Source organism: Aethina tumida, chromosome 1 (assembly GCF_024364675.1).
Source record: "Aethina tumida isolate Nest 87 chromosome 1, icAetTumi1.1, whole genome shotgun sequence".
NCBI classification, from domain to species: Eukaryota; Metazoa; Arthropoda; class Insecta; order Coleoptera; family Nitidulidae; genus Aethina; species Aethina tumida.
In genome coordinates, this window is record NC_065435.1 from 32440892 (window position 1) to 32512980 (window position 72089).

Below are 72089 nucleotides of genomic sequence, written 5' to 3' on the forward strand. Positions count from 1 at the left end.
GGTTTGATTGTCAGAAAGACACAGCTAATTATTGTAAAGCCCCAGTTTTGATCGGCTGCATTAGACTACATTAGACTACCAATTAATTCTCAGTATCGTGTGGGGACTTTAAACATTTTTAAATCTCTGTTAACTTTTGAGTGGCAGTCATAGGGTGTTTTAACTGGATTGTAATCTATCATTCTGAATTTCTCTAAAATATATTTTTTTTGTTTTAGTGTTACTCCTTTCTTGCTTTGGTTAATTTCTATTCCAAAAAACACTTAGCATTCTTTGATCTTGATTTCTCAGCTAATTTTCTCTTAATTTCATTACCAGTTTGTTTTTCGACAGTTCTTTAGTACTCCTTAAATTTTTCAAGAAATTCTCCTTTTGACATGAGAAAATACACCTAAATGTTAGAAGATATCTTGATCCACCACTGGTTCTGACTCGCATTGGTCCGCAGATGTCTGAATGAACAATATTCAGTAACTGCTTACTTCTTACTTCTCTGTCAGTAAAGGGTATCCTTGCTTGTTTACCTCGTTGACATATGTCACACCACGTGGGTAATTTATCGTTATCCAATTTTATTTATACTTAAAAAAATATTATATATAAAATATATAAAATAATTGTTCCAATAGTGCCGGTCCATTTGAAGCATGGATTGACTCCAATTTCAATCTTTGGGAATCTCGCATCCTTTGATACTCTTGAGGTCCGATGGGCTTATGCATAGGATTATGTCCGCATTTACCTTTTTATCTTGTTTACATCCACGTTTTAAGCGCTGATTCATTTTTTGTGTCACCCTGACATATAACTGGCACCATTAACGAAATCCCAGGTATCGATTTTGGTAAGTAACGCCTCTACCTGAATCCGCCTCGTGTCGAAATTTTCTTTGGATAGAAGTTCAACTCTTGTCCCACACATCGCCATCTCGAGTTCCATGTTTCGATAGTACGGACCTACGTTATAACTCATAGTACATATGAGAATTAAGCTTGTTTATTCTAATTATAAGTTTAGAATAGTGACGAAGTTATTCTTCCTTAAAATTTAATCTGTACTGTAATCAGTAAATGTGTTTCCTAAAATTATGTCGCATATATCATTTAAGTACTTCTTTCCACTAACTAATTGGAGGTTAAAATTAATTAAATTAACCTCAAAACTTAAACAAAGTAGTTTTATTTGGAAAGTTATATTATATTTAAATATTTGGGAACCACATTTATAGTCATTTAGTGTTAGTTGAAAAATAAGGATGAAATTGATTCGGAACAGTTCTACCATTAAAGTTATTATAACTCATCTCGACATTTCTTTGCTCTGTCAATTTGTTGACACTGTGGATTCAAACAAATAGAATTATAACAAAAAATATAACTGAACCACAATTTGATGTAATATTAATACAATATAAGATCAAATCATATTTATTTGAAAGAGGACAACGTGTTTCCAAACCACATATTTCGAATTAGGTTTAATTGAATTAACCATAACTCTTGCCTATAATTGGACAGGCTGACATACATCATAAGGTGACGTAATCTTCCTTCGTTGCTACTGAAATATGAAAGATTGCAAAAGGTCACTCAATACAACACTCACTCCAAAATGTTCGTTAATTTTGTAATAACTAATTAATTAAAATCTTATTTATGTGTATATACATCAGGCAAGTTACTTGTTTTCAATTTCATCCCCCACCTCTCTTAGCAGCAAAATATATTTCTGCATTTAAGTATAAAGTTAATGAAAACAATTTCTATTCACATGTTAATGATCTGACAGATTCACAGACAGTATTCCTTTGATGGAAAATAAATGTCGTCGAGACATCTACAACTGATTTGATTTCAGTGACTCGTAATCGGAACCTTCGGACAGTAGGTTGTTATTATTGTAACTGTTTAAATATGTCACCTTTTTAAATCAAAAAATAATTCACGTAGTTGATTCTTTAAGCAAGAATTAGTGAGCGGCAAATTTCAACTAGGTACTGAATTTCTCTCTTTCACGTTTGGTTGGATTATCACCCTCAAACAACACTAAGATACCAATCTTTCTAATTTTGCTAATTTTATGTCAAAATTTATTTAGATTCCTCATGTCTAGATGACAAGTTCAAATAATGACAACACAATTTATAAACAAAATCAAATCACAATTTTCTGTGTAAAAATTTGCAATCTTTGTTGAAATGAAATTTATAATTAATAACTCTATCATTTGTAATTTTGATGAAATTTTCATCTACTTTAGTGCATATATATTTTAAGTGTCTCCACGTTTTCTTGAGAGCTCGTAACCACTACACACGTTTTGACAATTTGCTGACAAATTAGACAACTTGGGTATGTTGGGGTATTTTCATTCTGCTTAGTTGCTAATCTTATAATCGCGATTATGGGAACCTGGGATCATATTAAGTAGTATTTTTCTAAAAAATCTACTTTACCGTGCAATAAGGTAAAACATAACTGAAAAGAAAGATAAACATTCAAGAGGTGACACACAATTTACTTGGTTTACCTATATGCTATATGCAGAATCTTAACATCTACTACATGTCTGATCGGTATTCTAAATAAATGAATTTCTAAGTAAATTGCGTCTCAATTCTTGACTCTGTTATAGCGTAAGCTTTATTTTCAAGAATAAGATATTTTTTCGCATTGTAAATTAAATTATATCAGCAGAATGCCACACAGTTAACTGTGACAGGAAAATAGCTCCTCGATTATTATTATAGGATCCTGTGTTCAGAATATCTCGACAATTTAGAATAACAATTTTGTATACTTGGTAAGGCAATTATAAAATCGGCCAACAAGCAAAATGAAATAACTCCAACATCAGTTGACAGTTAGTTGTCAAAACACACGTACAGAACCAGAGTTCTCAAAAACTTATTCTCTCGTTTTAAGAAATTGTTAATAAATAATTTCATTATTTATTCCATATAGTATTATTCAAGTCTTAACCGTTAATTTAAACCACACACATTTTCCATTTAAATTTGATTCACTGATGTTAATCATCAAATTTGACTTTCATTAGAAATTATGTGTTATTCCTCATGAATTATATCTGAAATAAATTAATGGCGTGTATGTAGTTGTTGATTTTTTGAATGGTGAGACACCTACTGTTCTAAAGTTTCGCAGCATCTCTTGAATGTTGAAATTGTTAATATTTTAAATTAAGTTTTGGGAACAGTTGTAAATAACAGATGCTAGGTTACAACAAGTGTTCTATTGTTTTTTAAATTTGGATTCCCTTAGATACATAATTTATTGCAGTTAATCAAGGCGGAATATTGTAACAATTACATTAATAACGAAATATATCTATTTCAGAGCTCTGATTTCAAATAGTGTTAATTAATTATGAAATTCTCGGAAATCAAGCCACATGAAAATTTCCCGTGGGCTTTAATTTTGCTGGATCAAAATATTACCATATCATATCATATTTAAAGTTCACTCAAATAAAGTTAGGACATATGATATATTAACAAAACACTAAAATGTCTTTGAAACTGTAAAAAAGAATCCCGATTTGTATATATATCAAAAGTTAACCAAAGTTGTACAATATTACAGAGTACAGAGAGTTTTTAGTGTAAAATATCGTGTTATATATACCGCCCCTTTGGTTGACTGAATCAACGCACTACAACGCCGTATAATCATATTGAGACATCCCTAATTAAAAATCGCTCCGTTATTTTCCTTCTTACAAAAAAATCTTTGGTCACTGTGTTTTTCATTCTCTTCTACAATATGACTTATTCAATCAATTTTTGAAGATCATTTTTGCAAGACCTTCAAAAATTATTACTTTTTACAGATTGCAAATTTAAATAAAGTATCTTAAGAACTCCATTTACATCCCAACGCATATGGAGAGTTACTACCACGATTTTAACATATTTTTGATGCTAGTATGGAGCAGACAGGTAAAGCAAGTAAATTGTGTCTCACTTCTTGAATGTCTATAAGAGCATAAACTTTCATTTCAATTATGATATACCTTATTACAGATATTTTAGAAGAATACTGCTTAATAGGATACAAGGCTCCGCGATGTTTGATTGTATATAATTACTTCTTTCCATGATCGGTATCGCGATTATATGATAACCGAATAAGCAGAACGAAAATACTACAACTTTAGTTCTCGATGATGTTGTCAAAACATGCCTACTCCCAAGAAAATATGGAAACACTAAAAATATATATGCACTAAAGTAGATGAAAGTTTTAACAAAACTGCAACAGATAAATCTATTAATTATAAAATTCAACCCAACAAAGATTTCAAATCTTTATTTCCCCAGAAAATTGTGAAATAGTGTGAATCACTATTTCATGATTTGGTTTATAAATTGTGTTAACATTATTTGAACTTGTCATCCAGACATGAAGAATCTAAATAATTTGCGACATAAAATTATCAAATATGGAAAGATTCGTATATTAGTGTTGTTTGAGGGTGATAACTAAAGGTGAAGGAGAAAAATTCTTAAATTTTTAAAAAGGTGAAATATTTAAACAGTTACAAAAATAGCAACTTACCGTCTGAAGGTTTAGATTACTAGCCCTGAAAGTCACTGAAATCAAATTAGTTGCAGATCCCTCTTTGACATTTATTTTCTACAAGTAATTAATATGTGAAAAGAAATTGGTTTTGTTAACTTTGTTAACTTTATATTTACATTAGAATAGATTGCTGCTAAGAGAAGTTTCAACTATTATAAGGTGAGGAATAGAATTGAAAACAAGATAACTAGCCTGATGTATATACACATAAATAAAATTTTAATTAATTTGTAATTACAAAATAATACGAGTGGGTGTGTGACTGAGTGACATTTTGCAAACTTTCAAGTATCAATAGCAACGAATTGTTTGTCAAAAAATAAAATAACATGTCAAATTACGTTTCTTTATGGCATATGTCAAAAGTATGTAATTTAGAAAAAAGTTGTCTTCTCTCAAGCAAATTTGATTTGATTCTTACATTGTATTGATATAACACCAAATTGTGATTCAGTTATATCGTTTCTTATAATTCGTTTTAATCCACGGTCCCAGCAAATTGACAGAGCAAAGGAATATCGTGATGATTTTTCAATTTGTTATAATATTTTTGATGGTAGAACTGTTTCGAATCAATCTCATCCTTGTATTTCAACCTACAGTGGATGACCATAAATGAGATTCCCAAATATTTAAATATAACATAACTTTACAAATAAAACCACTTTGTTTAACTTATGTCGATATTTTAATATTAGTTTGGTGTTATAAAATGGTTTCGACACATTGCCGATTTTTTCAACATCCAATTATTCAGTGGAAAAATATACAGATATACACAATATAATTATTTATGAATCACATTTTCCGTCATAAATTACAGATTAAAATATAAGTAAAAACTACTACGGCACAATTCTAATATTTTAATTACTATAAACATGCTTAATTCTCAGATGTTATTTGAGTTGAAACGTATGCCCATACTATGGAAAACTTTCCATAAATTGAAAGTACCTTCTTTATACACAGACAGATATGTGGAACTCCAATGGGAACATTCCTGTCCTCAGCCTTTTTGATAGAACTTTTGAAGACGGTTTCTTGGTAATGCTGTTTTCTATGTTATTGTTATTTTTTCTTGTACTTTTTTCGGATTTCTTGCATATTTTTTCATATTTCATAGCCTCAGAGAAAATAGCATGCCCTCAATCTCCGGAGATCTATCTTTCAACACTCTAATCCGGAGATGCTTGCATGATATCCAACCCTGTGAATCCGACAGATACAAGAGACCTTGTCTCTTGGCTGTCTAGACTTCTGCGTCTCTTTGGGACATCTTTTCTTTACTATGTAGCGATTGTTACGTACCTCTTTAATTTTCCCTTCTATTTTCCTAAACCTTTATGGTTAACTACTCTTAGGTCATGATCTTCGGATCGGTACCCGGAGAGGGGTTTTAGTCGGTAAAGTCCGGCACTACGTCTTGTAGATTTCCCCTTCTTTGCTCCAATAAAAAAAATCATAATTTATTCTAAAAACAAATTAATGTGTTATTTTATGGAGCGTTATTCTGTGTTTAGTTGGGAATTCCTGTAAATATAAATAATGAATTTAGCCAAAACTATTCCCTAAAAATAACAGTTGGGTACGATCGGTTTCATTTCTAGCACTACTGTACATAAGTATTTCTTCAAATTACCATTTTCAATGAGAAAGAACCTCATTAATAAAGAGAGAATATTTAACTATTAATTTTGAATTGCAGCGTAGGAGCAACTTCAGAGAGATGTGTTTCTTATGAAATAAAAGTTTGAATTGATTAGAGTTTTGTGGTAAACAAATAAAGAAAACTTTTTGGTCTACTTGATTTTATGAAAAATATTGAAATATGTTTATATACAACGAAATTCAAATGTCTACAAATGAATAACGAATTAATAAATAAAACATTGAAATTTGTTTATGGCAACGGAATTCAAATATCTGCAAATGAATAATGCATAGAAATTCAAACAAAATGGTCCTGTGGCATAGACAACTGGAGTACCTACATTGCAAAGGCGTACAGGATTTGTACAGAAAGCGACTGGTACACGGTAATAAATTGGATAATGATAAATTACCCATGTGGTGTGACAATGTCAACGAGGTGAGCAAGCAAGGAAACCCTTTACTGACAGAGAAGGAAGAAGTAAGCAGTTACTGAATGTTGTTCATTCAGAAATCTGCGGACCAATGCGAGTCAGACTCAGCGGTGGATCAAGATATCTTCTTACATTAATAGACGAATATAATAGGTGGTGCCAGGTTTTCTTCCATAAGTCAAAGAGAGAAGCTTTTGAAAAATTTAAGGAGTACAAAAGAACTGTCGAAAAACAAACTGGTAATGAAATTAAGAGAGAATTAGCTGAGAAATTGAAGATCAAAGATTGCTAGGTTTTTCTTTAGAATAGAAATTAACCAAAGTAAGAAAGGAGTAAGACTTAAACAAGAAAAATATATTTTAGAGAAATTCAGAATGGTAGATTGCAATCCAATTCAAACACCGTATGACTGCCACTCAAAATTTAACAGAGATTTAAAACCATTCAAAGATCCCACACGATACAGAGAATTAATTGGTACTCTAATGTACTCTAATGTAACCGATCAAAACTGGGGCTTTACAATAATTAGCTGTGTCGTTGGATGTGGTACCGCCTTCCTTTCTGCGAATAGAACCTGGATTTGAGCCTCCTTTTCCTTTTCTTATTTCACGGTTCTTGTCTTTTAATAGGAACTTCAATAGGGTCACTAAATAAAAACGAAAATATCACTACCTACACTCTGCCATTGATAACCACAGAAAAGTCTCTTATTGTTAGCGACTTATGTCAATTGTTCAAAGTGTGGGTAGCAACCAGGGAATATTGTTGAAAATTACAATTTTTTTTTTTGAGTTGTTCGTCCTTCATTTGTCTGAATTTAGTTATAATAGTTACCATAATCGAAAGAGAAGAGTTGTTAATTTGTTAAACTATGTGTAGGGTCCGGAAAAAAGAAAAGCTAAGTGAAAAACTCAATAAAACCCAAACGTCTGCTGACGTTTCCAGAGGTACCCGATTTCCTTAGGAATAAAATTTTGGAACTAGTAGGTGAGAATACAGAGAGTGAAAGAGTGCTTACACAGCTTTGTCGTCTAAACTAGGGATACCATCGGTAAACTCTGATAGTACCCCTACTCCTAACGCTAATCCCAAATTTTTATCCCAACTAGCCACCCCTACTCCTGCAAAGTCTCCCAGCTCCAAAACTCAGAAGACATCTTGGAACTCGGTCACTCCCAAGGAGGTGATGTCGAAATTGTGAACCATTTATGGTTCAGTGTTGAAATTTTTGTATATTGAATTGTATTAAACTATTTTAGACCAAGTATACTAAGAATTAGAAGAGCCTTCTCATAATTTTGTTTTGTTTGGTGTCCGATCAGTCTGCCAAAATGTGCGGAAAATGGGATCATATAAATATTACTCAAGGAGCTGACCCAGCTTACAAAATCCGATAATATGCATTCCTCAGTTAATTTAATGCTGTCTTGTTAACCCGAAATAGTTTACCTGAAGCATTCTTCTCAAAAAAATCTAATTTACAACGCAATGAAGTTTACGCTATTATTAAGAATTAAAAATTATAACACAACTTAAAACAAATAATGTTTCATCTCCTCTTGGGAATCCAATTGTAACTGATGCGATGACCTGTAGGAGTGTACTGAAACTACACATAAACTAATAAAATTGTAATATGTATTGTGCGCCTGTAGACAGTTAAGTTGTAAGTTTAACACTAAATTCTTAAATATAAGTTTAAAATTGAATACTTACTTACTGAGAAAAGTAATGAAGTTAACCTAAAACGTCAATACGGCAATTGAAAAGTGTTTTCTCGTAACATCTGGAATAAGGGTTCTTAAATTGTCAGCAAACAATCAATTGGCATTAACTGAAAAGTTAACCGGCCGAGATAATTACATAACATGGCGATTTGCTCTAAAAACATACCTACAGCAAGAGGAGTTGTGGAACTGCATAGACCCCACCACATGTGTCATTGTGGACACAAAACGAGACGCAAAGGCAAAAACTAAGATAAATTTACTAGTTGACTAAATAAATTACGTGCACATGCAAGAGAGTAGTACTGCAAAAGAAGTATGGGATACGTTTTCATAAGTATTTGATGACTCTTTGTTGACACGCTGTGATGGGCTGCTGCGTGAACTCTATAATACTTCACTTACTGTATGTCAAAACGTAGAGAAATATGTGAGCAAAATTATGTGTACTGCTCACAAGCTCAGAAACATCGGTTTCGCAGTTGACGATGAATGGCTAGTTACATTGCTACTCTCCGGTCTACCAGAGTCCTCCTATCAACCTATGATTATTGCTATTGAAAGCTCCGGCATGAAGATAACTTCAATTTCTGTGAAATCAAAACTATCACAAGATGTTAAACAATCTGAAAGTGACTCAACAGTATTCTCAGTCAACAAGAACAACCACAAGAAACAAAGTAAGTAAGGGAGCTACACTTGTAATAAGTAAGGTCATAAAAGTCCTCAAATGCAAATCCAGGACCAAGAACATCCAGCCAAAATGACCCATAGCAAGTGGCTTCCGGTGCATCGTCACACATGACAAGACGTAAGAACATGCTTGAAAATATGACGGCTCCTGTCATACATAAAATCAGAGTCGCAGACAACAAAGTATAATCTGTGCAATGTTCAGTACAAGTGAGGTTGGACCATTATGACGATGAAGGTCAAAACAAAAAGGTGCTTTTTACAAAAGTATTATGTGTTCCTAAACTGGCAACAAATCTATTGTCTCTAAGTCAGATTATTTGCGATGGTAGCCAAATAAAATTTGACGGAACAAGCTGTGTTATTATGAACAGCAGAAGTGAGGTAGTATCTTCCCACTGTGGCTTTATGTGAGGGTCGACTGGAACAGTATTAGGATTAGCATTAGTCATTTCAAATCTGTTTAAAATTTGTTCCGTATAAATACTAAAACTACTACTAAAACTCTTTTCGGTGTAGAGTCGAATTTTGCATTCCAGCAGCAAGGGAATTGTTTTAACCCATATAGTGACTTGTTCAATTTACATACCATGTTTTCGTCATGATCCAACCCTTCTTGTTAAGTCATAAATAGGTGTGTTCAAGTTCTCCATATAAAAATGCTGTCTTTACGTCTAGTTACTTGATTTTGTGATTATATTGTACAGCCACAGATAGTAACAATCGTATTGAATCACACCTGACTGTTTGTGCAAAAGTTTCCTGGTAATCAACACGTGACATTTGACCATATCATTTCACACACAGATGTGATTTGTAACGTGGTCATTAAATAAATGAATCAGAGTCATTAAAGTTATTATAACAAATCGAAAAATCATCTCGATATTTCTTTTCTCTGTCAATTTGTTGACACTTTCGATTAAAACAAATAGAAATATATTAAAAAAATAAATGAACCACAATTTGATGTAATATTAATACTATGAAAGAAACAAATCAAATTTACTTGAAAGAAGACAACTTTTTTCTAAATTACATATTTCGAATAAGGTTTAATTGGACATGTTTTGTTTATATTGTAACGTCTGGCACATGTCACAAGGAAACGTAATCTTAGCAACATAAATGTTATTTTCTTTTATTTGATAAACAAACTTCCTTCGTTGCTATTGAAACTTGAAAGTTAGCAAAATGTCACTCAATCCCACACCCACTCCAAAATGTTCGTTTAGTTTTGTAATTACTAATTAATTAAAATTTTATTTATGTGTATATACATCTAGTTATCCTGTTTTCAATTTCATCCCTCACGTCAATTTCATCCCTCGTATCACATATTCAAATTAAATTATAACAGTTGGAACTTCTCTTAGCAGCAATCTATTCTAATGGAAATATAAAGTTAACAAAGTTAACAAAAACAATTTCTTTTCACACGTTAAATATCTGTCAGAATCACAGACAGTTTTTGTATGTCGACGATAGATCTGCAACTAATTTGATTTCCGTGACTTTCAGGACTAGTAATCGACATCTCCACAATAATGACATCAAGTTGCCATTATTGTAATTGTTTAAATATTCCTAACGAGTTCCTAAGGAGTCAGCACGTTTTGACAACTCTGGCAATTTTGACAGCTAATGTGAGAGTATTTCGTTCTGCTTAATTGCTGTACATATAATCCGCGATACCGATTATGGAAAGAGGTTATTTTATACGACAAAACATCGCAGAACCTGGGATCCTACAGCAGTATTTGTGTAAAAAGCTACTTTAATGTGTGGGCAAAAGCACCAAGATATGATCCTGCTTTTCTTTTACATTTACCCAAATTCATTTTAGCTTGAGCCGAACCAACTTTTCTAGAAAAACTACCGCCCAATCTATTACTCATTTTTAAATTTCAAACACATTACATTAAAATCTTTTATCTAAAGTATAACTTGCGAATATGGTGTTGATTAATTTTTTATAAAAACTAATCACTTTACATTGCAATCGTTATGATTATTTACAGTGGAAATATTACTTGACAAATCCAGCCCATTTAGTGTAGCAAACAATAAATCATGGCAGATTCTATCAAATGCCTTTTAAATGTCTGTATAAACAACATCAACCTGTAAATGATTTTCAAGAGCACCAACTGTCGAGAGGTTATAAATAAGAAGGTTGGTCGCAGAAGGTTTACATTTGCAAAATTCATGTTGACTCTCATTTATAATATTTTGGAACTATGGCATAATTATTTTGGAAATGATTTTTTTGGACAATCTTGGTAAACAACAAGTAAACTATCTCCATCCTTTAAGGTAGGTATAACAAATGATTTTTTACGTACGTTAGGAAATAAAGTAGATTTTAAAATCATATTAAATTTCATTGTTAGAGGCTTTGTTAATGAGAATCCACAATTCGTTCAATACTGTAGAAGGAATATCATAAGGACCTCTATTACTAGATAAATCAAGACTTCTGAGTTCATTGAAAACATCAATCTGGACAAAATTATAATTACGTTCTGAATATAAACAAAAATATTAGATTTGTGTCTGCATTGAAGGCTAAAAAGTGAAACAAACAGCTAACGAAGTGTAAATACTTATTTCTTTTGTTGTTTTTATCTTTTCAATGACGAAATTGTAAGAAGTTACCAAATAATTGTTCAAGATCAGTTTTGAAATCAAATGATATTTTGTACATATTCAGGTTTCAACAGCAATGAAGGCGATATGTTTATTAATCAAAAATAAAACATACTTTTGTTGTCTGAAGAATATGCATCGACAAAAGTGTGTGAATTGTTAATTAGACATTGCTATTCCTAACAAATATCAAAATTTTATATATTTTCTTTGATAAGATAATAATAACACTTAAACATCTTTTTTAGCTGCTTTTTTTCAATTCTGTTAAACTTATAAATTCACATCACATAATTAGGACCTTCCCACTTTCCGCATATTTTGGCAAATTGAAATAACATCTCTCAGTAATTCGCCAAAGAGCATTATAGGATTGGACACCAAACAAAACGAAATTACACAAAGATCAGTTGCCAAGATTGTCAATGAGCTGTCAAAAAATATTAACCGAAACTGAGATCTGAGACGGCTAATCATGAGCGCCGTTTTTTCTCAAACCAATTTAAAATTTACTTCTCTATGAGAAGTCTCTTCTAATTCTTAGTCTACTTGGATTAAAATACTTTAATGCAATTCGATATACATAAATTTGAACACTGAATCATAACTGGTGGGGTGCATCGTAGTTAGACAATTTCGACATCACCTCCTTGGGGGTGTCCGAGTTCCTGAGTTTTGGAGCTGGAAGACTTTGCAGGAGTGGGGGTGGCTGGTTGGGATAAAGATTTGGGATTAGCGTTATCAACTCTTCTCTTTCGATTATGGTAACTATTATAACTAAATTCAGACAGAAGAAGGACGAACAATTGATACTATTAACAATATTCCCTGGTCGCACTTTGAACAATTGACAAAAGTCGCTAACAATAAGAGACCTTTCTGTCGTTACCAATGGCAGCGGTAACAATCGTCATTTATCCAAATTTGGGTAGCGACTACGGAAAAGTGTTTGTTAAGGAATGAAGTTGCACATTGATACTTGGAACACTCTGTATAGATGCCCTAAGGCAAGCGTCATGCTACGCAGGGTTTTTATTTCTTAGTTTTTAGTCTTTGACGTTTCTAGCACAGTCTGTAATAATATAATAAACGATCAGTGTTCTTGTAACATCGACTATTATTCTCATCACACTCACACCTCAGTTTTCAAAAGTGTTTGTAGTGATATTTTTGTGTTTATTTAGTGTCCATCCTTTGTCTGAATTTAGTTAGTTACCAAATTCAGACAAATGAAAAAATTTGTTTACTTGTCTGGTAACCTTGGTTACCAATCCAAGAAACAACTGAATTAAATTTTTGTTTTCGTACTATAAACAGTTTAACAACCGAATTAGCGATAATGAAATGGGAAAACAGCAAGTGTGCCTGCAAAAGGTCGAGTGGTTCCGAATTATATTGGAACCGGACGGCACATCGCCAGCAAAAACCGTGAAAGAAGAAAAGAAAAAGGCGGTTCAAATCCAGGTTCTATTGGCAGAAAGAAAGGTCAACCGCCCGGTAAACCCTGAGCACGACTCCGTTCCAAGTTCCGAAAGAGTTAACTATCTAAAGTAAGTAACAACAGCAAAATTCGGCAAAGCGCCTCACCGACATCAGACCCCCAAATGGAGTTAGACATAACGTTAATATAAACAATAAAATGGAATAAAGTATGTTAAAAAACAATAACAATTGACAAATGAAGGCGACCGAGGTAACCTCGGTGATCAAGAAACAGTGAGAGTCAGTTTGAGAGAAACAGCTCAAGAGCTCAGTAGTAGCCGTCTTTTTTGTTGATTCATCCTTTGTATATCAATTATTTGATTGAATAAATTACTGCAATTTCTTGCATATTCTCTGAGGTTATGGGCCCAGTGCGTGCAGGATAAAGTTATACAATTGAGGTTGAAAGTCAATTGTGGTGAAGGCAACAGACAAAGATGGCGAACGTTACTGTTAATAACATTCTAAAAATTCAACAATTCGATGGCACGAATTTTAGCAATTGGAAATATCGTGTGGGAATTTTGCTTGATGAAATGGAGTTGAGAAGATTCATCGAGGAATCGTTGGAGGTCATTCTTACAGCGGAAAAAGATATGACAAAACATCCTACGATTAAGTTGAATGAAAGGAAATGTGTTTCGATATTAGTACAGTCAGTTCGTGATAGCCAACTATGTTCGCGAAAAAGCTCGGGCAAAGGACATGTTCGACACATTATGCACGATTTTCGAAAGGAAAAGTGTGGCGTCGCAAGTTTTATTACGAAAACAATTGCTGACAATGAAATACAATGAGTCGGATGATATGATAAGTTACCTTTTGCAATTTGATAAGAGAATTCGAGAGTTAAAGTCAACGGGAGCTAAAATGGAAGAACTTGATGTGGTTGTACATTTGTTGATTACTATGCCAAGAGGTTATGATAACCTAGTGACACCATGGGAAACGATGGATCAATCAAAGTTAACTGTAGAATTTGTTAAAACTCGGTTAATGGATGAGTACAATAAGCGGACTGGTGGAAATGGTTCAAGTAAATCAATTGAGCCTGGAGCAATGTTTGCTGGGAATAAGACAATTATATGTCATTTGTGTAAAAAACCTGGACACAAATAGGCTCAATGTTTTCGCAATAAAAACAAAAAAGAGAGGTCAAATAGAGAAAGCGCAAACAGAGCAAGCGGTTCATCGATGTATGCAATTGCTGAAGATGGTACCAAAGAGAATTTGGCAGAATCGAAGGCATTTAACGCTCAAATGCAGCAGAATAGCGGTAATTACGCGAAATAAAATTTGTTTTAGATTCTGGAGCGACTCAGCATATGGTGAATCAGAAGATGTTCTTCGATAAATTTGGAACCAATTGACGAAATAAGCATTTCGGTTGCCAAGAAAAATCAAAGCATTGTTGCAAAGCAACAATGTCACCATTCTCGTTAAAACATTTCACCATGGTGACACATCGGTAAAAACAATGGAGGACGTTCTATTCGTGAATGATTTGAAATGCAACTTGATGTCAATTCGAAGACTAACACAAAAGGGATATCGAATTGTGTTTGAGGGTGATTATGCCTATGTATCGCTGAATGGTATCGAAAAGTTTGTCGGACGCGTAAATGGAAGAATGTATGAAGTGACTTTGTACAACAATGTGTTTGTAGTTGTCTTTTTTGTTGATTCATCCTTTGTATTTCAATTAATTGATTGAATAAATTACTGCAATTTCTTGCATATTCTCTGAAAAGTAAGTAACAACAGCAAAATTCGGCAAAGAGCTACACCGATATCAGACCCCCAAATGGAGTTAGACATAACGTTCGTCCTTCTGTTTGAATTTAGTTATAAGAGTTGCCATATTCAGACAAACGAGAAGAGTTGTTAATTTGGCTGGCAACCTCGGTTACTAAACCAATAAACCATGTGTAGTGTCCGCGAAAAAGATAAGCCAAGAGGTACCCGAAAACTAGACGTTTAGATTAAAATCTCGAAACTAGAGGGTGAATTAAAACGAATGAAAGTAAGTAATGCAGTAAGCTGTCTGCTAAACTACAGATACCATCGGTAAATCCTAGAAGTACTCCTACTTCTAACCCTAACACCAATCTGTCCTCCCGACCAGCCACCCCACACCTCCAAAACGCAGAAGTCTTCCACAAAGTGGGATACTCCTATGGAGGTGGTCTCGAAATCCTGACAACGCACCCCTGTGCTCTTCTGTTGTTTTTATTCTCCGTTGTCATCACAACCGTTATACACGATGTCTAGATATTCTAACATAACCTGCCTCGAGTGAATTGGACCAATGATGAGTAAGTATAGTGTTTGCATGAGTAACTGAGGTTTACACTTTAAACTATCAATTATCATTGGTTGATTGTGTCTTCTGAAATTTTATACATTATGTTCCTACTTTATCTACATGTAAAAAAATTAAAAACTAAGTTTCCTAAGTTGTTCTCTAAAGAGCTTATAACATTAACTATTCGTTATTCATTTGTAGACATTTGAATTCCGTTCCCATAAACAAATTTCAATTTTGTTCATAAAATCAGGTAGACTAAAAAGTTTTCTTTACTTGTTTACCACCAAACTTTAATCAGTTCAAACTTTTATTTCATACGAACCACATCTCTCTGAAGTTGCTTCTACGCTTCAATTCAAAATTATTAGTTAAATATTCTCGCTTTTATTAATGAGTCCCTGCCTCATTGGAAATGATAATCGGAAGAAATACTTGTGTATAGTAATACTAGAAATGAAACAGATCGTATCAAACTGTTATTTTTAGGGAATATTTTTGTCTAAATTCATTAATTTACTTACAGGAATTCCCAACTAAACAAAGAATAAGTACCTTCATGTATATGACGCTCCTTAAAACAACACATTAATACCTAATTAATTTGTTTTCAGAATAAATTAAGATTGAAATCTTAAAGTACGATGCAAAAGGCAAATGATGTAAAGATTCTAGTGGCCCAAGAATTGGATTTAAATGACATATTTTATGTTAAAACACACACAATTAATTTGTTTAATTTAAATGAAAAACAAATAAAATTGGTATATATAATATGATAAATCTTTAATAATTTTATATATCTTTTTTAAGGTATTTTGACGATTCGTTGGGCACGAGGAGTTACTGTCACATGGAAAGGCTGATTACCATCATATAAATGAAGATGAAATGAGCCATGACAAAACCTGACGACATCGGGAAATATTTTCTCTGAGGCTATGAAATATGAAAAAAAATCCAAAAAATCCGAAAGAAGTACAAGAAAAAATCACAATAAAGAAGAAAACAGCATTACCAAGAAACCGTCTTCAAAAATTCTACCAAAAAGGTTGAGGTCTAGAATGTTCCCGTTGGAGTTCCACATATCTATCTCTGTATATAGCAGGTACTTTCATTTTATGGAAATGTTTCCATAGTGTGGATCTAGGTTTCAACTCATCTATCATCTGAGAATGAAGCTTGTTTATAGCAATTATAATTTTAGATTAGTGCCGAAGTAATTCTTCCTTAAATTTTAATCTGTACTGTAATCACTAAATGTGTTTCCTAAAAAAATATGTTGCATATAACTTTTAAGTACCTCCACTGAATAGTTGAAGGTTAAAAAAATCGACAATGGGTCGAATCCATTTATTAACAACCAAACTTATATTAAATTAACCACATAACTTAAAGGTAAACAAAGTAGTTTTATTTGAAAAGTTATATTATATATGAATATTTGGGAATCACATTTATAGTCATTTAGTGTAGGTTGAAATATAAGGAAGAATTTCATTCGAAACAGTTCTACCATTTAGTATAACTCATCTCATCTCGATATTTCTTTGCTCTGTCAATTTGTTGACACTGTGGATTCAAACGAATAGAATTATACCAAAAAATATAACTGAACCACAACTTGATGTAATATTAATACAATGCAAGATCAATTCAAATTGACAATTAACCATAACTCTTGCCTATAATTGGACAGGGTGACATGCTATAAGGTGACGTAATCTTAGCAACATAATTGTTATTTTCTTTTATTTGACAAACAAGCTTCCTTCGTTTCTATTGAAACATGAAAGTCTGCAAAACGTTACTCAATCCAATACTCACTCCCAAATGTCCGTTTATTTTTGTAATTACTAATTAATTAAAATTTTATTTATGTATACATCAGGCTAGTTATCTTCCTTTCAATTTCATCCCTCACCTCTCTTAGCAACAAAATATATATCGGCATTTAAGTATAAAGTTAACAATGTTAACAAAAAAAAATTCTATTCACATGTTAATTATATGCAGAATCACAGACAGTATTTCTTTGATTCAAAATAAATATCAACGAGAGATCTGCAACTGATTTGATTTCAGTGACTCCTAATCGAAACCTTCAGACAGTAGGTTGCTATTATTGTAAATGTTTAAATATTTCACTTATTTAAATCAAAAGATAATTCACGGAGTTGATTCTTTAAGCAAGAATTAGTGAGCGGCAAATTTCAACTAGGTACTGAATTTTTTCTATCACGTTTGGTTGGATTATTACCCTCAAACAACACTAAGATATCAATCTTTCCAAATTTGCTAATTTTATGTCAAAATTTAATTAGATTCCTCATCTCTAGATGACAACTTCAAATAATGTCAACACATTTTACTAACAAAATCATGAAAAAGTGATTTCTACTTTACAATTTTCTGATTTGCAATCTTTGTTCAGATGAAATTTATAATTAATAGCTCTATCATATGTAATTTTGCTGAAATTTTCATCTACGTTTGTGCATATATATTTTAAGTGTCTCCACGTTTTTTTGAGAGCTGACAAATTGGACAACTTGGCCTTAGTTGCTGATTTATAATCGCGATTATAGGAACCTGGGATCCTATTAAGTAGTACTTTTCTAAAAAATCTTTATAAACTTTCAAGAGGTGAAACACAATTTACTTTATCTTGAATGTCTATAGGAGCATAAACTTTTTTTTTATTTATGATATTATTATCATTATTACAGATATTTTAGAAGAATACTGCTTAATAGGATACAAGGCTCCGCGATGTGTGGCAGTATAAAATGATCTTCTATGATCAGTATCGCGATTAAATGATCAGCGAATAAGCAGAACAAAAATATTCCATCTTTAGTTCTCGATGTTGTCAGTGTGTTGTCAAATCACGCATACTCTCAAGAAAATATGGAGACACCAAAAATATATATGCACCAAAGTAGATGAAAATTTTAGCAGAACTGAAAGCCATTAATTATAAGTTTCAACCGAACTAAGATTGCAAATCAATATTTACGCAGAAAATTGTAAAATAGAAATTACTATTTTATGATTTGGTTTATAAGTTGTGTTGATATTATTTGAATTTGTCATCCAGACATGAGGAATCTAAATAATTTGCGAAATAAAATTATCAAATGTGGAAAGATTAGTATATCATTTGAGGGTGATAACCAATGTTGAAAAAGAAAATTTCAGTGTTGAAATCTGTCGCTCAGTTATTCAAGCTGAGAGAATCACCTACGTGAATTTACTGTTGATTTACAAAGGTGAAATATTTAAACAGTTACAAAAATAGCAACTTACTGTCTGAAGGTTTAGATTACGTGCCCTGAAGGTCACTGAAATCAAATCAGTTGCAGATCTCTCGTCGACATTTATTTCAAGTTTCAATAGCAACCAATTGTTTGTAAAAAAATAAAATAACATTTATGTTGCTAAGATTACGTTTCCTTATGACATATGTCAGAAGTATGTAATTTAGCAAAAAAGTTGTCTTCTCCCAAGCAAAACTTGATTTGATTCTTATATTGTATTAATATTTCACCAAATTGTGGTTCAGTTATATCTTTTCTTATAATTCTATTCGTTTTAATCCACAGTGTCAGCAAACTGACAGAGCAAAGGAATATCGTGATGATTTTTCGATTTGATATAATATTGTTGATGGTAGAAATGTTTCGAATCAATCTCATCCTTATATTTCAACCTACACTGGAAGACTATAAATGAGATTCACAAATAATTAAATATAACTTAACTTTACAAATAAAATTGCTTAGTTTAACTTAACAGCGGCGTATACTAGACAAGGAATCGCATTTTCGGTCAGAAAAGGACGCAAAACAAAACATAGCCCGTAATGTGGTGCCGCCACGAAATCAAACAAACATTCGGTTTTAAAACGTTCGTGTGCACAATTTTTTGCATGGGACAGGACCGCACTCGAGATCTCATATTTATAACGAATTTATTGGTTGTAAATAGATTATGAAATTTATAATAGTAATGAATTCTTAATATATTTTTATTAATTAAAATTATATAAAATTAATATATGATACAATAATATATATGAAAAATATAATAATGTATACAGTTACTAATGGGGTTTGTGTCGTATAGTTAGTTCTAAACCAATCACATTTTATCATATAAACAAATATAATAAATACGATATACAAATACGGATGTCGATTTACAATCTATTATTAATTTAAAAAAATGATCTCAAAGTTAATCTTTAATCGATTCTTATTGTTTCGATTTTGATTGTGTAGGATAGTGACCTTATCTCTAAATTTGCATTTAGTACATACTCTTGGCGCCACGAAAATTACTTTCGCACCCTTAGAGTGAGGAGTGATACAAACCAGTGCATGTGACCTGCGTGTATTTTTGTGTCGAAATTTAAGTGAAATGTGATAACATCAACAAAACGGATGGAATTTTTCTGTTCGGGTAGTACTTGAGATAAGTGGTCAATGAGAGGGGTGCGATTCAGTATACATTTAAAACGAGCCAGAAATTTTAGTTCAGTTTTGGTGGTTGAAGAAACAGTCACAGTTTCAAACAAAGAAACAAATTAGTCTTATTTTAGTCGTGAGCCAAAGTGTAATTTATTGTAAACTCTTAAAGGTAAGTTTTTTATTCAATTTTTGATTTATATTGCTGTATTATTGTTTAGTATATATATATATATATATATATATTTGTTAATTCATGTCATCAATTAATTGATTTTTACTTGTATATGTCACAATTTTGATATTATTTCATATTTTTGTGTCCTTGGTTTTCCATTGGTTGCATCAATATTCCATGTTCATTGTTTGTTGTTGGTTTTTCTCCCAGTGAAATTATGAATAAAGAATGATTTATTTGAAGAATGTATTATGTTTATTTCAAATCGAATTTAGTGAATTTAATATAAATATCATAGTTTTAAATTTTTATTACATATATAGTGTATAGTCGGCTGCAGAATGGCATTACCACCCCAAGGTCGAGTTTATGTAATTAAATTAACTTTATAAAATTGGAATATCAAGTGACACATAATTATGAAATTTAAAATCAAAGAAGCATGTATTTATATATAATAGTATACAATAATAAAATAAAAGCAATATTAATTCTAGAAAATGCCGAAAACGCGTAGATTTGCTTCTTGGACAAGTAAATGTACAAAGAAAAAGGGAAGTAGAGAAAATAGGATCATATATTGTGGATAAACTTTTAGAACGAGTTGAGAATTATAAAGAATCTACCCAATGTTCCCGATATATTTTAAATGAGATACTAGATAATATTTTCAATTCACGTCCAAACGAAGAAGCTCTTAGTCCATGTGGTACAACAACCCCGTTACGTTCTGTTAGAACTAAGTCTAATTTAACCCCATGCAAAAGTGAAAGAAAAACGTTTTCAGAAATAAATGAAGAATATGAACGGTACGTTTTTATTCAAATTGGCAAAATTCATCTTTTTTGGAAACCATATCTGACGGCGACGACTTAATTAGTATTATTTTAGAATTGAAAATTTTCCTTTGGATATAGAAGTTGTTCCTGAAATCAATTCATTGACAGGTTATCGAATTGTAGATATCAGATACTTCCTAAATATAACAACTAAAATTCAAGTACAACACAACAAGAGGTGCACTGGTGGACAATTAGTTTATCTAAAAGAAGTGCGATGTGGGTTAAGAAGCACATTTATTTTAAAATGCAACATTTGTGACAAAGAAGTATCAGTTTCAACAGAAAATCCGAAAACAAGGTCCAAAATTAATAGAGCAGCTGTATGGGGAACATTATCAGTAGGAAGCACCTACGCACATTTAATGGAATTATTGAAAGTAATGGATATTCCATGTTTATCTAAAAATTTGGATTATAAAATTCAAAATGAATTGGATCAGGTGTGTTATAGTACCATTACTGAAATTTTTATTGTTTTTATACATGAAATATTATAGGTATGGAAAGAATCATTATGGCTTGCTTTGGAAGAAGCTGGAAAATTAGAACGTGAAGCTGCAATTAAGGAAGGATATGTAGATTCACATGGCATTCCATATATAACTGATGGATATTTAGATGGAGGATGGTCTAAACGAAGCTATGGACATACGTATAATGCAAATTCTGGAGCTGTAAGTTTATAATATATTCGGATATGTAACAAATAACATTTTATGTTATAATTTGTAGGCTGTTATAATAGGGAAAACAACAGGAAAAGTATTATTCGTAGGTGTAAGGAATAAATACTGTTGTATTTGCGCTAGAGCCGAAAACAATAATGAAGCTGCTAAAACACATATTTGTTTTAAAAATTGGCCCGGTTCATCATCTTCAATGGAACAGGATATAATAGTAGAGGGATTTAATAACAGCATAGAAATGCATGGGTTGAAATTCTTAAAATTTATTGCAGATGGTGATTCCTCAGTTTTTAAAAATATTAAAGAAAAGGTACCATATGGACACGAGGTAAACTTGTAATATAAAATAATAGTTAGATAAGTTTTACAAATATTTCCATGTATTAAAAAATTTCAGTAAAAACCTTTACAAAATTAAAAAAGATACTCAAGGGGTCCCTGTTGATGCCAGAAAGATGTTAAAAAGCGATACTATTAATGAACTAAATAAATCAGTTCAATCTGCAATTTACGCAAATACGCAGGATCCAGAAAATCTAAGAGCCGATATTAGAAATTCAATATATCACGTTTATGGTAATCACAGTGCTTGCAAACAGTATTTGTGCACCAATACTGGAGACGTTTCTAATGATCGAACAACTCAACTTATATCTTCTGGCCTGCATCACCATCTTTTTGGTGCTATTGAGCAATTATTAATGAAGACTGATTTACTTCTTTATAAAGAAACCAACAATAAAGCAGAATTTTTTATGAATATAATGGCTCGTTTCAATATGGGAAAAAGATTGAACATGATTCAAAGAAATTCATTTCAAATACGAGCTCATTTAAGCGTCCTCTCTTACAATTATGGTTCAGATTGGCATACAAAACCTTGGAAATCATATTTTAATGAAAGTCCAGGTAAAAATTTATAAGTGCTCAGGGTAATGAAAAAGAGCGGAAGCGCAAAAATCCTTATGATTGGGAATCTGTAAAAAAAAGGATCAAATTTTCAGGAGATTCTAACTATGGTCCTAACATAGCGGAAACATATGTTTCAGATAATGATATCAACTCATCAGTACAAAATTTGTGCGAACGTTTGAAGGTGGTGTATGCGTTATGTATATATACATAATTTTTAAACAAGTTTTCTTAAAGATTACTAAAGAAGAACAGTTTAAAATAAACGAATAAACAATTGGCCAATTTAACAATCCAAATTATTTAACGGAAAGAATGCACCGGCTTACTTGCTTCCAATTTTGGAGATGTTATAAAATTAAAAGAATCGACATCTTGTGATAGTATAGTTAAAAAAATTTTAAGAAAAAATAATTTTTCTACTGAAGCTACAAAGTACGGGAAAATAAATGAAACGGTAGCAATAAAAAAATTTGAAGAAGAATACAATAAAATTGTAAAGCCTGCCGGTTTATTTGTTGACGTTCTTCATGGATATTTAGGAGCTTCACCTGATGGTATCAAATTTTTATAAATTATATTGTGTATTTTTATAATTAAATTTTTATATTTTCAGGAATTATATCTGAAGACGAAATTGTGGAGGTCAAGTGTTCTTATAAGACCTTCAAATCTGGATATTCGTTAGAAGAGGGGATTATAAGAAAACAAATACCATATTTGTCAATGAAAGACAATAAAATGGCACTTAGGAAAAATCACGAATATTACTATCAAATACAAGGCCAACTAAATATTATAGGAGCTAAACGATGCTATTTTATTGTATATTCAGGGCCAAAAAATAAAATTCACGTCGAAGTAATTCCTAAAGATGAAGACTTTTGGATTAACAAAATGCTTCCAAAATTGGAAAGATTCTTTTTGAATTGTCTGGGGCCAGAGATAATTTTAAATAGAAGAGGGCGAAATTTAAAATGTTTAGATCCATCCTACATCAGAGAAGCGCAAGAAAAGAAAAAAAAATGACATTTTAATAAAACATTAATTTTTGAAATAATTTGTTTCGCTACGTTCCATTCCTATAAATTTCATTCAAATTATAAAGTTTACGCATTACTTTACTGTAATTATAAACCAAACAATATTGTATATAAAAAGTGTTTTGATTTTAATTTATCAGATAATGAAAATTGTATTGTATTATATTATATTGAACAATAAGCAGAATTTTCATTTTAGATTTCCAGGTTAAAAATGTACTATTTAAATAATTTGATAACTATTTAAATAATGAGATTAAAATATATTTTTACATCACATAAATTTAATTAATGATGAATAATCAATTATCAATATTTTTTAAAAATATATATTTTATTTTTGAATTTCTTGTATGATACAAGCTCACATGGCTTTCTTACATGTGGCCAATTTGTAATTCTGAAATTAGTAGTATTATGAATCAAAGAGTTTCTAAATTTTATTACTATAATAACGTATAAAAATGTACAAATTTCCCTGAATACGTCCAGTCAATAGGCCATCTATGAATAATGAGTGGAACACATGACATACCCCCCTTCCTTCTCCGCAATCACTTATACTTACAGATTTCTATGATTATTCGGTTTACGTATGAAATTTTATTAATTTGCTAATTTGGAGCAAATCTAAAAAACGAATTATTTTTCTCGGAAAATTTTTACTGTACAGTCTTGTTAAATATCTAAACTTTGACATGACATATTTCATTTACCAAAATATTCTTTATTTTTTGAGTTATTTGCTGTACAAAAATGGTAGAAAATGACCTTAGTTTGATCATCAATCACTTTGTTATTAAATAAAATTACGGCTTTAAAACTATGTCATGTCAAAGATCAAACATTTGTTAATCCACACCCAAAACTTCAAATAGATTGATTGCGTAGTTATTGAGATTTGCTCCAAGTCGTCGGCGGCGTTTGTATAGGGAATTTAACACAGGGAGACGCCGCCCTTAAGGCGATAATTTAGTTTGGTGTTATAAAATGGTTTCGACACATTGTCGATTATTTTAAACTCCAATTATTCAGTAGCAAGATTTACAGCTATATATAACATAATTATTTATAATATATACAACATAATTATTAAGGAAACGCATTTACCGTCATAAAGTACAGATTACAATAGGAAAAATTTCTTCGCCACAATTATCAAATTATAATTATTATAAACATGCTTAATTCTCAAATGTTAGATGAGTTGAAACATAGGTCCATACTGTGGAAACATTTCAACAAAATGAAAGTACCTGCTTTATACACACACAGATATGTGGAACTCCAGCAGGAACATTCCAGTCCTCAGCCTTGTTTTATTCTTTATTGGGATTTTTTCTTGTACTTTTTTCTGATTTCTTGGATTTTTTTTTTCATATTTCATAGCCTCGGAGAAAATATTTCCCGATATCGTGTGGCTTTGTCGTAGCTCATTTCATCTTCATTTATATGATAGTAATCAGTCTGTCAATGTGTAACTAACTCCTGGTGTCCAACGAATCGTCGAAATAGTTTATTTGTTTTTTATTTAAATTAAATAATTTAATTGTGTATGTTTTAGCATAAAATATATCATTAATTATAAAAATCTTGAATACAGATGAAAATTATACGTACATTTAAATCCAATTCTTGGGACACTAGAATCTTTCCAGCATTTGCCTTTTACATCGTACTTTCAGATTTCAATCTGAATTTATTCTGAAAACAAATTATGTATAAGAGAGGTATGTTTCCGTATGAACTGGTTACAGTTTGGTGGTAACCAAATAAAGAAATCTTTTTGGGCTACTTGATTTTATGGAAAATATTTAAATTTGTTTATGACAACGAAATTCAAATATTTGCAAATGAATAACAAATTGTTAATGTCATAAGCTCTTTATAGAACAACTTAAGAAACATAGTTCTTAATTATTTTTTACAGGTAGATCAAGATGGAACATATTGTATAAAATTTCATAAGATTTGTGCTCACAATCATTAACATCCATATTGCTAAAAAGTAAATCCCAATCAACTAATGATAAGTGATAGTTTAATGAGTAAACCTCAGTACTCATGAAAACACTATACTCATCATTAGTCCAATTCACTCGGGGCAGATTTCAATCTCCAGCTACTAAAAATATATCCACTGATGCACAATGATTGGAATCAAAAACTGAACCAGATGCTGGTAAACTGTTCCAATTATTCACTTTTGGCTTTTGACCTTAATGGAAATAAAGACTTCCGGTACTTTCGTGTCCTTTCGGTGAGCGCAGGGGTGCGTCATCATCAGACGATTTCGACATCACCTTCATAGGCGTGACCCACTTCGTGGAAAACTTTTGCGTTTTGGAGGTGTGGGGTGGCCAGTTGGGAGAAAGGATTGGTGTTAGAAGTAGAAGTATTTCCAGGATTTACCGAAGGTGTCTGTAGTTTAGCAGACAGCAGATATTTTATTCCTAAGGCATAGTTTTCGGGTACCTCTTGAAGCGCCGGCAGACATTTGGGTTTTATTGAGTTTTTCACTTGGTTTGTCATTTCTCCTCAAATTACACATAGTTTATTGATTTAGTAACTGATATATATATATATAATATGTACAGTTATATCCTTCAAACACGGCGCCCAAAGTCGTGCCGGTTCGAATATCCGTACCGACACGACGATCCCCGACTGAGACCGTACCGATTCACATCCGGGACAATGCAGTAAGTTTTCTTTTGTTTTTTAAATTTTATATAAATGTCCTTAGATACATACTTTATTGTCACTAATGGTTAATGATAATAAAATAATTTGACTATAAATTTTCAATGTATTTTTTCATATACATTTGATTTATCTGAGTTTGAATCCGAATATAAAAGCACACTGGTAAAAAGTAATAATTTTCAAGGAAATAAATAATATATATTAGGGCAAATTTTAATATTGATAAGATTTAGATGACTGAGATAATGTTAGAAATTGTTCAGTGTTCAAATTTATGTATATTGAATTGAATTAAAGCAAAAAGATAAATACACTAACATTTAGAAAAAAGTTTTCATAGAAAAGAAACACTTAAATTAGTTTGGCAAAATTGTGAAGACTGATATGGAATACGGTTCGTATTCTTTGACAACTCATTGACAATCTTGACAACTGATCTTTGTGTAATTTTATTTTGTTCTGTATCCGATCCTATAATGCTTTTTGGCGAATTACGGAAAGAGGTTATTTCAATCTGCCAAAATGTGCGGAATGTGGATCGTATAAATATTACTCCAGGAGCTGACCCAGCGTACAAAATATGATAATATGCTTTCCTTAGTTAACTTAATGCTGTCTTGTTAACCCTAATTAGTTTACTTGAAGCATTCTTCTAAAAAAATCTAATTTACAGCACAATGTAGCTTACACTATTATAAAGAATGAAAAATTTTGACACTACTTAAAACAAATAATGTTTCATCTCCTCTTGGGAAGCCAATTATAACTGATGCGATGACCTGGTAGGAGTGCACTGAAACTACACATAAACTGTTAAAATTGTAATTTGAATTGTGCGCCTGTGGACAGTTAAGTTGTAATTTTAACACTAAATTCTTAAATATAAATTTTTCTTCAGAAATAATAAATTCTTTTAAGCCCAGAAAGGCTTATTTACTGAGAAAAGTAATAAAGTTAACCTAAAACGTCAATACGACAATTGAAAGGTGATTTCTCGTAACATCTGGAATAAGAGTTCTTAAATTGTCAGCAAACAATCAATTGGCATTAATTGAAAAGTTAACCGGCCGAGATAATTACGTAACCTGGCGATTTGCTGTAAAAACACATCTACAGCAAGAGAAGTTGTGGACTGCATAAACCTCCCCACATGTGTCATTGTGGACACAAAATGAGTCACAAAGGCAAAAACTAGGATAAATTTACCAGTTGACTAAATAAATTACGTGCACATACAAGAGAGTAGTACTGCAAAAGAAGTATAGGATACGTTTTCATAAGTATTTGATAACTCTTGGTTGACACGCTGTGATGGGCTGCTGCATGATCTCTGTAATACTTCACTTACTGCATGTTAAAACGTAGAGAAATATGTGAGCAAAATAATGTGTACCGCTCACAAGCTCAGAAACATTGGTTTCGAAGTTGACGATGAATGGCTATTTACAGTGCAACTCTCCGGTCTACCAGAATCCTATCAACCAATGATTATTACTATTGAAAGCTCCGGCATGAAGATAACTTCAATTTTTGTGTGTGTTGTTCGGTTTCCCAGTCAACAAGAACAACCACAAGAAACAAAGTAAGTAAGGGTGCTACACTTGTAATAAGTAAGGTCATAAAAGTCCTCAAATGCAAATCCAGGACCAAGAATGTTCAACAAAAAGCAAGTAGTTTATCATATGCTGTTGTGTTTGAGGCAACATCCAGCCAAAATGACCCATGGCAAGTGGCTTCTGGTGCATCGTCACACATGACAAGACGTAAGAATGCTCAGTACAAGTGAGGTTAGACCATGACGATGAAGGTCAAAACAAAAAGGTGCTTTTTACGATATTATTATATGTTCCTAAACTGGCAACAGATTTATTGTCTCTAAGGCAGATTATTTGCGGTGGTAGCCAAGTAAAATTTGACGGAACAGGCTGTGTTATGTGAGGGTCGACTGGAATAGTATTAGGATTAGCATTAGTCTTTTCAAATCTGTTTAAAATTTGTTCCACATAAATACTAAAACTTTCTATTTGCATTCCCAAATAATTACTTGGGGTTTCCATTATTTTAATTTCAAATGTGTTTTTCAGTTCTCTTTTAAATTAATTTAGTTCTGATTCATCAGTTGAGAATAACAGGCTATCATCAACATAGACACAACTAGCATTTCTTCTTACTGAAATCAAATTTACTTGAAAGAAGACAACATTTTTCTAAATTACATATTTCGAATATGGTTTATTTGGACATTGGACGTTTTGTTTATATTGTAACGTCTGGCACATGTCACAAGAAAACGTAATCTTAGCAACATAAATGTTATTTTCTTTTATTTGTTAAACAAATTTCCTTCGTTGCTACTGAAACTTGAAAGTTCGTGATTTCCGTGATTTTTCAGGACTCGTAATCGAAATTTTCAGACAAAAACTTGCCATTAACGTGGTTGATTCTTTAATTAGTGAGCCATAATTTTCAACGGTGCACTGAATTTTTCTCTTTCACTTTTGGTTGGGTTATCACTCTCCCACCACACTGAGATACCAATGTTTCCATATTTGCTAATTTTATGACGAAATTTATTTAGATTCCTCATGTTTGGATGACAAGTTCAAATAATGTCAATACAACTTTTAAACCAAATCATGAAATATTGATTTCTATTCTACAATTTTCTGCGTAAAGATTTGCAATCTTTTTACAGTAGAAATTTATAAGTAATAGCATTTTTTGTTGGTTTGTTACATATATATTTTTAGTGTCTCCACGTTTTCTTGAGTGTTCCTAACGAGTACGCACGTTTTGACAACTCTCTGACAACTTAGTCAACTAATGTTGGAATATTTTCGTTCTGGTTATTTTATACGACAAAGCATCGCAGAGCCTGGGATCCTATTAACCAGTATTTTTCTAAATATCTACTTTATAGTGCAACAAGGGCAACATAATTAAAAGGAACGCTTACGAAATTATAGACATTCAAGAAGTGAGACACGATTACTTGTTTTACTTATATGTTCCATACTTGCTTTAAAAATGTGTTAAAATCGTGGTAGTAACTCTCCATATGCGTTGAATTGTAAATGGAGTTCTTAGGATGCTTTATTTAAATTTGCAATTTGTAAAAAGAAATAATTTTTGAGGGTATTAGAGAGTTTGATGTATAACCCGAAAAGTTTTGACATTGACAGAATTTGGAAGGGTGTGACAACTAAGTTGACTTATTAATTACTAGTCAGTAATAAATGATGTTAACAGAGAAATGGAAAGATTAAATATTTCATTCATAATTTCTTCTCCAACAATAACGCATACTTTAAGCTGGAATTTATTGTATATGTATTCTTGAACCTCTGTGTTTGAACTCTTTCAGCACCAGAATATTCACCAGCTTTTCTTTTACATTTACGCAAATTCATTTTAGTTTGAGCCAAACCAACTTTTCTAGATAAACTACCGCCTAATCTGTTACACATTTCTAAATTTCAAACATATTACATTAAAACCTTTTACCTAAAGTGTAACTTTCGAAAATAGTGTTGATTTATTTTTTTTAAAAAACTAATCACTTTATATTACAATCGTTATGATTATCTACAGTGGAAAACTTACTTGACAACTCCAGCCCAGTTTGTTAAGCAAACAATAATTCATGGCAGATTCTATCAAATGCCTTTTAAAAGTCTATATAAACAACATCAACCTGTAAATAATAACTGTCGAATTGTTATAAATAAGAAGGTTGGTCGCAGAAGATTTACATTTACAAAATCCGTGTTGACTCTCATTTATAATATTTTGGAACTATGGCATAATAATTTTGGAAATGAATTTTTTTGGACAATTATGGAATACAAAACATTTTTCATACAGGCCTAAATTTGTTACAAGTAAACTATCTCCATTCTTTAAGGTACGTATAATAAATGAATTTTTCTGTGCATTAGGAAATAAAGCACATTTTAAAAACAAGTTAAATTTCATGGTTAGAGGCTTTGTTAATTATAATCCACAATTCATTCAATACTGCAGAAGGAATATCATAAGGACCTCTATTACTAGATAAATCTGACTTCTGAGTTCATTAAAAACATCAATCTGGAAAAAATTATTTTTATTTTTTGAATATAAACAAAAATATTTTCATGACAAAACGATATTGCTTAAATTTGTGTTTGCATTGAAAGCTAAAAAATTAAACAAACGGCTCACGTGTAAAAAGTAAATACTTATTTCTTTTGTAGTTTTCGTCTTTTCAACGACGAAATTGTAAGTTACCAAATAATTGTTCAAGTTCAGTTTTGAAATAAAATTACATTTTGTACATATTCAGGTTCCAACAGCAATGAAGGAGATATGTTTATTAATCAAAAGTAAAACATACTTTTGTTGTCTGAAGAATATGCAATGCTTTAATACAATTCAATATACATAAATTTGAACACTAAGAAAATCGGGTACCTCTGGAAAGGTCGGCAGACTTTTGGGTTTTATTGAGTTTTTCACTTAGCTTGTCTCTTTTCCGGACACTACACATAGTTTATTGATTTAGTAACCGATGTTACCAGCCAAATTAACAACTCTTCTCTTTCGAATATGGTAACTATTATAACTAAATTCAAACAGAAGAATGACAATCAACTCACACCAAAATTGTTACTATCAACAATATTCCCTGGTTGCTAACCACACTTTGAACAATTGACAAAAGTTGCTAACAATAAAAGACTTTTCTGTTGTTACCAATGGCAGCGGTAACAATCGTCATTTATCCAAGTTTGGGTAGCAACTACTGAAACCTGTCCATCTTTTGTCTGAATTTAGTTAGTTACTAAATTCAGACAAATAAAAAAAATTGTTTACTTGGTTGGTAACCTTGGTTTCCAATTCAAGAAACAACCGAATTAAGTTTTGGTTTCCGTACTATAAACAATTTAATAACTGAATTAGCGGTCATGAAATGCGAAAACAGCAGCAGCAGTGTTACTCCTTTCTTGCTTTGGTTAATTTCTATTCCAAAAAAAACTTAGCATTTTCTGATCTCCAATTTCTCAGCCAATTCTCTCTTAATTTCATTACCAGTTTGATTTTCGACAGTTCGTTTGTACTCCTTAAATTTTTCAAGAAATTCTCCTTTTGACATGAGAAAATACACCTAAATGTTAGAAGATATCTTGATCCACCATTGGTTCTAACTCGCATTGGTCCGCAGATGTCTGAATGAACAATATTCAGCAACTGCTTAATTCTTAATTCTCTGGCAGTAAAGTTTGTCCTTGCTTGTTTACCTCGTTGATATATGTCACACCACGTGGGTAATTTATCGTTATCCAATTTTATTTATACTTAAATAAATAATATATATAAAATATATAAAATAATTGTTTCAATAGTGCCGGTCCATTTGAAGCATGGATTTAGTCCAATTTAAGCCATACATCTTTGGAAATCTCGCATCCTTTGATACTCTTGAGGTCCGATGGGCTTATGCATAGGATCATGTCCGCATTTACCTTTTTATCTTATTTACATCCACGTTTTAAGCGCTGATTCACTTTTTGTGTCACCCTGACATATAACTGGCTTTGATACTTCACCATTAACGAAATCCCAGGTATCGATTTTGGTAAGTAACGCCTCTACCTGAATCCGCCTCGTGTCGAAATTTTCTTTGGACAGAAGTTCAATTCTTGTCCCACATATCGCCATCTCGAGTCCCATGTTTCGATAGTATGGACCTACGTTATAACTCATCCTACATCTGAGAATTAAGCTTGTTTATTCTAATTATAATTTTAGAATAGTGCCGAAGTAATTCTGCCTTAAAATTTAATCCGTACTGTAATCAGTAAATGTGTTTTCTAAAAAATTATGTCGTATATATCTTTTAAGTACTTCTTTCCACTAACTAATAGGAGTTTAAAATTAATTAAATTAACCACAAAACTTAAACAAAGTAGTTTTATTTGGAAAGTTATATTATATTTAAATATTTGGGAACCACATTTATAGTCATTTTGTGTAAGTAGAAATATAAGGATGAAATTAATTTGGAACAGTTCTATCATTAAAGTTATTATAACTCATCTCGACATTTCTTTGCCCTGTCAGTTTGTTGACACTGTGGATTCAAACAAATAGAATTATAACAAAAAATATAACTGAACCACAATTTGATGTAATATTAATACAATATAAGATCAAATCAAATTTACTTGAAAGAAGACAACGTGTTTCCAAACCACATATTTTGAATTAGGTTTAATTGAATTAACCATAACTCTTGCCTATAATTGGACAGGCTGACATACATCATAAGGTGACGTAATCTTAGCAACATAAATGTTATTTTCTCTTATTTGACTAACATATCTCCCTTCGTTGCAACTGAAACAGGAAAGATTGCAAAATGTCACTCAATACAACACTCACTCCAAAATGTTCGTTTAATTTTGTACTAATTAATTAAAATTTTATTTATGTGTATATACATCAGGCAAGTTACTTGTTTTCAATTTCATCCCCCACCTCTCTTAGTAGCAAAATATATTTCTGCATTTAAGTATAAAGTTAATGAAAACAATTTTTATTCACATGTTAATTATCTGTCAGATTCACAGGCAGTATTCCTTTGATGGAAAATAAATGTCGTCGAGACTTCTACAACTGATTTGATTTCAGTGACTCGTAATCGGAACCTTCCTATTATTGTAACTGTTTAAATATGTCACCTTTTTAAATCAAAAAATAATTCACGTAGTTGATTCTTTAAGCAAGAATTAGTGAGCGGCAAATTTCAACTAGGTACTGAATTTCTCTCTTTCACGTTTGGTTGGATTATCACCCTCAAACAACACTAAGATACCAATCTTTCTAATTTTGCTAATTTTATGTCAAAATTTATTTAGATCCCTCATGTCTAGATGACAAGTTCAAATAATGACAACACAATTTATAAACAAAATCAAATCACAATTTTCTGTGTAAAAATTTGCAATCTTTGTTGAGTTGAAATTTATAATTAATAGCTCATTTGTAATTTTGATGAAATTTTCATCTACTTTAGTGCATATATATTTTAAGTGTCTCCACGTTTTCTTGAGAGCTCGTAACCGCTACGCACGTTTTGACAACTTGCTGACAAATTAGACTACTTGGACATGTTGGGGTATTTTCATTCTAATTAGTTGCTAATCTTATAATCGCGATTATAGGAACCTGGGATCATTTTAAGTGGTATTTTTCTAAAAAAACTACTTTACCGTGCAATAAGGTATAACATAACTGAAAAGAAAGATAAACATTCAAGAGGTGACACACAATTTACTTGGTTTATCTATATGCTATATGCAGAATCTTAACATCTACTACATGTCTGATCGGTATTCTAAATAAATGATTTTCCAAGTAAATTGCATCGGAATTCTTGACTCTGTTATAGCGTAAGCTTTATTTTCAAGAATAAGATATTTTTTCGCATTGTAAATTAAATTATATCAGCAGAATGCTACACAGTTAACTGTGACAGGAAAACAGCTCCTCGATTATTATTATAGGATCCTGTGTTCAGAATCATTTATTTAGAATCATCTCGACAATTTATAATAACAACTTTGTATACTTGGTAAGGCCTTTATAAAATCGGCCAACAAGCAAAATGAAATAACTCCAACATCAGTTGACAGTTAGTTGTCAAAACACACGTACAGAACCAGAGTTCTCAAAAACTTATTCTCTCGTTTTAAGAAATTGTTAATAAATAATTTCATTATTTATTCCATATAGTATTATTCAAGCCTTAACCATTAATTTAAACCACACACATTTTCCATTTAAATTTGATTCACTGATGTTAATCATTAAATTTGACTTTCCTTAGACATTATGTGTTATTCCTTATGAATTACATCTGAAATAAATTAATGGCGTGTATGTAGTTGTTGATTTTTTGAATGGTGAGACACCTACTGTTCTAAAGTTTCACAGCATCTCTTGAATGTTGAAATTGTTAATATTTTAAATTAAGTTTTGGGAACAGTTGTAAATAACAGTTGCTAGGCTACAAGTGTTCTATTGTTTTTTAAATTTGGATTCCCATAGATACATAATTTATTGCAGTTAATCAAGGCGGAATATTGTAACAATTACATTAATAACGAAATATATCTATTTTAGTGCCCTGATTTCAAATAGTGTTAATTAATCATGAAACTCTCGGAAATCAAGCCACATGAAAATTTCCCGTGGGCTTTAATTTTGCTGTATCAAAAATATTTTGATTTAAATAATTATATTTAAAGTTCACTTAAATAAAGTTAGGAGATAAGGTATATTAATAAAACACCAAAATGTCTTAGAAACTGTAAAAAAGTATCCCGATTTGTATATATATCAAAAGTTAACCAAAGTTATACAATATTACAGAGTACAGAGAGTATTTAGTGTAAAATATCGTGTTATATATACCGCCCCTTTGGTTGACTGAATCAACGCACTACAACGCCGTATAATCAAATTGAGACATCCCTAATTAAAAATCGCTCCGTTATTTTCCTTCTTTCAAAAAAATCTTTGGTCACTGTGTTTTTCATTCTCTTCTACAATATGATTTATTCAATCAATTTTTGAAGATAATTTTTGCAATACCCTCAAAAATTATTTCTTTTTACAGATTGCAAATTTAAATAAAGTATCTTAAGAACTCCATCTACATCCCAACGCATATGGAGAGTTACCACCACGATATTAACATATTTTTGAAGCAAGTATGGAGCATACAGGTAAAGCAAGTAAATTGTGTCTCACTTCTTGAATGTCTATAAGAGCATAAACTTTCATTTCAATGATGATATACCTTATTACAGATATTTTAGAAGAATACTGCTTAATAGGATACAAGGCTCCCAGAAAATTATGAAATAGTGTGAATTACTATTTCATGATTTGGTTTATAAATTGTGATAACATTATTTGAACTTGTCATCCAGACATGAAAAATCTAAATAATTTGCGACATAAAATTATCAAATATGGAAAGATTGGTATATTAGTGTTGTTTGAGGGTGATAACTAAAGGTGAAGGAGAAAAATTCAGTGCATAGTTGAAATCTGTCGCTCACTTATTCAAGCTGAAAGAATCAACTACGTGAATTTACTGTTTATCTAAAAAGGTGAAATATTTAAACAGTTACAAAAATAGCAACTTACTGTCTGAAGGTTTAGATTACTAGCCCTGAGAGTCACTGAAATCAAATCAGTTGCAGATCCCTCTTTGACATTTATTGCTGCTGAATAGATTGCTGCTAAGAGAAGTTTCAACTATTATAAGGTGAGGAATAGAATTGAAAACAAGATAACTAGCCTGATGTATAAACACATAAATAAAATTTTAATTAATTTGTAATTACAAAATAAAACGAGTGGGTGTGTGACTGAGTGACATTTAACAAACTTTCAAGTTTCAATAGCAACGAATTGTTTGTCAAAAAATAAAATAACATGTCAAATTACGTTTCTTTATGGCATATGTCAGAACTATGTAATATTGTTAAACTTATAAATTCACATCACATAATTAGGACTTTCCTACTTTCCGCATATTTTGGCAAATTGAAATAACCTCTCTCAGTAATTCGCCAAAGAGCATTATATTATTGGACACCAAACGAAACGAAATTACACAAAGATCAGTTGCCAAGATTGTCAATGAGCTGTCAAAAAATATTAACCGAAACTGAGATCTGAGACGGCTAATCATTAGCGCTGTTTTCTCCCAAACCAATTTAAAAGTTTCTTCTCTATGAGAAGCCTCTTCCAATTCTTAGTGTACTTGGTCTAAAATACTTTAATACAATTCCATATACATAAATTTGAACACTGAACCATAACTGGTGCATTGTAGTTAGACAATTTCGACATCACCTCCTTGGGGGTGACCGAGTTCCTGAGTTTTGGAGCTGGAAGACTTTGCAGGAGTGGGGGTGGCTGGTTGGGATAAAGATTTGGGATTAGCGTTGACAACTCTCCTCTTTCGATTATGGTATCTATTATAACTAAATTCAGACAGAGGAAGGACGAACAACTCAAACAAAAATTGTTACTATCAACAATATTCCCTGGTTGCACTTTGAACAATTGACAAAAGTCGCTAACAATAAGAGACCTTTCTGTCGTTACCAATGGCAGCGGTAACAATCGTTATTTATCCAAATTTGAGTGGCAACTACGGAAAAGAGTTTGTTAAGGAATGAAATTGCACATTGATACTTGGAACCCCTCTGTATAGATGCCCTAACGCAAGCGTCATGCTACGCAGTGTTTTTAGTTCTTAGTTTTTAGTCTTTGACGTTTCTAGACGAGTGCACACTTAGTAATAATATAATAAACGTTTAGTGTTCTTGTAACATCGACTTTTAATCTCATCACACTCACACCTCAGTTTCCAAAAGTGTTTGTAGTGATATTTTTGTTTTTATTTAGTGTCCCTTTTTGTCTGAATTTAGTTAGTTACCAAATTCAGACAAATGAAAAATTTGTTTACTTGTCTGGTAACCTTGGTTACCAATTCAAGAAACAACTGAATTAAATTTTTGTTTTCGTACTATAAACAGTTTAATAACCGAATTAGCGATAATGAAATGGGAAAACAGCAAGTGTGCCTGCAAAAATCGAGTGGTTCCGAATCCTATTGAAACCGGACGGCACATCGCCAGTTCCGTTCTACAAGAAGTTCCTACTAAGAGACAAAAACCTTGAAAGATGGAAAGGAAAGCGCCACACCGACATCAGACCCCCAAATGGAGTTAGACATAACGTTCGTACTTCTGTTTGAATTTAGTTATAAGAGTTGCCATATTCAGACAAAAGAGAAGAGTTGTTAATTTGGCTGGTAACCTCGGTTACTAAACCAATAAACCATGTGTAGAGTCCACGAAAAAGATAAGCCAAGAGGTACCCGAAAACTAGACGTTAAGATTAAAATCTCGGAACTAGAGGGTGAATTACAACGAATGAAAGTAAGTAATGCAGTAAGCTGTCTGCCTATGGAGGTGTTCTCGAAATCCTGACGACGCACCCCTGTGCTCACCGAAAGGACACGGAAGCACTGGAAGTATTTGTTTCCATTAAGGTCAAAACACAAAAGTTAATAGTTAGAACATGCCTGCTTACAAGGCGACGTGGAATGATAATGCAAGGTACTCAGTAAAACGCTTATTGACTATCTTACAACATTGGTGGGCTGTATACAACTAACTCTGCTCTTACAACTTAACTTTGTTTCTATAACTACGCTCTTCTACTGTTTTTATTCTCCGTTGTCATCACAACCGTTATACACGATGTCTAGATATTCTAACATAACTTGCCTCGAGTGAATTGGACCAAAGATGAGTAAGTATAGTGTTTGCATGAGTACTGAGGTTTACACTTTAAACTATCAATTATCATTGGTTGATTGTGTCTTATGAAATTTTATACAATATGTTCCTATTTTATCTACATGTAAAAAAATTAAGAACTAAGTTTCCTAAGTTGTTCTCTAAAGAGCTTATAAAATTAACTATTCGTTATTCATTTGTAGACATTTGAATTCCGTTCCCATAAACAAATTTCAATATTTTATTTATTAATTCGTTATTCATTTGTAGACATTTGAATTTCGTTGTCATAAACTAATTTCAATTTTGTTCATAAAATCAGGTAGACCAAAAAGATTTCTTTACTTGTTTAACTCCAAACTTTAATCAGTTCAAACATTTCATACGAACCACATTTCTCTGAAGTTGCTCCTACGCTTCAATTCAAAATTATTAGTTAAATATTCTCGCTTTTATTTATGAGTCCCTGCCTCATTGGAAATGATAATCGGAAGAAATACTTATGTATAGTAATGCTAGAAATGAAACAGATCGTATCAAACTGTTATTTTTAGGTAATATTTTTGTCTAAATTCATTAATTTACTTACAGGAATCCCAACTAAACAAAGAATAAGAACTTTCATGTATATGACGCTCCTTAAAACAACACATTAATACCTAATTAATTTGTTTTCAGAATAAATTAAGCTTGAAATCTTAAAGTCCGATGCAAAATGCAAATGGTGTAAAGATTCTAGTGGCCCAAGAATTGGATTTAAATGTAAGTATAATTTTCATCTGTATTCAAGATTTTTATAATTAATGACATATTTTATGTTAAAACACACAATTAAATTGAGATGAAATGAGCCACGACAAAACCTGACGACATCGGCAAATACTTTCTCTGAGGCTATGAAATATGAATAAAAATCCAAGAAATCCGAAAAAAGTACAAAAAAAAATCACAATAAAGAAGAAAACATCATTACCAAGAAACCGTTTTCAAAAGTTCTACCAAAAAGACTGAGGACTGGAATGTTTCCGTTGGAGTTCCACATATCTATCTCTGTATATAGCAAGTACTTTCATTTTATGGAAATGTTTCCATAGTGTGGATCTAGGTTTCAACTCATCTATCATCTGAGAATGAAGCTTGTTTATAGCAATTATAATTTTAGATTAGTGCCGAAGTAATTTCTCCTTAAATTTTAATCTGTACTGTAATCACTAAATGTGTTTCCTAAAAAAATATGTTTCATATAACTCAGTACCTCCACTGAATAGCTGAAGGTTAAAAAAACCGACAATGGGTCGAAACCATTTATTAACAACGAAACTTATATTAAATTAACCACATAACTTAAAGGTACACAAAGTAGTTTTATTTGGAAAGTTATATTATATATAAATATTTGGGAATCACATTTATAGTCATTTAGTGTGGGTTGAAATATAAGGATGAATTTGATTCGGAACAGTTCTACCATTTAGTATAACTCATCTCATCTCGATATTTCTTAGCTCTGTTAATTTGTTGACACTCTGGATTCAAACGAATAGAATTATACCAAAAAATATAACTGAACCACAACTTGATGTAATATTAATACAATGTAAGATCAAATCAAATTTACTTGAAAGACGACATCCCTCACCTCTCTTAGCAACAAAATATATATCGGCATTTAAGTATAAAGTTAACAATGTTAACAAAAACAATTTCTATTCACATGTTAATTATCTGCAGAATCACAGACAGTATTTCTTTGATTCAAAATAAATGTCGACGGGAGATCTGCAACTGATTTGATTTCAGTGACTCGTAATCGAAACCTTCAGACAGTAGGTTGCTATTATTGTAAATGTTTAAATATTTCACCTTTTTAAATCAAAAGATAATTCACCTAGTTGATTCTTTAAGCAAGAATTTGTGAGCGGCAAATTTCAACTAGGTACTGAAATTTTTCTATCACGTTTGGTTGGATTATTACCCTCAAATAACACTAAGATACCAATCTTTCCAAATTTGCTAATTTTATGTCAAAATTTATTTAGATTCCTCATCTCTAGATGACAACTTCAAATAATGTCAGCACATTTTATTAACAAAATCATGAAAAAGTGATTTCTACTTTACAATTTGCTGATTTGCAAACTTTGTTCAGATGAAATTTATAATTAATAGCTCTATCATTTGTAATTTTGTTGAAATTTTCATCTACGTTTGTGCATATATATTTTAAGTGTCTCCACGTTTTCTTGAGAGCTGACAAATTGGACAACTTGGCCTTAGTTGCTGATTTATAATCGCGATTACAGGAACCTGGGATCCTTTTAAGTAGTAATTTTCTAAAAAATCTTTATAAACATTCAAGAGGTGAAACACAATTTACTTTACCTACATGCTCCATACTTGCTTTAAAATAAAGTTCAAATCGTGGTGGTGAATCAAAACTTGAAGATTGTGATGCACAATATAAATTGAACTTTGCGAATGTTATTTGATGGGATAAGAACCCTTTAGAAGATAAATAAAAGTTTTTTGTGCTCTTCGCAATAACTAAATGAAGGTAAATTTACCAAAAAATAGTTTTGTACATAATCTGGGTTCAATAGCAACGAAGGCAGTTCTTCTTCCTTTCTATTTACCTGGAAGAATATCATCATCTGACACATGTCTGATCGGTATTCCAAATAAATGCTTTTCTAAGAAAATTGTGTCTCAATTCTTGACTCTGTTATAGCGTAAGCTTTATTTTCAATAATAAGATGTTTTTTCGCATTGTAAATTAAATTGTATCAGAAGAATGTTTCACTGTTAACTGTCACAGAAGGATAGCTCCTCCATTATTATTATAGAATCCTGTGTTCAGAATATCTCGACAATTTAGAATCATCTTTCTATATTTGGTATCGCCAATATAAAATCGACCAACAAGCAAAATGAAATAACTGAAATATCAGTTGTCAGTTAGTTTACAAAACAAACGTACAGGACCAGAGTTCTCAAAAACTTATTCTCCTGTTTTAAGAAATTGTTAGTAAATAATTTCATTATTTATTCCATATGGTATTACTCAAGCCTTAACCATTATGTTAAACCCTACACATTTTCCATTTAAATTCAATCCATTGATGTTAATCATCAAATTTGACTCTTTTAAGAAATTATGTGTTATGAATTACATCTGAAATAAATTGATGGCGTGTTTGTAGTTGTTGAGTTTTTGAATGATGAGATACCTAGTGTTCTCAAGTTTCACAGCATCTCTTGAATGTTGAAATTGTTAATATTTCAAATTAAGTTGTAGGAACAATTGTAAATAACAGTTGCTAATTTACAATAAGTGTTGTATTGTTTTTTAAATTTGATTTCCCTTAGCTACATAATTTGTTGCATTTATTCAATCATATTGGAACAGTTACACTAATAACAAAATATATCTATTTTAGAGCTCTGATTTCAAATAGTGTTAATTCGTCATGAAATTCTCGAAAATCAAGTCATATGAAAAATTCCCGTGGGCTTTAATTTTGCTGAATCAAAATATTACCAATCATATTAAAATTCATTTAAGTAAAGTTAGGCATATGATATATTATCAAAACACCAAGATGTCTTAAAAACTGTAAAAAAGAATTCCGATTTGTATATATATCAAAAGTTAATCAAAGTTATACTATATTACATAGTACAGAGAGTATTTAGTGTACAATATCGTGTTATATATACCGCCCCTGTGGTTAACTGAATCAGTGCACTACATCGACGTATAATCAAATTGAGTCATCCCTAATTAAAAATCGCTCCGTAATTTTCCGACTTTCAAAAAAACCTTTGGTCACTGTGTTTTTCAATCTCTTCTACAATATGATATATTCAATCAATTTTTGAAGATAATTTTTGCAATACCCTCAAAAATTATTTCTTTTTACAGATGGCAAATTTAAATAAAGCATCCTAAGAACTCCATCTACATCCCAACGCATATGGAGAGTTACTACCACGATTTTAACATATTTTTAAAGCAAGTATGGAGCATATAGGTAAAGCAAGTAAATTGTGTCTCACTTCTTGAATGTCTATAAGAGCATAAACTTTCATTTCAATTATGATATACCTTATTACAGATATTTTAGAAGAATACTGCTTAATAGGATACAAGGCTCCGCGATGTTTGATTGTATATAATAACTTCTTTCCATGATCGGTATCGCGATTATATGATAACCGAATAAGCAGAACGAAAATACTACAACTTTAGTTCTCGATGATGTTGTCAGTGTTTTGTCAAAACATACCTACTCCCAAGAAAATATGGAAACACTAAAAATATATATGCACTAAAGTAGATGAAAGTTTTAACAAAACTGCAACAGATTAATCTATTAATTATAAATTTCAACCCAACAAAGATTTCAAATCTTTATTTCCCCAGAAAATTGTGAAATAGAAATCACTATTTCATGATTTGGTTTATAAATTGTGTTAACATTATTTGAACTTGTCATCCAGACATGAAGAATCTAAATAATTTACGACATAAAATTATCAAATATGGAAAGATTGGTATATTAGTGTTGTTTGAGGGTGATAATTAAAGGTGAAGGAGAAAAATTCAGTGCATAGTTGAAATCTGTCGCTCACTTATTCAAGCTGAAAGAATCAACTACGTGAATTTACTGTTGATTTAAAAAGGTGAAATATTTAAACAGTTACAAAAATAGCAACTTACCGTCTGAAGGTTTAGATTACGAGCCCTGCAAGTCACTGAAATCAAATCAGTTGCAGATCTCTCGTCGACATTTATTTTCGACAGGTAATTAATATGTGAAACGAAATTGTTTTTGTTAACTTTGTTAATTTTATATTTCCATTAGAATAGATTGCTGCTAAGAGAAGTTTCAACTACTATAAGGTGAGGAATAGAATTGAAAACAAATAAAATTTTAATTAATTTGTAATTAAAAAATAAAACGAGTGTGTGATTGAGTGACATTTTGCAAACAAGTATCAATAGCAACGAATTGTTTGTCAAAAAATAAAATAACATGTCAAATTACGTTTCTTTATGGCATATGTCAGAACTATGTAGTAATTTATAAAAAAGTTGTCTTCTCTCAAGCATATTTGATTTGATTCTTACATTGTATTAATATAACACCCAATTGTGGTTCAGTTATATCTTTTCTTATAATTCGTTTTAATCCACTGTCTCAGCAAATTGACAGAGCAAAGGAATATCGTGATGATTTTTCAATTTGTTATAATATTTTTGATGGTAAAACTGTTTCGAATCAATCTCATCCTTGTATTTCAACCTACAGTGGATGACCATAAATGAGATTCCCAAATATTTAAATATAACATAACTTTACAAATAAAACTACTTTGTTTAACTTATGTCGATATTTTAATATTAGTTTGGTGTTATAAAATGGTTTCGACACATTGCCGATTTTTTCAACATCCAATTATTCAGTGGAAAAATATACAGATATACACAATATAATTATTTATGAATCACATTTTCCGTCATAAATAACAGATTAAAATATAAGTAAAAACTACTACGGCACAATTCTAATATTATAATTACTATAAACATGCTTAATTCTCAGATGTTAGATGAGTTGAAACGTATGCCCATACCATGGAAAACTTTCCATAAAATGAAAGTACCTTCTTTATATACAGACAGATATGTGGAACTCCAACGGGAACATTCCTGTCCTCAGCCTTTTTGATAGAACTTTTGAAGACGGTTTCTTGGTATTGCTGTTTTCTCCTTTATTGTGACTTTTTCTTGACCTTTTTTCGGATTTCTTGCATATTTTTTCATATTTCATAGCCTCAGAGAAAATAGCATGCCCTCAATCTCCGGAGATCTATCTTTCAACACTCTAATCCGGAGATTGCATGCTTGCATGATATCCAACCCTGTGAATCCGACAGATACAAGAGACCTTGTCTCTTGGCTGTCTAGACCTCTGCGTCTCTTTTGAACATCTTTTCTTTACTATGTAGCGATTGTTACGTACCTCTTTAGTTTTCCCTTCTATTTTCCTAAACCTTTATTGTTAACTATTCTTAGGTCATGATCTTCGAATCATTGCCCGGAGAGGGGTTTTTAGTCGGTAAAGTCCGGCACTACGTCTTGTAGATTTCCCCCTCTTTGCTCCAATAAAAAAAAATCATAATTTATTCTGAAAACAAATCAATGTGTTATTTTATGAAGCCTTATTTTGTGTTTAGTTGGGAATTCCTGTAAATATAAATAATGAATTTAGCCAAAACTATTCCCTAAAAATAACAGTTTGGTACGATCGGTTTCATTTCTAGCACTACTGTACATAAGTATTTCTGCTAATTACAATTCTCAATGAGGAAGAACCTCATTAATAAAGAGAGAATATTTAACTATTAATTTTGAATTGAAGCGTAGGAACAACTTCAGAAAGATGTGTTTCTTATGAAATAAAAGTCTGAACTGATTAGAGGTTTGTGGTAAACAAAAAAAGAAAACTTTTTGGGCTACTTGATTTTATGAAAAATATTGTAATATGTTTATATACAACGAAATTCAAATGTCTAGAAGTGAATAATGCATAGAAATTCAAACAAAATGGTCCTGTGGCATAAACAACTAGAGTACCTACATTATAAAGGCGTACAGGATTTGTACAGAAAGCGACTGGTACAAGGTAATAAATTGGATAATGATAAATTACCCATGTGATGTGACAATGTCAACGAGGTGAGCAAGCAAGGAAACCCTTTACTGACAGAGAAGGAAGAAGTAAGCAGTTACTGAATATTGTCCATTCAGATATCTGCGGACCAATGCGAGTCAAATTCAGCGGTGCATCAAGATATCTTCTTACATTAATAGACGAATATAATAGGTGGTGCCAGGTTTTATCCTTAAGTCAAAGAGAGAAGTTTTTGAAAAATTTAAGGAGTACAAAAGAACTGTCGAAAATAAACTGGTAATGAAATTAAGACAGAATTAGCTGAGAAATTGAAGATCATAGATTGCAAGGTTTTTCTTTAGAATAGAAATTAATCAAAGTAAGAAAGGAGTAACACTAAAACAAAAAAAATATATTTTAGAGAAATTCAGAATGGTAGATTGCAATCCAATTAAAACACCGTATGACTGCCACTCAAAATTTAACAGAGATTTAAAACCATTCAAAGACCCCGCACGACACAGAGAATTAATTGGTACTCTAATGTACTCTAATGTAACCGATCAAAACTGGGGCTTTACAATAACTAGTTGTGTCGTTGGATGTGGTACCGCCTTCCTTTCTGCCAATAGAACCTGGATTTGAGCCTCCTTTTCCTTTTCTTATTTCACGATTCTTGTCTTTTAATAGGAACTTTAATAGGGTCACTAAATAAAAACGGAAATGTCACTACCAACACTTTTCCGTAGTTGCTACCGAAACTTGGTTAAATGACGATCGTTACCTCTGCCATTGATAACGACAGAAAAGTCTCTTATTGTTAGCGACTTTTGTCAATTGTTCAAAGTGTGGGTAGCAACCAGGGAATATTGTTGAAAATTACAATTTTTTTTGAGTTGTTCGTCCTTCTTTTGTCTGAAATTAGTTATAATAGTTACCATAATCGAAAGAGAAGAGCTGTTAATTTGGCTTGTAACCTCGGTTACTAAACCAATAAACCATGTGTAGGGTCCGGAAAAAAGAAAAGCTAAGTGAAAAACTCAATAAAACCCAAAAGTCTGCTGACGTTTCCAGAGGTACCCGATTTCCTTAGGAATAAAATTTTGGAACTAGAATGTGAGATACAGAGAGTGAAAGAGTGCTTACACAGCTTTGTCGTCTAAGCTAGGGATACTATCGGTAAACTCTGATAGTACCCCTACTCCTAACGCTAATCCAAAATCTTTATCCCAACTAGCCACCCTTGCATCCCCTGCAAAGTCTCCCAGCTCCAAAACTCAGAAGACTTCTTGGAACTCGGTCACTCCCAAGGAGGTGATGTCGAAATTGTGAACCATTTATGGTTCAGTGTTGAAATTTATGTATATTGAATTGTATTAAAGTATTTTAGACCAAGTACCCTAAGAATTAGAAGAGCCTTCCCATAGAAAATAAACTCTTAAATTAGTATGGCAGAACTGTGTAGATAGAAATGGAATACAGGTTACAGTACTTTAAATCACAAACATTTATATAACCTTGTTATTAAAGTAATTATTTAACGTTTCTAATTGAATGAAATTATTTGGTAGCGCTTATGGCCAGCCGTCTCAGTCTCAGTTTCGGCTCGTATTTTTTGACAACTCACTGACAATCTTGACAACTGATCTTTGTGTAATTTTGTTTTGTCTGGTGTCCGATCCTATAATACTCTTTGGCGAATTACAGAAAGAGGATATTTCAGTGCGAAAAATGGGATCATATAAATACTAATCAAGGAGATGACCCAGCTTACAAATTCCGATAATATGCATTCCTCAGTTAATTTAATGCTGTCTTGTTAACCCAAAGTAGTTTACCTGAAGCATTCTTCTCAAAAAAATCTAATTTACAGCGCAATGTAGCTTACGCTATTACATAGAAAGGAAATTATAACACAACATAAAACAAATAATGTTTCATCTCCTCTTGGGAATCCAATTGTAACTGATGCGATGACCTGTAGAAACTACACATAAACTGAAAAAATTGTAATTTGAATTGTGCGTTTGTAGACAGTTAAGTTGTAATTTTAACACTAAATTCTTAAATATCAGTTTTTCTCCTGAAATAAAAAATTCTTTTAAGAAAAATTAACAGGTTATGGAGCCAGAAAAGCCCAGGGAAGCCAAGAATGGTTTACTTACTGAGAAAAGTAATGAAGTTAACCTAAAACGTCAATACGACAATTGAAAAGTGTTTTCTCGTAACATCTGGAATAAGGGTTCTTAAATTGTCAGCAAACAATCAATTGGCATTAATTGAAAAGTTAACTGGCCGAGATAATTACGTAACGTGGCGATTTGCTCTAAAATCATACCTACAGCAAGAGGAGTTGTGAAACTGCATAGACCCCACCACATGTGTCATTGTGGACACAAAACGAGACACAAAGGCAAAAACTAAGATAAATTTACTAGTTGTCTAAATAAATTACGTGCACATGCAAGAGAGTAGTACTGCAAAAGAAGTATGGGATACGTTTTCATAAGTATTTGAAGACTCTTTGTTGACACGCTGTGATGGGCTGCTGCGTGATCTCTATAATACTTCACTTACTGTATGTCAAAACGTAGAGAAATATGTGAGCAAAATTATGTGTACTGCTCACAAGCTCAGAAACATCGGTTTCGCAGTTGACGATGAATGGCTAGTTACATTGCTACTCTCCGGTCTACCAGAGTCCTCCTATCAACCAATGATTATTGCTATTGAAAGCTCCGGCATGAAGATAACTTCAATTTCTGTGAAATCAAAACTATCACAAGATGTTAAACAACCTGAAAGTGACTCAACAGTATTCTCAGTCAACAATACCAACCACAAGAAACAAAGTAAGTAAGGGTGATACACTTGTAATAAGTAAGGTCATAAAAGTCCTCAAATGCAAATCCAGGACCAAGGATCATCAATAAAAGAAGAAATGGAAGAAACAAATCAAATTTACTTGAAAGAAGACAACTTTTTTCTAAATTACATATTTCGAATAAGGTTCAATTGGACATTGGATGTTTTGTTTATATTTTAACGTCTGGCATATGTCACAAGGAATCGTAATCTTAGCAACATAAATATTATTTTCTTTTATTTGACACACAAAATTCCTTCGTTGCTATTGAAACTTGAAAGTTCGTAAAATGTCACTCAGTCCAACACCCACTCCCAAATGTTCGTTTAGTTTTGTAATTACTAATTAATTAAAATTTTATTTATGTGTATATACATCCAGTTATCCTGTTTTCAATTTCATCCCTCACGTCGTCCGTATCACATATTCAAACAAAATTATAATAGTTGGAACTTCTCTTAGCAGCAATCTATTCTAATGGAAATATAAAGTTAACAAAGTTAACAAAAACAATTTCTTTTCACATGTTAATTATCTATCAGAATCACAGACAGTTTTTTTATGTCGACGATAGATCTGCAACTAATTTGATTTCCGTGACTTTCAGAACTAGTAATCGACATCTCCACAATAATGGCATCAAGTTGCCATTATTGTAATTGTTTAAATATTCCTAACGAGTTCCTAAGGAGTCCGCACGTTTTGACAACTCTGGCAATTTTGACAGCTAATGTGAGAGTATTTCGTTCTGCCTAATTGCTGTACTTATAATCGCGATACCGATTATGGAAAGAGGTTATTTTATACGACAAAACATCGCAAAACCTGGGATCCTACAGCAGTATTTGTGTAAAAAGCTACTTTAATGTGTGGGCAAACGCATCAAGATATTCTCCAGCTTTTCTTTTACATTTACCCAAATTCAGTTTAGCTTGAGCCGAACCAACTTTTCTAGAAAAACTACCGCCCAATCTATTACTCATTTTTAAATTTCAAACACATTACATTAATATCTTTTATCTAAAGTATAACTTGCGAATATGGTGTTGATTAATTTTTTTATAAAAACTAATCACTTTACATTACAATCGTTATGATTATTTACAGTGGAAAAATTACTTGTCAAATCCAGCCCATTTAGTTTAGCAAACAATAAATCATGGCAGATTCTATCAAATGCCTTTTAAATGTCTATATAAACAGCATCAACCTGTAAATGATTTTCAAGAGCACCAACTGTCGAGAGGTTATAAATAAGAAGGTTGGTCGCAGAAGATTTATATTTGCAAAATTCATGTAGACTCTCATTTATAATATTTTGGAACTATGGCATAATTATTTTGGAAATGATTTTTTTGGACAATCTTGGATCTTGGAAAACAACAAGTAAACTATCTCCATCCTTTAAGATAGGTATAACAAATGATTTTTTACGTACGTTAGGAAATAAAGTAGATTTTAAAAACATAAGTTTCATTGTTAGAGGCTTTGTTAATGAAAATCCACAATTCATTCAATACTGTAGAAAGAATATCATAAGGACCTCTATAACTAGATAAATAAAGACTTCTGAGTTCATTGAAAACATCAATCTGGACAAAATTATAATTAACTTTTTGAATATAAACAAAAATATTAGATTTGTGTCTGCATTGAAGGCAAAAAAGTCAAACAAACAGCTAACGAAGTGTAAATACTTATTTCTTTTGTTGTTTCTGTCTTTTCAATGACGAAATTTTAAGAAGTTACCAAATAATTGTCCAAGATCAGTTTTGAAATCAAATGATATTTTGTACATATTCAGATTTCAACAGCAATGAAGGCGATATGTTTATTAATCAAAAGTAAAACATACTTTTGTTGTCTGAAGAATATGCATCGACAAAAGTGTGTGAATTGTTAATTAGACATTGCTATTCCTAACAAATATCAAAATTTTATATATTTTCTTTGATAAGATAATAATAAAACTTAAACATCTTTTTTAGCTGCTTTTTTTCAATTTTGTTAAACTTATAAATTCACATCACATAATTAGGACCTTCCTACTTTCCGCATATTTTGGCAAATTGAAATAACCTCTCTCAGTAATTCGCCTTTAGAGCATTATATTATTGGACACCAAACGAAACGAAATTACACAAAGATCAGTTGCCAAGATTGTCAATGAGCTGTCAAAAAATATTAACCCAAACTGAGATCTGAGACGGCTAATCATTAGCGCTGTTTTTTCCCAAACCAATTTAAAATTTTCTTCTCTATGAGAAGTCTCTTCTAATTCTTATTGTACTTGGTCTAAAATACTTTAATACAATTCAATATACATAAATTTGAATACTGAACCATAACTGGTGCATCGTAGTTAGACAATTTCGACATCACCTCCTTGGGGGTGACCGAGTTCCTGCGTTTTGGAGCTGGAAGGCTTTGCAGGAGTGGGAGTGGCTGGTTGGGATAAAGATTTGGGATTAGCGTTAACAACTCTTCTCTTTCGATTATGGTAACTATTATAACTAAATGCAGGCAGAGGAAGGACGAACAACTCAAACAAAAATTGTTACTATCAACAATATTTCCTGGTGCACTTTGAACAATTGACAAAAGTCGCTAACAATAAGAGACCTTTCTGTCGTTACCAATGGCAGCGGTAACAATCGTCATTTATCCAAATTTGAGTAGCAACTACGGAAAAGTGTTTGTTAAGGAATGAAATTGCACATTGATACTTGGAACCCCTCTGTATAGATGCCCTAACGCAAGCGTCATGCTACGAAGGGTTTTTAGTTCTTAGTTTTTAGTCTTTGACGTTTCTAGCCGAGTGCACACTTTGTAATAATATAATAAACGATTAGTTTTCTTGTAACATCGACTATTATTCTCATCACACTCACACCTCAGTTTTCAAAAGTGTTTGTAGTGATATTTTTGTTTTTATTTAGTGTTCCTCATTTGTCTGAATTTAGTTAGTTACCAAATTCAGACAAATGAAAAAATTTGTTTACTTGTCTGGTAACCTTGGTTACCAATCCAAGAAACAACTGAATTAAATTTTTGTTTTCGTACTATAAACAGTTTAATAACCGAATTAGCGATAATGAAATGCGAAAACAGCAAGTGTGCCTGCAAAAGGTCGAGTGGTTCCGAATCCTATTGGAACCGGACGGCACATCGCCAGTTCCGTTCCACAAGAAGTTCACACTAAGAGACAAAAACCGTGAATGAAGAAAAGGAAAAGGCGGTTCAAATCCAGGTTCTATTGGCAGAAAGAAAGGTCAACCGCGCGGTAAACCCTGAGCACGACTCCGTTCGAAGTTCCGAAAGAGATAACTATCTAAAGTAACAACAGCAAAATTCGGCAAAGCGCCACACCGACATCAGACCCCCAAATGGAGTTAGAGATAACGTTCGTCCTTCTGTTTGAATTTAGTTATAAGAGTTGCCATATTCAGACAAAAGAGAAGAGTTGTTAATTTGGCTGGTAACCTCGGTTACTAAACCAATAAACCATGTGTAGAGTCCGCGAAAAAGATAAGCCAAGAGGTACCTGAAAACTAGACGTTAAGATTAAAATCTCGGAACTAGAGGGTGAATTACAACGAATGAAAGTAAGTAATGCATTAAGCTATCTGCTAAGCTACAGATACCATCGGTAAATCCTGGAAGTACTCCTACTTCTAACCCTAACACCAATCCTTCCTCCCGACCAGCCACCCCACACCTCCAAAACGCAGAAGTCTTCCACAAAGTGGGATACGCCTATGGAGGTGTTCTCGAAATCCTGACGACGCACCCCTGTGCTCACCGAAAGGACACGGAAGCACTGGAAGTATTTGTTTCCATTAAGGTCAAAATACAAAGGTTAATAGTTAGAATATGCCTGCTTACAAGGCGACGTGGAATGATAATGCAAGGTACTCAGTAAAACGCTTATTGACTATTTTACAACATTGGTGGGCTGTATACAACTAACTCTGCTCTTACAACTTAACTCTGTTTCTATAACTACGCTCTTCTGTTGTTTTTATTCTCCGTTGTCATCACAACCGTTATACACGATGTCTAGATATTCTAACATAACTTGCCTCGAGTGAATTGGACCAATGATGAGTTAGTATAGTGTTTGCATGAGTACTGAGGTTTACACTTTAAACTATCAATTATCATTGGTTGATTGTGTCTTATGAAATTCTATACAATATGTTCCTACTTTATCTACATGTAAAAAAATTAAAAACTAAGTTTCCTAAGTTGTTCTCTAAAGAGCTTATAACATTAACTATTCGTTATTCATTTGTAGACATTTGGATTCCGTTCCCATAAACAAATTTCAATGTTTTATTTATTAATTCGTTATTCATTTGTAGACATTTGAATTTCGTTGTCATAAACTAATTTCAATTTTGTTCATAAAATCAGGTAGACCAAAAAGTTTTCTTTACTTGTTTACCACCAAACTTTAATCAGTTCAAACTTTTGTTTCATACGAACCACATCTCTCTGAAGTTGCTCCTACGCTTCAATTCAAAATTATTAGATAAATATTCTCGCTTTTATTAATGAGTCCCTGCCTCATTGGAAATGATAATCGGAAGAAATACTTGTGTATAGTAATGCTAGAAATGAAACAGATCGTATCAAACTGTTATTTTTAGGGAATATTTTTGTCTAAATTCATTAATTTACTTACAGGAATTCCCAACTAAACAAAGAATAAGTACTTTCATGTATATGACGCTCCTTAAAACAACACATTAATACCTAGTTAATTTGTTTTCAGAATAAATTAAGATTGAAATCTTAAAGTACGATGCAAAAGGCAAATGGTGTAGAGATTCTAGTGGCCCAAGAATTGGATTTAAATGTAAGTATAATTTTCATCTGTATTCAAGATTTTTATAATTAATGACATATTTTATGTTAAAACACACAATTAAATTATTTAAATTAAATGAAAAACAAATAAAATTGGTATATATAATAAAATTAATATTTAATATTAATTTTATATATCTTTTTTAAAGTATTTCGACGATTCGTTGGGCACGAGGAGTTACGTTCACATGGAAAGGCTGATTACCATCATATAAATGAAGATGAAATGAGCCACGACACAACCTGACGACATCGGCAAATATTTTCTCTGAGGCCATGAAATATGAAAAAAAATCCAAGAAATCCGAAAAAAGTACAAGAAAAAATCACAATAAAGAAGAAAACATCATTACCAAGAAACCGTATTCAAAACTTCTACCAAAAAGGCTGAGGACTGGAATGTTCCCGTTTGAGTTCCACATTTCTATCTCTGTATATAGCAAGTACTTTCATTTAATGGAAATGTTTCCATAGTGTGGATCTAGGTTTCAACTCATCTATCATCTGAGAATGAAGTTTGTTTATAGCAATTATAATTTTAGATTAGTGCCGAAGTAATTTTTCCTTAAATTTTAATTTGTACTGTAATCACTGAATGTGTTTCCTAAAAAAATATGTTGCATATAACTTTTAAGTACCTCCACTGAATAGTTGAAGGTTAAAAAAATCGACAATGGGTCGAAACCATTTGTTAACAACCAAACTTATATTAAATTAATCACATAACTTAAAGGTATACAAAGTAGTTTTTTTGTAAAGTTATATTATATATAAATATTTGGGAATCACATTTATGGTCATTTAGTGTAGGTTGAAATATAAGGATGAATTTGATTCGGAACAGTTTTACCATTTAGTATAACTCATCTCATCTCGATATTTCTTTGCTCTGTCAATTTGTTGACACTGTGGATTCAAACGAATAGAATTATACCAAAAAATATAACTGAACCACAACTTGATGTAATATTAATACAATGCAAGATCAAATCAAATTTACTTGAAAGACGACATCCCTCACCTCTCTTAGCAACAAAGTATATATCGGCATATAAGTATATAGTTAACAATGTTAACAAAAGCAATTTCTATTCACATGTTAATTATCTGCAGAATCACAGACAGTATTTCTTTGATTCAAAATAAATGTCGACGAGAGATCTGCAACTGATTTGATTTCAGTGACTCGTAATCGAAACCTTCTGAGAGTAGGTTGCTATTATTGTAAATGTTTAATTATTTCACCTTTTTAAATCAAAAGTTAATTCACGAAGTTGATTCTTTAAGCAAGAATTAGTGAGCGGCAAATTTCAGCTAGGTACTGAATTTTTTCTATCACGTTTGGTTGGATTATTACCCTCAAATAACACTAAGATACCAATCTTTCCAAATTTGCTAATTTTATGTCAAAATTTAATTAGATTCCTCATCTCTAGATGACAACTTCAAATAATGTCAGCACATTTTATTAACAAAATCATGAAAAAGTGATTTCCACTTTACAATTTTCTGATTTGCAATCTTTGTTCAGATGAAATTTATAATTAATAGCTGTATCATTTGTAATTTTGTTGAAATTTTCATCTACGTTTGTGCATATATATTTTAAGTGTCTCCACGTTTTCTTGAGAGCTGACAAATTGGACAACTTGGCCTTAGTTGCTGATTTATAATCGCGATTATAGGAACCTGGGATCCTATTAAGTAGTAATTTTCTAAAAAATCTTTATAAACATTCAAGAGGTGAAACACAATTTACTTTACCTACATGCTCCATACTTGCTTTAAAATAAAGTTCAAATCGTGGTGGTGAATCAAAACTTGAAGATTGTGATGCACAATATAAATTGAACTTTGCGAATGTTATTTGATGGGATAAGAACCCTTTAGAAGATAAATAAAAGTTGCTCAAGTTTTTTGTGCTCTTCGCAATAACTAAATGAACAAGTTTTGTTTTGTAAATAATCTGGGTTCATTAGCAACGAAGGCAGTTTGTTTATCAAACAAAAGAAACACATTCAATATTCATACATTCTTCCTTTCTATTTACCTGGAAGAATATCATCATCTAACACATGTCTGATCAGTAGAATATGGGGCACTTGAGACAGACAGCGTAGGTGTGACGTCACGACTCCCCCCTACCCTCCGGCGCCAGTGGGGCACTTGAGACGAACAGCGTAGGAGTGACGTCACGACCCTGTCGGCACGTGCCGCCCATCTGTTTGGGTGGTTGCTGGCCTTTGTTGGCAAGTGAGCACGCGCCACCCCTCTGTTTGGGGCGGTTTGTAGCCTTTGTCGGCATGTGGGCACGCGCCACTCATCTGTTTGTGATGGTTTATAGCCTTTGTCGGTATGTGGGCAAGCGCCACCCTTGTCGTGGGCCACCTCAGACCAAAAGCGTAGAAGTGACGTCACGAGTGTATGACATGCGCACCTTTCGTGGGCCACTTGAGTCCAAAAGCGAAGGAAGACGCGTATGCGCGCATTTGTTTATTTTTACCTGTTCGTGGGCCACTTCAGACCAAAAGCGTAGAAGTGACGTCACGAGTGTATGAGTCGTGGGCCACGTCAGGCCAAAAACGTAGGAAGACGCAAGAGTGAATGAAAATGCAATTAATTTATAATTAGGATTTTATTATTGTGTATTTATATAATGTATAATTTTTATTATTATTTCGTAACAATTTGAAATGTGGCAAGTGGCTTGGAGTAACCACCAATGAGTTGTTGACCTGTGAATACAAGCAAGTATTTTTCCGGTTCAAACTTCTCGATGTTGGCCTCCAGTACATGGGTCGCTCGATTCGGCAGAAACACTACAGTTTTTTCCAACTCCACCAAGACACTTTTACCGAATGTGCCATTCACTATCCTCATCCCGAGTATCAAATGACCTTCTCCTTCCTGTAGACTGGTCAGCTTGGATATGGGTTTTCTGTTCTGATCGGTTACAGCGTTGATTTGTTGCAAATCCATGTTTCTGTTCACTGCTTAGAGAAATATTCATATAACATACATTTAAACAAAAGTTATTAATTATTTGTACTTACCCTGATTAATGATGATGATAGTGATGATGATGGTGATGGTAAAACTAAAGCTGCCACTGATGGAATGATACCGATGAGAATGAAAATGTAAAAAGTAAAGTTCACCCTCACCCTCCCGACCAATAATCACAAAATAGTGTTGGTGGTGGTGGTAGTAGTAGGCGTGACTTGACAGAGTAAATCCAACTTGTCTGTACAAGTTATCATATCTCAACTTGAATGAACGACAATGATGCACAATAAAAATGCCATAGTCGTAAATTAAAATGTATGTAAATAAAACAATGAAATAGAGTATACAGATTTATTTCACAAAATGTATAATATTTTTACAAATATAATTACTAAACTGATAAACCTACAATAATTACAATATAAATTTAATTATTATTAATGTAACATTCGTACATATTCTAACAATTACAAACAATTATCGGTATGAAGAGGAAGAAAAGGAGAGGGGAATGCCGTTGTCAAGATTTCTATTATACTACATATTATACCATTTAACAAAATAATATTTTCAATGTCGCACATGTGTAAAAGTACACAACTGTCTGCTCGATATAAATTTACACAATTAAATATCGGATCGTATGATAAACAAATTTCTTCGGACACTTTTTGAAATGTAACTGATAAACTGCTCATCTCCTCCGATTGCTCAGTTGAAATATTCTGAATAATTCGAATAAAGTTTATCCATTCTTCAATGTCAAAGGACACGTTGGTTTCTTCTTCACAGGTGTTCACTATTCTAACTACAGGTGTACAGTCTCTGACAACACTTAATCCACACTCAATTTCATATTGGCGAACATGACTGAATTCGTGGGTGGTGCAAAACAAAAGATGTTTTTCTTTCTGAATCTCTACTTGAAAGTTCCTCCACATGCGATCCAACTCGGCATTGTAATTGATGCCTTGCTCCGCAATATCCACAACTGTTGTTCCACAAGAGTCCGTAAAGTTCATTTCGTTGTCTTTTTCTTTTTACGTTATCTATTATTACAATTTTATTCACTATTTAGTCTGCACGGACCGAGTTTTGAAACTCTACTAAACATACATACACATACACAAATAACGAAATCTCACCCAACTAACCCCCAGAAAATTGTACAACAGGTCTCGACAGATCTCAACATGTCTCTACAGGTTACTCTACAACGTTATTTTTGTCAATCCATTCTTCTTTCTTATAACCCAACCATTTGACGAGTAATAAATTACCCCGTCTACGTAAAACCTTTTCGATTAGAAACAGGTCAGGGTGTTTTGTCTTTTGCAGTTCTTGTTCATAAAAACCACCATTGATTATGGTACCCTCAAGATCTTTTAATATGTACGTTCTCGGATTGCTGTGCACCACTTTGAATATCTTGAAAACTTCAGCGGTCCAGTTTGGAGTGTATCCCTTTTCAAACACATGTTTTGCTTTGCTAATTCGTACAAAATCACCGACGGAAAATTTTCCCTGTCCCGTCCATATTTTAATGCCAGCATACACATCTCTGTATAAACGTTCTTCATTTTCCTTGTTCACATCCGACGGTCTCATTTTAATTGTTCGATGCACTGTATTGTTATAATCCGACACTATTTTAGGAATTACGTCTAGCCACTTGTATTCTCCATCCAGTGAAAAATGTTTATACAATTTCTCCTTTATTGTTCGTATTACACGTTCAGCCATCGCTGCTTTTTTGCTGCTAAACGTATTGTAATGATTTATGTTGTGCTGCTTCATCAGTCGCTCGAATGAACTGTTGAAATATTCTGTGCCCTGATCAGTTTGAAGATTTTTCGGTCGTCTGTCCGTCAGTATTTTTGAAAATGCTTTTGCCACCTCGGTCCCCGTCTTAGATTTTAATGGTTCCACCCATAAATACTTTGAGAAACAATCAATCACAACCAGTATGTATTTATAGTTTCTATTGTATTTGGCATACTTGTCCAATATTCCAAGATCTGATTGCCACAAATCATCCAATCCTTTAACAACGGTTTGTCTTCTTGGAAAATTTATACGCATCGGTCGGTGTAGTTCATTTACCAGGTCAATTTTATCGTTGTGGTGTTTGCGATTGTTGTAGTTTTTGTTGTTGTTGCTGCTACCATGTCGAGTCTGTTTAGCCATCTGTCAACTGAAGGGTTTCACTCGCACTTTACTGATTATCTGATTGTGTCGCTGGATCTAATCGGTTCATGAGCCATGATATCCATTCTACAGTTTTATCCAATCTCTCTTTTATAACAATTATTTCGTATTCATGATCCTCAAACCTTTTATCTACATATTCCTTGTTTACTGCGTCGAGAAGGTTCGTGGCTGCCAAGACATTACACAATTTTCGACTTTTACAATCAATATTTCCGTCTCGAGTAAACTCAAAGGGTAGTAAGACGGGTTTGCAATTTTTATGATCCTTATTGCTGAACTCTTTGCGTGAGGACTGTCCGAACTTGTTCAGCCCCATTCTTACACTGATTAAAATGCATTAAAATTTTTAATTTATTATTCCACTCTCTTTTAGTTCTTCAATGATTGAAATAATCTCATTGTCATGTGCGTTATTTCCGGCATGTTTTGACGAAACCAATAGTTTTAGACGTTGTACCAGTTCGTTTACATCATCCCAATAAACGTATTCGATGGGTTTATTCAACGTATTACAGGGTACTCGTCGTTGTTGCCGTCGTCGATGTTGTTGTTGTTGTTGTCGCTGTACTTCACATCCTCCTCCTCCTCCTCCTCCTCCTCCTCCTCCTCTACTTCCATCGCCAGTTGATGAGCCCTTGTTTGATTGTTCCATAAGCGGCTTAATCACTTTTCTGTATTTCAGCGTATTCGTGCCTCTTATAGAGCCATTAGGTGCATAATTTCTTCGATGTACATTAGTACACTTTAAAATTTCTAAATACGCTTTTGTATCGTGTCTTGTAAAAAAAACAGGACTTTTTTTAAACAGCAACTCGTAAATGCCTTTTCGTCCGTCGTACGTTCGACCTCCAATTGTAAAACGATCCAGTCCGGTATCGAAATTAATTTCAGAATTTCCAATCAACCATCGCTCCGTTTCTACATCGTACTTTACACCGTACGTTTTATCGACCTCCCTATTTTTAGAGTCATTTAAATACAGGTCCAAGTATGAACGAGTCAAAGGAGTGTAGACGATAGTCGACATGTCGTTTGTGCTGTCATATGAACCATCACTGTTACTGTTCTTGGACAAAGTTGATTGTTCCGGATCGTAAAAAATTTCATCTTCAGATTCTAACTGTTTGGAAACGTCATCGTCGTCATCGTCGGCGATTTTCTTCAATTGTGGTGGGTCGCTGTACAACTTTTGCTGTGTTGTTGCTGGTGTGGTCTGTTTTGTAGAATTTTTAAATTTGGCCGTCAATTCAGTTAATGGTTTGGTGATTGGGGTAAATAGTTCACCCAACACTGCTTCACTATCCAATTTGTCTTGTTTAAGTAACTGGTATTTTTTTCGTATGTTGCGGGATAATTCATCGATTTTACGCATAACCTGAGTATTGTTTGACGACATTGTCACGACTGTTTCCGTTGTATGTTAAACTTACACTTTTATATATTGATCAAATCCTTTTCGGAAGCGTCCATTGTCCAGAGGAAAATCTTTAATAATCACTAAACAACCATAATTTTCCCTCCAACAGTCGCAGCACAATTCCTTGAATCGTTCGTACGCCATGTCGGGAGACACATGTTCGTTGTACACATACTTTAAATTTTTCTCGTCCTGTCGAAATAGTACAATTACATTACTGTTGTCGCGAATGAGTTGCTTGGATACACTGGTGTATGTTTGTGCTACAAACATGGCATCGATATTCTTGTGTCTACACATGGAGTAATACTCGCGAATTTTATTCTGTTTTTCACATATAACATCGTCAAATATAAATACCGAATTGCATTTAGCTTCCGACGGTTCAATCAACTCATCCTTGTTACTAAACTGAAAATATTCTATTCCTTTGACACGATTTAAAACGGATTCGAGCAGTTTGTACTTTGGCTGATACAGAGTTTTTGAATATACGTAAATATTTTCAAAACGTACTCCGTTCGGATCGTAAATTAAAGCCAGTAATGCATTTGTTTTTCCACAATTTGAAGGTCCAATAAACAGAGCTCTGAATAAGTTGGGTAACAATTCACCATGCCTTCTGTTTTTTACACTTGTTGCTGCTTCGTCATCAAGATAATCTAGATTTTCAATGGGTAACTTTTGACGTTGTTGTATGTACTGCATGATTGGTTTGTCTTACACTGAAGCAGTTTAAAATTTTGACTAGGTATATAAGTATTTTACAAAGGAATAAAACAAAAGATAAATTTACAGCAAAAAAAAAAATTTATTGTTATTTCTTGAGCAACTCTCTTATAATGCCTAACATTTCAATTGTACATATCATAAGTTTATCGAAACTCTCTGGTTTACATAAAAATTGTAGACAGTGTGATGGATTTATTGCCTCTGAAGAATCGGACATCGAAGATAAGGACGGTGATGATGCGGTAATGTGTGAAGACAACTCAGCGTCTAAACCCATCAGTTGATTGCTTTCGTACACTGCACGGAATATGTAAAAACATTCACAAGTATCGGGTCCCTCGACAGTCGTTGGATTAGCCCAAATACATGATTCAAAATGTGTACCAGAAGATTCGGTGTAAATCTCGCGCACATTAACAACCTTCTCAATTTTATTTTTATACAGTTCAAGTCTCTTGATTTTTTCCCGATCTATACACGTTTGAATAAATTCTTCAATTTTTTCTAAGGTGTACTTGATGATCGGTGACAGCGACGGCGCCGATGACGACGACGGCGACGAAGAGCTCGGTACCGATGACATTTCGAAACTAAACGTTAAATATAGACGGTTAATTAATTTATAGAAATTCATTACAAATACGGAAATATGAAAATATAATTTAGGTGAAGGGTTTATGTGTTACGACTCTGTGTCGATCCGCTAATGATAAACTGCTCTGCCCTATTTAGGATTGTTTATAATCATTAGGCAAACATTAAAATAGTTTTCTCTCAAAATATTTTTCCCACCCAACATGTGGTTGCAATCTTATCAACCACAACAGGTTGAAGGGTGTTTACTGTGTCGAACCGCTAATGATAAACTGCTCTGCCCTATTTAGGATTGTTTATAATCATTAGGCAAACATTAAAATAGTTTTCTCTCAAAATATTTTTCCCACCCAACATGTGGTTGCAATCTTATCAACCACAACAGGTTGAAGGGTGTTTACTGTGTCGAACCGCTAATGATAAACTGCTCTGCCCTATTTAGGATTGTTTATAATCATTAGGCAAACATTAAAATAGTTTTCTCTCAAAATATTTTTCCCACCCAACATGTGGTTGCAATCTTATCAACCACAACAGGTTGAAGGGTGTTTACTGTGTCGAACCGCTAATGATAAACTGCTTTGCCCTATTTAGGATTGTTTATAATCATTAGACAAACATTAAAATAGTTTTCTCACAAAATATTTTTCCCACCCAACATGTGGTTGCAATCTTATCAACCACAACAGTTTGAAGGATGTTTACGACCCTGTGTCGAACCGCTAATGATAAACTGCTCTGCCCTATTTAGGATTGTTTATAATCATTAGGCAAACATTAAAATAGTTTTCTCACAAAATATTTTTCCCACCCAACATGTGGTTGCAATCTTATCAACCACAACAGTTTGAAGGATGTTTACGACCCTGTGTCGAATCGATAATGATAAACTGCTGTCATTTTTAGGATTTTTTTTATTATGATATTTTTACTACTCGTACACACAATTAATTTTACAATACATTTCTTGGTGTAATTATTCTAACTACAGGTTTATATTTTAAATTTCTAAATCTAAACGGATTTTCGAAAACATCCCGCCAGCAATTCATTGCAACAATACTTTCACATTCCTTGTTCTTGTTGATGTTGCTGTTGTTGTTGTTGTTGTCCGCCGGTACGTCGACGTCGACAGTCTTGTTGGATTCCATGCGTTTGCTAGTGTTGTGGACGTTGTGGTGTTTACACAATGAAATATTTTCTCGTTCTATTCACATTGTGATGCCGATATCCAACTTATATTTAAGTCACAGTGCGTACAATTTCACTTAGCGGTAGATACTCCAAAACACAATCGTGCACGATTACGCAATATGCCTTTGTTTTCTGGGGAAATGCGACCCTCGATTCAATTTCCAATTTAACATCTATAGTACCCAGTTTCAGTGCTGTATTTCTTTTGGAGCAATCAATAATAAATATGGTATTATCCTTAAACGTTGAATAATCGAGTAGAGGTTGCTTTGCTTGGGATGCATCATGTTTGAAATTGTTAAAAAACTGAGTATAGTTGTAATGTGATTCGGTATAACTGTGTTTGGCAAAATTCAAACCCTGTCGTTCAGCTGGATAATATTCACCGTTCAACACGACCCGTACTTCCGAGGCGCGCATATTATCAAAGACGGTCGTATCAACCGAATCATTTTCTCTTTTGTCCGATTGAAAAGCAACAATTACAAATCGTGGACTCTCCACAGCTGTACATGTTTTCACACCCCAAATTTCCTTCGTTGATCCAGTTGTTAATTGTGGCAGTTCATGATATTCCCATCTTCTGAATGGTAAAAGTATAGGTTTATCATTTTTTATCGAATCCAACAATTTTATTTTCAGCATGTCATTTGGAACAACAATGGGTGCTTTTAGACAAATGTTGGTCATTTTGATGATACCTGAGGTGGGTGCTGTATCTTTCAAGGATTTACACACAATAGCATCTAGATCGCTTCGAGCTCTGACCAATCTTAAGGTGTGTTTACCAAATTGAGCTAGTTTATAGTCGATAAATAGACCAAACAGATGATGCAGTGGTATTCTTAAAACAAACGTTGACTTGTTCTTGGTCGTAACTAGATTGTTTGGGTAACACCATCCTGCCGTACTCAAAATATTGCTATCCATTTGATTGTAACAAAGATATCCTCTAATTGTGGAGACGATTCCCGGTGTACGAACAGAGTCCACTTCTTTTCCGTTTAGTTCGTAAGTGATATTGTCAAACATAAATGCACCAGCATTGTTGACCAGTGAAACTTCACCTTCACCTCCATCTCTTCTCAGCTCCCCTTCAATCACAATTGCCGCCTCGTGCATCAGTACCCAGGAATCCCTCTGGTTTATGGAGATTTCAATAACGTCATTATTATTGAACGATTTTATGTATGGGTAATAGGTGCGAGTTTCCATTTTTTGAATTGTTTCGTCGTACCGTGGTTTGCAGTAGACCTCGAACACCTGATTGTACGACGACATTGTAACCCAGTGATTGTAAAAACAATACGTTGTCTAGAGTCAAACGTTGCTTCGGCCTGCGCTTCTGCTTCTGTTTCTTCTTTTGCTGTTGATAATTAAGCTGATTCACACACGATGAGGGTTTTTCATATGCTGATGGATTTGTACTGTTGTTGTCCGAATTATAGTAATCGAAAGTCAAACCCATTTTACGTGAGTTTTTTCAATTCCAATCGGATAATAATTTCCTCCCCTCGGAAATTAACAGGTTCAAAATTGTGAAATGTTTGAAATTTGATTTCTGTTCACTACGAGGAGATAGATAATATGTCTTGACGTTTCGTCAATCGCGTAGCCAGGGTTGCTGTCCAATGCAAATTCGTAGATGGTGTGTGTCGGTCTGTCCTTGTAAAACGCACCCGTGGTAATGTTACAGTCGATATGTAATGTTTTCACCTTTACTATATCCACAGGTAAGTCAGATTCGTAAAGTGTTCCTGTTTCTAGAAGTTTTGCCGAAAAACCCAACAATTTCCCAACAGAAGACGGTGTGCTGAAGTCAATTGCAAGTGTTTCGCTATATATTTCGCACTTGAGGGTGTTATGGTTAGGTTTTATCGATAAAATCTTTCCTTCAGCTAACTCATCTTCAATGGAATCTTGAATAATTCTCTTTCGTAAATATTTTTCAATATCACTTATTTCATATGCACCCTCGGGGATTTCTATATATCCGATACGATTGGCTATGTTCCGGTAGTTAAACGTATTACAATTTGAATCAATATTCGGAATACTGTTGTACGAATGAAATCCAATTAAGGCCAGCCCCTAAGTACTGTACTTCGGGATTCAACTGAATAGGATTTACAAAATCGATATTTAATATGTGGCTGGTACTTGTAAGAGTAAATATATATGACATTGCTCTCACAACGTTTCAAATAAGACTGAGTAATAGTTTAGCTCACTGCTTATTTAACACAAAATAATAGAAAACGCAACAACAATAATAACAACAACAACAGCAATTGTGGATGTGTGTGTGCGTGTGTGTGCGTGTGTGTGTGTGTGTGTGTGTCATCAAATAAAACTCAATTAAAATTAATGATTTTTCTTTATTATTATTATTATAGTATGACAAAGTATTCATTGTTTTATATTGTATAAAAATTTCAAGCAGTAACGACCACAGGATGACTCATTAAACTTCTGCTCAGGGTGTACATTGTAATAAATTTGACAATTTTTTCCCATGTATCGAATTATCTCCAACGGTGGTCGTAAATCCCCAAAACTATCATAATACTTGACTTGATTTCCTCTCTTTGCGTAACAAACCCAGTGAGTTCCGTAATTTGTTGAATCGTCCAGGTTCACGACGGCACTTTCGTTTTTCTTAGGATACAAAGGTAGAGCGTCACGCATAAAAACACCTCTAAAATAGGGTATTTTCAATTGTTTGGCAAATTTGATTATTTCATGATCGTAGAGAGCTCGTGCGGGCACTCTTATCGGTAGTTTTTTGGAATTTTTTCCAAGAACAAACCGTACCCTTTTGGGTTTTTTCGTAAGTACAATCCACTACCCTTTTTTCCTATTTGCTCCATGCGTTGATTGTGTCGTTTCCGTTCATCTAGATTCTTCTTTGCATTTTTCGCGTCGACTATTGTTTTTGCCACACCGGCAGCACCACCCATTAATGCTCCAAGACTTGATAAACCAGCGAGAATTGGCAGTAATGGCAGAATTCCTCCTTGTTTCGAACTAAACGGAATTGTTCTAGGTATCTTCACGTTTTTTCGACCCCCAATTCGTTTAGTGTTGACTTTGGCTATTTTTATTGCCGCTGCAGCGATTTTTCGTAGTGACTTGCTACCTGGTTTTATGTCGACCGATTTTAAAATCTTTTTATCGATTTTGTCGACAATGTCTTTCTTGAATGAAATTTTTGATTGGTGTTGTGTACGATGACCCATTCCGAGCTTCCTTTTTATCTTCATTCCCGTTGTTACAAGCCACGCGGCTGCTTTTTCACCCAAATTAGCGTTCTTGGATTTTACACGGTTCCACGCCTCGTTTTCCAAAACAAAGTCTGCCTTGTGTCTATCCTGCAGCGATTTATTTTCCTCGTAGGCAATGTCGTGTCGTTTACAGGCTTTGTCCAACTCGTTGATACCTGTATCACCTCTCGCTAGTCGTTTTTTCAATTTTGTACCAGGACCACAGTACTGATAAAATGGTAGATGTAATTCAAACGGTAAGTTGTCAATAACAGAGTTTAATAAACCATTACCGCGATACTCAATGACCAACATTGAAATGAAATGTCAGCACTCTGTACATCATATTTATCACCGATGTTTTCAAACAGTGAGGTAATTGAAAAAAAACATTCAAATTTATTTGTAACGTATATTTTTAATATTAAATTCTTTCTCAATACAATATATATATATATATATATATATATATATATATATATATATATATATATATATAAAATATTATTATTTATTCCGTCTTTTTGCATCGAGGGAGACGGCTATTCCCCTCGCTGTTGCACTTGATGAGCCGTCTAGCCTCTATTTGGAGACCAGCAAGTGTCGCCGCAGCCTCAACGGCGCGGCGCTCTGCCGCTTCGGCTTTGGCTACAGCGGCCTTAGCCACCGCCTCTGCTGCCACCACCTCAGCGTCCTCCGCTGCCGCATCTGCCTCAGCCTCTCTCCTCAATCGTTGGTGACGTTCACCCTCGCGACGTCTAAACGCCTTTCTTTCCCCACGAGTGAGACCGTGAGGTGGATACCGGATGATCGGTAGATTCTCCGTCCTTACGTAAAAATCTGTGTCAAAAAAGGAAGGCCCGCAGCAAACGTCGTCCCAATTTTCCTATATAAGAAAATATATGTTTAATAAGTAAATTGTAATAATATAATAAGCTAAAAACTCACCTCAATCACGTTTGCCCTGACTGACATATTGCCAATGATTTTAAGAATTAAATAAAAATTCTAGACTGTCTAATTCTTCAGAATACAAATGGTTTTAAAGAAAATACCCCACTCTGGAATTCACTGTTTACACCTACACCCTTGTTGTCAACCACTCACAAGTAACCATCCACTCCCACCAAATAGATAAAAAGAAACAACCACCACCACCTAATGAAGTGAAAAAATCACCACCCTAGAAGAAACGCCCCCACACATTCGAAATGTAATGGTAGGGATGGTGGTGGTACAGGGTCTTATATTTAGACTCTTCTGCTCTCATTTTCATATTCTTACATCAACCATCAGTTTACTAACACTGTTGACTGATATTTGAAAGAATAACTCCGTTGATCATCCTCACGAATATTTTTGTTCGTATTTTTATTTTATTTTTGACTTCTACTTCATCTTTTTATTCTGCTATCATGGGTAAGTTGTTTTTTTTTTATTTTTTATTTATTTGTGTTTATTACAGAAAACAACGCATTCCACTTTGTAAATGGTAATGATGATAATAATCTTGAATCTTTAGACATCATTTTCTACGTTATAGCTGAACTTGGCTTGACACCAAACAATGGTAAATTGATTTATAAATATATATAGGAATATGGAACTGTGTCAGAGAGCGGGTGTTGATATTCCCGTAGAGGGTGCTGGGATTCAGGAGTTGCACGCATTCCGGCGTGCTTTACCCAACTACAGAATTACAGTATTCAAATACGGTGCTGGTGGACGATAAGTGATTTTTAAAGGACAAAGTCAGGGACCAACTCTTAATTTACTACTTCACAAAGGACACAACAACGCGATTGTATCGTTAACCTCTGCGTTTTCCTGTGATTACCAGTGCGAAGAATGTAATCTTCCCTACAATACACTCGTCAACCATCGCTGCAGTGGAATTTGTCCGTGCTGTCGTGAATCACCACTGTGCGAGGATGAGGAAAAAATAGAGTGTGCGGATTGTCATCGTCACTTCAGGAGCCGGAAATGTTTGGAAAATCATCTACAGATTAAGAAGACATCCAACGAATTTGGCGACTTGCGAATGTGTGAATAGTGCTCTAAAACGGTCGATGGAAAACGTAAGCATGAGTGTGGTGAAATTTTTTGAAAAGTCTGTAAAAACACCATCCGATATATCAACAGTGTTATATTCAGTCAAACACAAAGGAACCCAGTCTTACCGATTTTTTATTCATTTTTTGCGATTTGGAAACACGACAGGAAACCATCCAGACCGACGGCAGTGCAGTGCATGAAATCACATTGTGTGTATTTAAATTGTCCGCCACACCGGTACAGGTCAAGAACACATAGTAGGAAGAGGACTCAAAGTTGACAGATTTAATGAGGAGCAGCGGAAGGTTTACGAGTTTCAAATTTCACCGAGATTGGAGGAGATAAAATGGATACCATGCGAAATCGTTACGGGGCTACCACCATTAAAACGACTCGACTTTGCAACCTAGGATTTTAAGTTATCGAAAAGTGGGAATGTAACTTCCGCATCTTATTAAAACAGTGTTGTGAAATGCGTGATTTTGTGGAAAACGTGTTGGCAACATCACCATTGAATCCTCGTGACGGTTTTTATGGAGGACGAACCGGAAACACTGTTACATACCACAAATGTAACAAGGATGAGCGCATCAAATGCATCGACGTATACTTGTTGTACCCGTTCGTGTGCAAGTACGGTCGATTTCCTATAGGACACTCTACAATTCATATAGGATCTGCAGCCCGGGACATTGATTTATCCACCGTAGATGGCTTGGTGAAATGTAAAATTTTACCACCCACGTAACTGTACCAACCCGTTCTCCCCGTCAGGATGAAGGGAAAGTTAATGTTCGCCCTTTGCAACAGCTGTAGTGAAAGTTCGCAACAACATGAGTGTTGCCATATGGAGGAAGAGCGGTTGTTCACCGGGACGTGGGTCATTGTAGAAGTACTTAAAGCTTTGGAAAAAGGCTACAGGATAGTGGAAGTGTTTGAAGTGTGGTCTTACGAAACGCGTCAGTACAACCATGCGGCGGGCCAGCTGGGTTTTTTCACAGAAATGATTAATAACACTGGAACGCATCGAAAATAACCCTTCGCCAAACTAATGTTGAATTCGTTCTGGGGAAAGTTTGGACTGTGCGAAAACCAGCCCCAAACAACCATCGTCAACGATCCTCAGGAGTGCTTTGATCTCCTTGCGCATCCGTCGAAGAACAAACTGTTGTAATCAACTACATAAATTACCATTGAATAATTAATATTGTATATGTATGTTTTCTGTTTACTTTAGAAACACGGTTTTTGCACCAATCAACGACTGGGATTCGAAAGCAACAACGAAAGAAAGAACTTTTTCACCTCTTTTTCATGTATCGAAATAACAAAATGTATAATAAATTGTAATATAAATGTACAATAATAAATTGTAATATAAATGTACAATAATAATAATAAATTGTTAACTTATTGATATGTTTTTGTTTTTAATATGTAATAAATCATAATTATAAATTAATTGCATTTTCATTCACTCTTGCGTCTTCCTACGTTTTTGGCCTGAGGTGGCCCACGACTCATACACTCGTGACGTCACTTCTACGCTTCTGGTCTGAAGTGGCCCACGAACAGGTAAAAATAAACAAATGCGCGCATACGCGTCTTCCTTCGCTTTTGGACTCAAGTGGCCCACGAAAGGTGCGCATGTCATACACTCGTGACGTCACTTCTACGCTTTTGGTCTGAGGTGGCCCACGACTCATACACTCGTGACGTCACTTCTACGCTTTTGGTCTGAAGTGGCCCACGAAAGGTGCGCATATCATACACTCGTGACGTCACACCTACGCTTTTGGTCTGAGGTGGCCCACGACAAGGGTGGCGCTTGCCCACATACCGACAAAGGCTATAAACCATCACAAACAGATGAGTGGCGCGTGCCTACATGCCGACAAAGGCTACAAACCGCCCCAAACAGAGGGGTGGCGCGTGCTCACTTGCCGACAAAGGCCAGCAACCACCCAAACAGATGGGCGGCACGTGCCGACAGGGTCGTGACGTCACTCCTACGCTGTTCGTCTCAAGTGCCCCACTGGCGCCGGAGGGGAGGGGGAAGTCGTGACGTCACACCTACGCTGTCTGTCTCAAGTGCCCCATATTCTACTCCGGTTCCAATAGGATTCGGAACCACTCGACCTTTTGCAGGCACACTTGCTGTTTTCCCATTTCATTATCGCTAATTCGGTTATTAAACTCTTTATAGTACGAAAACAAAAATTTAATTCAGTTGTTTCTTGGATTGGTAACCAAGGTTACCAGACAAGTAAACAAATTTTTTCATTTGTCTGAATTTGGTAACTAACTAAATTCAGACAAAAGATGGACACTAAATAAACACAAAAATATCACTACAAATACTTTTGAAAACTGAGGTGTGAGTGTGACGAGAATAATAGTCGATGTTACAAGAACACTGATCGTTTATTATATTATTACAAAGTGTGCTAGAAACGTCAAAGACTAAAAACTAAGAACTAAAAACCCTGCGTAGCATGACGCTTGCGTTAGGGCATCTATACAGAGGGTTCCAAGTATCAATGTGCAATTTCATTCCTTAACAAACACTTTTCCGTTGTTGCTACTCAAATTTGGATAAATGACGATTGTTACCGCTGCCATTGGTAACGACAGAAAGGTCTCTTATTGTTAGCGACTTTTGTCAATTGTTCAAAGTGCAACCAGGGAATATTGTTGATAGTAACAATTTTTGTTTGAGTCGTTCTTCCTTCTTCTTTCTGAATTTAGTTATAATAGTTACCATAATCGAAAGGGAAGAGTTGTTAACGCTAATCCCAAATCATTATCCCAACCAGCCACCCCCACTCCTGCAAAGTCTTCCAGATCCAAAACTCAGAAACTCGGTCACCCCCAAGGAGGTGATGTCGAAATTGTCTAACTACGATTCACCCCACCAGTTATGATTCATTGTTCAAATTTATGTATATCGAATTGTATTAAAGTATTTTAAACCATGTACACTAAGAATTAGAAGAGACTTCTCATAGAGAAGAAACTTTTAAATTGGTTTGGGAAAAACCAGCGCTAATGATTAGCCGTCTCAGTTCTCAATTTCGGTTAATATTTTTTGACAGCTCATTGACAATCTTGGCAACTGATCTTTGTGTAATTTCGTTTTGTTTGGTGTTCAATCCTATAATGCTCTTTGGCGAATTACTGAGAGAGGTTATTTCAATTTGCCAAAATATGCGGAAAGTGGGAAGGTCCTAATTATGTGATGTGAATTTATAAGTTTAACAGAATTGAAAAAAAGCAGCTAAAAAAGATGTTTAAGTTTTATGACATTTGTTAGGAATAGCAATGTCTAATTAATAATTCACACACTTTTGTCGATGCATATTCTTCAGACAACAAAAGTTTGTTTTACTTTTGATTAATAAACATATCGCCTTCATTGCTGTTGAAACCTGAATATGTACAAAATATCATTTGATTTCAAAACTGATCTTGAACAATTATTTGATAACTTCTTACAATTTCATCATTGGAAAGACAAAAACAACAAAAGATATAAGTATTTACACTTCGTTAGCTGTTTGTTTCACTTTTTAGCCTTCAATGCAGACACAAATCTAATATTTTTGTTTATATTCAAAAAGTTAATTATAATTTTGTCCAGATTGATGTTTTCAATGAACTCAGAAGTCTTGATTTATCTAGTAATAGAGGTCCTTATGATATTCCTTCTACAGTATTGAATGAATTGTGGATTCTCATTAACAAAGCCTCTAACAATGAAATTTAAAATGTTTTTAAAATCTACTTTATTTCCTAACGTACGTAAAAAATCGTTTGTTATACCTACCTTAAAGGATGGAGGTAGTTTACTTGTTGTTTTCCAAGATTGTCCAAAAAAATCATTTCCAAAATAATTATGCCATAGTTCCAAAATATTATAAATGAGAGTCAACATGAATTTTGCAAATGTAAATCTTCTGCGACCAACCTTCTTATTTATAACCTCTCGACAGTTGGTGCTCTTGAAAATCATTTACAGGTTGATGCTGTTTATACAGACATTTAAAAGGCATTTGATAGAATCTGCTATGATTTATTGTTTGCTAAACTAAATGGGCTGGATTTGAGTAATTTTTCCACTGTAAATAATCATAACGATTGTAATGTAAAGTGATTAGTTTTTATAAAAAAATTAATCAACACCATATTCGCAAGTTATACTTTAGATAAAAGATATTAATGTAATGTGTTTGAAATTTAAAAATGAGTAATAGATTGGGCGGTAGTTTTTCGAGAAAAGTTGGTTCGGCTCAAGCTACAATGAATTTGGGTAAATGTGAAAGAAAAGCTGGAGCATATCTTGGTGCTTTTGCCCACACATTAATGTAGCTTTTTACACAAATACTGCTGTAGGATCCCAGGTTCTGCGATGTTTTGTCGTATAAAATAACCTCTTTCCATAATCGGTATCGCGATTATAAGTACAGCAATTAAGAAGAACGAAATACTCTCACATTAGCTGTCAAAATTCCCAGAGTTGTCAAAACGTGCGGACTCCATAGGAACTCGTTAGGAATATTTAAACAATTACAATAATGGCAACTTGATGCCATTATTGTGGAGATGTCGATTACTTGTCCTGAAAGTCACGGAAATCAAATTAGTTGCAGATCTATCGTCGACATACAAAAACTGTCTGTGATTTTGACAGATAATTAACATGTGAAAAGAAATTGTTTTTGTTAACTTTGTTAACTTTATATTTCCATTAGAATAGATTGCTGCTAAGAGAAGTTCCAACTATTATAATTTAGTTTGAATTTGTGATACCGACGACGTGAGGGATGAAATTGAAAACAGGATAACTGGATGTATATACACATAAATAAAATTTTAATTAATTAGTAATTACAAAACTAAACGAACATTTGGGAGTGGGTGTGGGATTGAGTGACATTTTGCGAACTTTCAAGTTTCAATAGCAATGAAGGAATTTTGTTTATCAAATAAAAGAAAATAACATTTATGTTGTTAAGATTACGTTTCTTTGTGACATATGCCAGACGTTAAAATATAAACGAAACATCCAATGTCCAATTAAACCTTATTCGAAATATGTAATTTAGAAAAAAGTTGTCTTCTTTCAAGTAAATTTGATTTGTTTCTTTCATAGTATTAATATTACATCAAATTGTGGTTCAGTTATATTTTTAATATATTTCTATTTGTTTTAATCGAAAGTGTCAACTAATTGACAGAGAAAAGAAATATCGAGATGATTTTTCGATTTGTTATAACAACTTTAATGACAGTGATTCATTTATTTAATGACCACGTTACAAATCACATCTGTGTGTGAAATGAATTGGTCAAATGTCACGTGTTGATTACCAGGAAACTTTTGCACAAACAGTCAGGTGAGATTCAATACGATTGTTACTATCTGTGGCTGTACAAAATATTCACAAAAT

The 72089-nt window shown here is 33.2% G+C and overlaps 1 long non-coding RNA gene across 1 annotated transcript; it reads left to right on the forward strand.

Annotated features, from left to right (window-relative positions):
• The first annotated feature begins 15141 nt into the window (after positions 1-15141).
• Positions 15142-51120, forward strand: LOC126264224 (uncharacterized). Its single transcript, XR_007546988.1, has 3 exons — positions 15142-15200; positions 37325-37389; positions 51003-51120. It is a non-coding gene; the product is annotated as an uncharacterized LOC126264224 (long non-coding RNA).
• The last annotated feature ends 20969 nt before the right edge of the window (positions 51121-72089 follow it).